Source organism: Paramormyrops kingsleyae, chromosome 25 (assembly GCF_048594095.1).
Source record: "Paramormyrops kingsleyae isolate MSU_618 chromosome 25, PKINGS_0.4, whole genome shotgun sequence".
Classification (NCBI taxonomy): Eukaryota; Metazoa; Chordata; class Actinopteri; order Osteoglossiformes; family Mormyridae; genus Paramormyrops; species Paramormyrops kingsleyae.
In genome coordinates, this window is record NC_132821.1 from 4,963,292 (window position 1) to 5,035,380 (window position 72,089).

The 72,089-nt window shown below is 42.5% G+C and overlaps 3 protein-coding genes across 3 annotated transcripts in view; 1 reads left to right on the plus strand and 2 right to left on the minus strand.

Annotated features, from left to right (window-relative positions):
* Positions 1-26,004: 26,004 nt before the first annotated feature.
* LOC111834454 (pituitary homeobox 2-like) lies at positions 26,005-35,475 on the plus strand. Its single transcript, XM_023793765.2, has 4 exons — positions 26,005-27,924; positions 29,688-29,744; positions 32,603-32,802; positions 34,135-35,475. The coding sequence occupies exons 2-4, from the start codon at positions 29,702-29,704 to the stop codon at positions 34,690-34,692; spliced, it is 801 nt and encodes a 266-aa protein (XP_023649533.2). The 5' UTR covers positions 26,005-27,924; positions 29,688-29,701; the 3' UTR covers positions 34,693-35,475.
* Positions 35,476-36,705: 1,230 nt separating this feature from the next.
* Positions 36,706-49,393, minus strand: LOC111834455 (inactive L-threonine 3-dehydrogenase, mitochondrial-like). The gene is given in 6 exon segments (XM_072707284.1): positions 36,706-36,902; positions 41,113-41,285; positions 41,429-41,578; positions 41,689-41,759; positions 48,960-49,002; positions 49,129-49,393. Coding segments are annotated over 6 exon segments (639 nt in total). The 5' UTR covers positions 49,313-49,393; the 3' UTR covers positions 36,706-36,884.
* A 9,969-nt stretch (positions 49,394-59,362) lies between these two features.
* rrh (retinal pigment epithelium-derived rhodopsin homolog) overlaps positions 59,363-72,089 on the minus strand; it is a 14,839-nt gene continuing 2,112 nt past the window's right edge. Inside the window, exons 3-7 of the mRNA XM_023793781.2 lie at positions 71,879-71,978; positions 64,683-64,836; positions 63,885-64,053; positions 60,000-60,178; positions 59,363-59,793 (exon numbers count right to left, since the gene is read on the minus strand). Of these exons, the coding sequence (XP_023649549.1) occupies positions 59,688-59,793; positions 60,000-60,178; positions 63,885-64,053; positions 64,683-64,836; positions 71,879-71,978 (708 nt within the window). The 3' untranslated portion in view covers positions 59,363-59,687. The remainder of the gene's footprint in view (positions 59,794-59,999; positions 60,179-63,884; positions 64,054-64,682; positions 64,837-71,878; positions 71,979-72,089) is intronic.

Here is a 72,089-nt window from a genome sequence, read left to right on the forward strand (position 1 = left end):
CACTAAAAGGTGTCTGACAGGACAGCATGTGGGGACTGTGTAACATTAACAAATTTTCAAGACGCTGTTATCCAGCTGGGGTGTAATAAAAATCAGATGGAGGCCCCCCTCCCAGCGCTGCACTGAAACCTTGTGCACAGGAAATGTGTGGAATTGGCAGCAAGTCACGGGGAACCAAAACTGACAGTGGAGGTACCCCCCACCCCCCTCCGCTCCCAAAGTCTAATAGAAACAGTGTGAACTTTCATCAACATCGACTTTAAAGCTCGACTCCCCCAGGACTGAGCTCGCCAGGATATTCAACTGCTTTCATCACAGTTTTATCCAGCAGAGAAGGACACATAAAGTATGATTGACTGTGTCACGGAAGAAAGGCTAAGCATTATTAGGGAGTATAACGTGGGGACATGCCCTGCAAAACTGTCCATATACATTAGGGAGTATAACGTGGGGACATGCCCTGCAGAACTGTGCATGTACATTAGGGAGTATAACGTGGGGACATGCCCTGCAAAACTGTCCATGTACATTAGGGAGTATAACGTGGGGACATGCCCTGCAAAACTGTCCATGTACATTAGGGAGTATAACGTGGGGACATGCCCTGCAGAACTGTCCATGTACATTAGGGAGTATAACGTGGGGACATGCCCTGCAAAACTGTGCATGTACATTAGGGAGTATAACGTGGGGACATGCCCTGCAAAACTGTCCATGTACATTAGGGAGTATAACGTGGGGACATGCCCTGCAGAACTGTCCATGTACATTAGGGAGTATAACGTGGGGACATGCCCTGCAAAACTGTCCATGTACATTAGGGAGTATAACGTGGGGACATGCCCTGCAAAACTGTCCATGTACATTAGGGAGTATAACGTGGGGACATGCCCTGCAAAACTGTCCATGTACATTAGGGAGTATAACGTGGGGACATGCCCTGCAAAACTGTGCATGTACATTAGGGAGTATAACATGGGGACATGCCCTGCAAAACTGTGCATGTACATTAGGGAGTATAACGTGGGGACATGCCCTGCAAAACTGTCCATGTACATTAGGGAGTATAACGTGGGGACATGCCCTGCAGAACTGTGCATGTACATTAGGGAGTATAACGTGGGGACATGCCCTGCAAAACTGTCCATATACATTAGGGAGTATAACGTGGGGACATGCCCTGCAAAACTGTGCATGTACATTAGGGAGTATAACGTGGGGACATGCCCTGCAGAACTGTCCATGTACATTAGGGAGTATAACGTGGGGACATGCCCTGCAAAACTGTGCATGTACATTAGGGAGTATAACGTGGGGACATGCCCTGCAAAACTGTCCATGTACATTAGGGAGTATAACGTGGGGACATGCCCTGCAGAACTGTCCATGTACATTAGGGAGTATAACGTGGGGACATGCCCTGCAAAACTGTGCATGTACATTAGGGAGTATAATGTGGGGACATGCCCTGCAAAACTGTCCATGTACATTAGGGAGTATAACGTGGGGACATGCCCTGCAAAACTGTCCATGTACATTAGGGAGTATAACGTGGGGACATGCCCTGCAAAACTGTGCATGTACATTAGGGAGTATAACATGGGGACATGCCCTGCAAAACTGTCCATGTACATTAGGGAGTATAACGTGGGGACATGCCCTGCAAAACTGTCCATGTACATTAGGGAGTATAACATGGGGACATGCCCTGCAGAACTGTGCATGTACATTAGGGAGTATAACGTGGGGACATGCCCTGCAAAACTGTCCATATACATTAGGGAGTATAACGTGGGGACATGCCCTGCAAAACTGTGCATGTACATTAGGGAGTATAACGTGGGGACATGCCCTGCAGAACTGTCCATGTACATTAGGGAGTATAACGTGGGGACATGCCCTGCAAAACTGTGCATGTACATTAGGGAGTATAACGTGGGGACATGCCCTGCAAAACTGTCCATGTACATTAGGGAGTATAACGTGGGGACATGCCCTGCAAAACTGTGCATGTACATTAGGGAGTATAATGTGGGGACATGCCCTGCAAAACTGTCCATGTACATTAGGGAGTATAATGTGGGGACATGCCCTGCAAAACTGTGCATGTACATTAGGGAGTATAACATGGGGACATGCCCTGCAAAACTGTCCATGTACATTAGGGAGTATAACGTGGGGACATGCCCTGCAAAACTGTCCATGTACATTAGGGAGTATAACGTGGGGACATGCCCTGCAAAACTGTCCATGTACATTAGGGAGTATAACGTGGGGACATGCCCTGCAAAACTGTCCATGTACATTAGGGAGTATGTGGCAGGTTTATTTGTTCAAAATCCTGTTTACCTCAACAGGTTCATAGAGTGTGCGATGTGATGGTGCCCCACCCTGGGTTATTCCCTGCCTTCCAGCAGAAGCTCTGGATCCCAGTGATCCTGCATAGGACAAGCAGATACAGAAAATGGATGGATGGATGGATGGCAGTTCATATAGTATACTAATATATAAGACTCTTGTGATTCAATATCTGGTCAGATTTTTTTTAATGAGTGTCTGGAATTGAGTCACTGATCTTCTCACTCCAAGGTCGTTTGTTAGTGATTTCGTAGCATAACATGGATTTAAAATACCTAACTGTTATATTGTATAAATTGCCATATTTATCATGCACCTCACATGCATATAGCATGTATGAGTTTAGTTTTTAAATGTATATTGCCTAACATTTATTTAAAACACTTAGAATCTATTTATGATCTTCTCATTAAGAATGAACATGAACTTAGTTTAACTGCATAAACTGAACTGTAACATTATATTAAATAAGTGTTTGATTAGGTTGTCTCTTTTAATTACTGTAGAAGATACCCTGGGTGAGATATAACTGCATTGCAGGGCACACATGCACATCCAATGGGCAGTTTACAGAAACCATTCACCTAACCCTGTGTATTTAGACTGTAGAAGGTGTTAGGTATCAGACAGAGGCTGGACTCTGGCAGAGATTTTCCATTTTTCATAATGGGCCGTTTAAACATGTGCAATGCTAAAGAACAAAATGACTACAGAATGGTAAAAAAAATCTTACCACATTCTAAGGGTAAAAAGACCGGTGTCAGCAACATCATACTCAGATCCACGATGCGGATTTGCCGATGTGTTTGATTGACAGGTGGATCCACCTTTGACCCGCTGATGCCGCCTGTAGTGAGAATTGGGGAGCTTGAAAGCTCGTAGGCTGAGCTCAATGGCTCAGAATCAAAGTACTGGGGTCTACACAGTTACTTGCTATTAAATGGCGTAATATGCAGCCAGTAGTAACATGCCACACTGGCATGCCTTGGTTAAGCTGCATTAACGAGTCTCTGCTGGGGTGTAGATGATTAAGGTGTTATCAGAACCACTCGAGTAAGCTAATGTGACAGTAAGTGGGGTCACCATAAGTGTCAAGTCTCACTTTTTACCCATGAGACTCGAGTTTTGTAGCCCATGATGTCGTCTCACGGCCGTGAGAAGTAAATCTCATGTTGTCATGCAGCCAAACCAAGCAAAGTCAGGCAGGCATTACTGTCGCACCCCGGTCAGCGAAATATATCGGTGCACCACTGCATGTCAGCAGGTCCCTGCTCATTGATTTCGCCAAATTGCACATCTTTTTTGTCACCTATCTCCCTGCTTTCTATGTGATTTCTATGTGATGTATGGGATACTGCACACTGTCCTCCACATTGAGGACATATCAAATAATGTATAGGGAAGATGGCAAATGAGTCAGCGGCCAAAAGTGCTGATCAATCCACTATATCCCAGCTGTTTAAAATAGTGTTCATCTTAAGCAGCTTGATTCTTGGACAGTGTTCTGAAAAAATGCAACAAAAAAAAACCTTCCACTGCATAGCTCTGAATTTCCAAGCCTTGGGTGTTTCCTCAATATCTTTCAGAAATCCACTGAACGTTATTTTAATTGACACTGTGAGCTACAATGGTGAGGCAATTAGTTGGGCAACAGTTTGCATCAGAATAAAGACAATAAATCGATTGTTAAACAAAGGAGGATTTGCAATAAGCTTTCTAGAATTGCGGTGTGCAGATTCGGCGTTTGAGTGTCAGCTTCACACTGCATGCCAGCATGCTTTTTAAAAACAATTAAACATTTGACATCCAAACACCTTCTGTTTGTACAATATCTATGTGCAGGGGCATCAGAAGCATTTTGAATGTGGGGGGGCACACACTGGCATAAAACTAATATTTTATGTTAAATGTGAGGGAGTCCAAACGAATAATTATGAAATGTGTCAGATTTAATGGCAGCGACGCCCGTGTCTATGTGGACAACTTGTCATGTTTTTTACAGTAAGTTAAAGCACTCAGTGCTTTACCACACGCCAGAGATACGTTATTAACAGAGGACAGATGAATCAAAAGAAACGTTGAGTATCATGATGTGTTATATGGATATTAAGCCATCATTTGGCATCCTCACAATTGAGAAGTGCACACTTTCCATGTGGCTTTATGGGAGCTTACATGTCTCTCTGTGGCATATCTGGGAATTACGCTGCGGAGTCTGGCTGGGTCTCACTCTGCCCTGGTGTAAAGCATCAGACAATCAGCCAAAAACACCCGGATGTCATGGCCATGGAAACCTGGAGGGTGAGCTGCTTAGTCTGGCATCTCCTGTTGGAATAGCAGTAGCTTAGTGTATTTTCAATTAAAAAAAAAGCCTGACTAGTCAACACCGGCATCAAATTGTTATTTAACAAGGCACCAGATTGATAGGCTGGATATTTCTTTGATGGGTATTTGAGTTGTTAGCTGTATAAAATACAAGCATGTTTTTAAGGGTTACCTAGATATTTTCTTTTGGTTTTCTTTCTCACTCACTAGTTTCTTCCTTTTTCCCCATAATCACACTGGTAGATGTTTTATATGACATAACTGAAGAAATTGCTTTAGAGGAGAACTTTTCCATTTCTGATTTGGCTTCAAGGTCAGTATTCATGCTTGCACCATGTCACTTGGGAGTCCCTCTCCTGCTCGCGTTAATCTATGCCACGTTTTCCAATGGCGACACGATCATTTTGAGCCCAGTCAATGAAAGCTGACTCCAGCTCCCCTTGCACCGACAGTAATTGTAGCCCAAGTCCACCCACCCCACCCTCCAAACCACCAAGTCAAATTTATCACCCAGGTTTTACCAAATAAGAGCTCACTGTTTATGCAGGTTTCCCCTCTTCTTGTCTCTGTTCATATTCACTTCACCCGCAGGCACAGCACCCAAACCACACATGTATGAGGCATTCATACTCTAATGGCTATTCAGGCACACCGGTTACCCTAGCAGCTTACAGAGGTGGACATTTCAGGTCCAGAAAGTAAAAATCCAAACCAGGATTTTGTTTCAACCAACCAGTTGAGTATAGAGAGTCGCAGTTACAGAGTACTCAACTGGTTGGTTGAAACAAAATCTTGGTCTGGATTTTTACTTTCTAAACCTGAAATGTCATTGGACTGCAAGAGGAAACCGGGGTAAGTGGGGGAGGCCTGTACAGCTCATTACAGCTCATATCCTGCATTAGATTATTTCTCTCCGAGTCAGAACTCGGATAAAACGCCACAAAACGTCATGAAAAACGTCACTTCCCGTCGGAAACACGCCACTCTTTTCATTGATGTCGGACAGAATTTTGTTGTCCAAGTTTCCCCTATGAAGTAATTTCAACATGGCTGCTTACACAGTCAACAGTAATTCTGTTTTATAAATATTTAAAAATGTTTATTTTGATAAATGTATTAATAGTTATAAATGCAATTGCATGTGTTCGATTTAGAGAATACCATATCATGACCGTAAACAGTATCCTAGCATTCAACATCAGATTTTTACCAGACTTGTTAGTGTATTTTGTTTGTTTGTAGTTTGCCTCTCAAAAAAAGAATATGAATGTAATAAAATATTTTAAAAGCTTGTAATGTGGTTTGACTAGATTGTGTTTGTATTTATCTTGGAAAAAAGAATCTCACTCCAAATCTGCTAAGATATAAAGCAACAACACACAGCAGCGTGTTCATGGAGGTAGCCATGTTTGTTCCGAGATATGGTAGCTCGAACGGGAGATTGTCGGACGTGATGTCACTCACCTCTGAATTTCTGAGTTCCGAGAGATATGGTGCGTTCATTTGTCTCTTGGAACTCAGAAATTCCGAGATGCATGATGTCAGGTCCGATAATCTCCTGTTCATTGGACTGCATCTCGGAACAAACATGGCTGCCTCCATGAACACACTGTTGTTGCTGTTGTCTGAGCACAAAAAACTCACAGAAAGAGTATTTGACATCAAAAACCAAACCGAAGAGGAAGAACGGCGAAAAAGGTATGTGTTATGTTGCGCACCCCCACAAAAAAAGGATCATGGACGCTGATCAACCGGTGAATTTAAAGTCTCATTAATGAAACAAATTCCTCTTCTGAGGACTTAGGTAATGCATCGTCTCTTCATGACGTCGCTGGCTTGCAGCTTCTGCATCTTTCAAAAAGTCCAGTACAGTGGCAAAGCCATCTTCTAGCCTTCTTCGCTTACCTGGTGGCTGGGTCGATGGCGACCTTCCTGTTGGTGTGCTGGGGGGTGGAGTACATAATGCCCCTGTCTGGCTACCCAGGACTTATTCATTATGTACCTCCACACCCCCAGCTGTCCCGACAACTGGGAAATCCACATCGTGGCATCTGCCCAACAAGTTATCCATTTCAGCATAAAACTGAAATTTGACTCTCCCTTAGCCAGTCATCCTGTTATTGTCCTTCACCCTTTTATAGGCCTCCTCTAGCGTATGCCGTCGTGACACCTTTTCATGGCCAAAGTGTTCTTTGAGGTGCATGGAAAGTTTTGAGGCCATTTCGGTCCACATGTGCTTCTTACTGTTCTTGCCATCTTTTACACGGTGATTCAGCTCTTCAGGGTCTTGGGTGGACCTTCACCGTTAGAATCTGTGTAGTCCCGCATCATATCAATAAAGTACAGTGTATGTTCCTATGTGAAACACTCGTTCGCGGGGTAGGAGGAGGAGGAGGTGGAGGGCTTTGGTTCCAAACAACCCCCCACTATGTTTTCGTTAATTGCTTCTGTCCTCTCTGGAAGAGAACAACAAGTTCAATACAATAGGTCAATATAACTTGTCATAATGATAAACAACAACCATACAACCAAACAGTAACCATACAAGTCAGTGGTAGCTTACCTGCAGGGACAATGTTCACTCGCAAGGTCAACACCTCATAGAGATAAAACGTGGTCGGGTCCCACTCTGCCTGAAACAATTGGGCCGACAAAGGCTTGGTCCTCTTCTGATCAACAAACAAGCACATGTTGCTGTCTGCGAAAACTGCAAGACACGATACATAAGCTTAGAGGAAACCATTATTACATGATTAAATTAAAAAATTATTTTCGAAGCGATATAGCTTTTTTTGAGAGACAAGCAAATCACAAACTTGAAACGCTAAATAGTCTACACACCATCAAAAGCTATTATTGTAGTAGATGTGGGGCGAGATTCTTTTTCCCGGCACAAACAAACAAGACACTAACTAATGAAATTATTAGCTTAATATGTTAGCAGATTCATGACGATATGCTTGTTTCGTGAGGCAAGCAAGTCACAAACAAACGACTCAACAAGTTTGGTAAAAATACCGATATTGCATGGTAGGATAATGTTTACGCTTATGACGCAGTATTCTATAAATAGACCGCCTGCGATTACATGTATGACTATTAATAGATTTAATGAAAAACACATTTTGAAATGTTCATAAAGTAGAGAAACAGTGAAACACTTACTGTTGACTAAGCCGCAATGACGACACGAGCAACTCCGACAAGAAAATTGTGTCTGACATCAACGTCATAAAAGAGGCGTGTTTCCGACGGGAAGTGACGTTTTTCGTGACGTTTCATGACGTTTTCTTCTGCGTTCCGACTCGGAGAGAAATAATCGAATGCAGGGATGATCGAGTGCAGCATCACATGCAAACTCCTCCCGCACAGAGTGGGGGCAGGATAAAGAGTCCCTGCATCCATCTCTGTAGGCCTCAGGCCACATGGCTACCCACTGTCATAGCCAATAGTGAAAGGTGTAACTATAAAATTCTAAAACTTTGAATGACTTTGAATGAATTGACTTGATTGCTTTAAGGTATTCATAAGGATGCCAAGTATCAAAGTGGTGTAATAAATGACACTTTGGAGCAAGGTATCAGTTCAAATGGATCAAACTGAAACGTCTGGCTGGACCACAATCCAAAGAAAAGGAACTCCACTGAGAACAAAGAAGTTGCCAAAATAGTGAAGTGAAATTATCCAGAATAAGCTCTCAGACATGCTCTTTTTGACGCCGCATGTTATTTATAGTGCTTAACTAAAAATGTCATAGGCCTTCTTTGGATGATATGTAAACAGAAACATCCTGGATGGTTTTGTGAGTGTGCATACGTGTGTGTCTGTGTGTCTGTATGTGTGTCTATGTGTGTCAGTGCGTCTCTGTCTGTGCGTGTCTATCTGTGTGCCTGTGCATGTCTGTGTGTGTCTGTCTGTGTGTCTCTGTGTGTGTGTGTCTGTCTGTATGTGTGTGTCTGTCTGTGTGTCTATGTGTGTGTGTCTGTGTGTGTGTTCATTGAGTGAGCACTGAAGATTTTCATATTGCTGGAACTCCCATTTTGGCTTCTTTTACACTTGTTTCCTTTTAAGGAAGTGGGCAGTGTGTTCTCCACCCTGTAGAAAGTCAGATCATACATACAGTGGGTTAACAGTAGAATGCACATTGTCTGGATGCAATAAAAATGTATTTTACAATTTACATATTTTCAATATACGCAGTTTTCTGAGTTGCTAGTTTCTGTGACAATCTTGTGCTAAACTGAAATGTCGTTATGCATCTCTAACATTTAAAATATTATATAATATGAAAAATATAAATGCTAAACAAAATATTTGTATTGCTTTATATATATACGGACATTTAAAAACATAATCCTCTAATTCTTACTGCTTTTTACTTTTCAATTACATATTTTTGTACCTTATTGTGTTTGTGATTATTTACAACTTAAAGGTATAAGTAATGTCATTTTATTGTGACTGGTAATAATAATAGCATGAATGTTCTTTAAAAATATGTTCAAATACTAAAATGTAAAAATGTGCTATGTATTTGTGCACATATCAATAAATCTAATTTATTCACAAATTAAAAGTTTAATGTAGTCTGTCAGACAGGCTGTAGTGCAACAAACATTCCAAACTTCCCAATAAGATCAGCTGTATTTGTTCACATTGCTTCATCATTTATCTGAAATGACCACCCACTGCTTTACCTGCCACCCAGCGAACCAGGGAATCTCCTGCTGATTCATTAAGCCTACAAAGTCAAAGTGCTCCAGAAGTGACACCTTTTATGATGGGAAAATGACACATTGTGTGTCCCAGCTGAAAAACTCTTGTGTTGAGAGCAGAGCGGGGTGACAGCCCTCCCACATTGTTTGTTTTGTTCTAAAGAGCAATGTACACAAGATGAGCATAATCCTCTCCACAGACAAACCCTTAGGAGTCGCCCCATCCCCCATTGCCATGGGAATGTGGATTTCATGGCAGCTAACAGAGTTACTATTTAAGAAATTCTATTCATAAAACTCAAAAACAATGAATATACACTATGTTCCCAAAAATAGATCACATCCAGTTAATCACATTTAATTCGTGGTTAGTCACACATCACAAAGGAATTAAACAATATCATACCAAGGCAAAGAGTGTGAAAAAACAAAATCTGGGTTCTAATAAACACATGGCGGATTTGTCATAATGTTTTTTTAACCCCTTTAATAATAACTTTTTGTGTTTATGGGCACATCTGAAGAAGTTATTACAGTTCTCCTGAGTTCTCAGAAATCGATTACAAGCATTTTCAGAAATAAAAGCTGCACAAAAACTAAAAAGCAGAACAAAAAATCACAAGGACATTCAGCTACTGGTTTAGTGTCATTTCCCCAGGCTGGTGAAAGTCTCTCTGCCACATCAGGATCATGCTCTTGTTTTCATGTCTGTAACCATTTAACTTAGACATCAGCAATTTTACAGCCAATGACATGAACAGGCTTTATATTCTTTTATGGTCATGAGAAGTTCACCCCCTTTTCGTGGCTGGAATGGATTTTTTAAAAAAAAAATGTAACATTTTTTTAAAATGTAAAATTAAACTTCTGCAAGGAAAAAGGAAACAGAGAATAGAAAATGAATGCATACCACCTTCTGAATTGTAACTTTGTTTCAAGTGCCAAATGTCTATAGTGAGTTTGATATTTTGAACATCCGAAGCATTTGCTATCAGCACTGGTGGGGGTCCTCCACGAGCCCATCGGCCCACCAGGAAAATGCCACATAGCCAGTCCAGGATGGCTATGTGCAATAAATAATTGATAGATGGATGAAGTAGTCTGCCATGCATGGTAATGGATATGTGAGAGAGAAGAGATAGCTAGAATGTTCACAATATCAATATCTATTTGAATCATAAATCAGAAACTTTGTCTGTAGGCATAAAGACTAATTTCCTATAATGAAGTGTAACACAGATGCTGGGATACAATTACAGAGAACTTTTTAAAAATTCCACTTTTTTGTTTTTACTTGTCTAGCATTTGGTATTTGAGCAGCACTTTTAACACTAATTACTCATGGATCAGACCCCCCACTCCTTTTCCCATTTCCATGACACGTAATGCGACGTAAAGCAAATACTGTAATGTGCATCTTAATGCTTTCTGCCTTTAATACAGCATTTCCAAACCCGGGCCTCAGGGACCCCCAGACAGTCCAAGTTTTTGCTCCCTCCCTGCTCCCAGTAGAGGGAGCAAAAACGTGGACCGGCTGACAGTTTCCAAGGACCGGGGTCAGAAGCACTGCTTTGATGTATTTACATGCAAAACCACTAATTTGACATGAAAAACATGAATAAAAATAATCAATGACATGACTGGCAGCAAAAAAAACTCATGTACTAAAATTGGTAAGGATATTTATTGCATTTACAATGCACATTTTTTAAGTAAATTGACTCAGATGATCCCTGGCACAACTGGATGTTAGGGGCCTTACTCAATGACCCAATTGTACCAAGCACAGGATTTAACCCAGCAACCTTCCGATTACAGACAGAATGCCATACCCACTGATCCACTGAGCCACACACATAGAACAAAGACCCACCTTGCCTGCAGGCCAGATGAGAATCTTTACATTGGTAACAAGAGTCATCACGCACAGGGAAAACGTTACCTGTTTTTACTGGTTTGAACTGGATTTTTATGGCAGCTGAATTCTCAGTTGTATTGTATTCTATTCCATTCTGTCACTGATTTGACTATATGAAACAATATTGAGAAACAGCCATCGTGTAACTTTCATCTTAATACAAAATAAATCAGTCCTCCAACCACTTATCGAGAGCAGAGTCATGATGAACCCAGAGTCTACCCACAATGAACAGGGTGGGGGAATTCCCTGGAAGGAATGCCAGTCCATCAAAGGGCATTAACACACTTAAACAATATGGACAATTCAGAGATGATGATGTATCTGACCTAATGTTTTGTACAATGGAAGAAAACCTGGACACCCAGGAATCATGTAAACCCCACACCCACAATGCGAGTGAGATGTGAGCCTCCAATGCTGTAAGTGTGAGACGACAGTACTACTCACTGTGCTATCCAGACACTCTACAGGAGGTAACAAATAACAAAACATGTACTACTGTTTTCGCCTCACAAGACACTAATTAAGAAAACACATTTTAATTTTTGTTTGTATTAATACGGTAATGTATTCCCTGGACAGCCCCATCTAAATCCTAATAAAGTTACAGCAGCTGAGTGTTTGTAGTTTTTTTTTTTTTTTTTAAAAAGACCAATAATTGTGATGGAGATGATAAAAAGAAGGTAAAAAAGAAGGACTGATAAGGTGGAGGATGAAGGACAAGCAAACAATATTGATAATGTTTATCAGCCAGTAGCAGCTAATGTTACAGGGCAAAATTGTTTTCATATTTTAATTGCAACTGTCTAATTTTGTAAGATTGCAATGCTCATATTTGACAATTTAAACAATGGCTTCGGTATTTTAAATGTCCTGTACAGTCACTGCAGAAAAAAAACCATCTGTCTGCTTCATGTGGTGTTCACATAAAGTGACCACACACTCGACACCGCATTACTCCTACCACCAACCCTTGCACTAACCCTAACCCTAGCGTTGGACTTAGGGTTGGACCTCTGGAGCTTTCTTCGGGGATAGGATGGATCTCTACCCAGGATTGGGTGCACTTTAGCCTGGGGAAGGACAGATGGAACACCTCAGTACCCCTACCACTAACCCTCACTCTAACCTTAACCCTAGTGTTGGACTTAGGGTTGGACCTCTGGAGCTTCCATCGGGGATAGGATGGATCTCTACCCAGGATTGGGTGCACCTTAGCCTGGGGAAGGACAGATGAATACCCTGCTTACCTCTATGGACCTTCAGGACCTAGGGTTACCATCAGGACTTAGGGTTGGCTCTTGGGTTGCCGCTTAAGGTTAAACTTATGGTTGCCACCATGATTTGGCCCCCCTGGTCAACCGTGGGACTTAGCCATGAGACCTGGGTCACACTCTACCATGGCTTTGGTGCACCTCAACCCGGCTATCCATCCAAAGCACACCCAAGAAAAAGACCCAGGAGGTACTGGGTCCTCCATGAAAACCCTATGTCCTCAACCCATCTAGCCATCCAAGGAGGACCTGGTACCTCCAGTCAACTACAGGACTTAGACACACATCCTACCTATCCTGCCCAGACTCACAGCTAACACCTAAATCTACTATGAAGTGTCAGGGACCTCTGTCGAACTCTACCCAAATTTGGTGCACCTCAACCCAGCCAAGCTTCCGAGGAGCTCCTGATAAAGACCCAGGAACATTGACTTTTTTGAAGTACCAAAAGTACAGTACCTGGTGCAGTGGAAAAGCACCTATGGACAACCGAGGACAACAAGAAAGTCTAACACAGTTGACAAATACATTTTTCAGTTATGCAAACAAGATCAAGTGTCTTAGGCTGCTCTTCACTTTGTTGTCACTATGCAGCAGTGTTTTAGTTTTGATGCTATGTGACTCAAAATTTGATTCTTTCTGAACTTTACCTTTAAAATGTGTCTGCAAAGGTTTAAAAAGATTTGTTAAATGCTTTTTGAGTTATCACATTAACGAAAAAGTGTTTGCAGCAGTGACAGGCCAGTCCCAAAACCATATGTATTCCACATTTGTGTCACGATGGGGCACAGGTAAGGAGTGACAATCTATTGTGCGGCTTACTGACAAGACAGGGATTTTATTACATACTCAATAGAAGAAAGGAACGAAGAAATATAGGGACCATAAGAAGTCAAAACAATGGCAGGCAGGTGAAACAGGAATGAACGGAGGCTGGATCTAAACACAAGGAAACTCAGAGGAAAACATAATAAATATCTATGGCATCTATACATGAAGGGACTATGCAGGAGACTAACAGACAATGACCAACGGAGTAAAAGGGCATGGCAGACACACATATATATATATATATACACAGGAAATGCCGAGCAGACAAGGGACAGGTGTGAGTAATCTACTAATTCATTAAATATTAGGGTTAGGAATTATCAGGAAAAAAATGAAGAAAAAAAACGGAATGGCCAGAGACCTCTGCTGGCCAAACGTGGACATGACAGGGACATATCTGGACAGTCCAAGGAATGCAATCATCTTAAATGGTTTGCATGTATTAATAAATTAAGATAAAACAGTAGAAGATTTTAAATCGTTCACACATTTCATTCTGTAGTGTAGTCAAAGTTTCCTGCTTTCTTTAAAGAATTGGAAGGGTTAGTCTTTTGGTGAACAGGCAGAGAAATGATGAAAAAGTAGAAAGATTTAAATTACTCCATTACTGGCCCAATACAACATCTTGAGAGAAGTGGATTAGGAATATGGGTGACAGTAATACTCTGTGTTGATGACCTCGCCTCCCCCCCCGCAAACCTGTAGCATGTGCATACCAGCCTAGACAATAACCCTGCCAGCAGCAATTGTAGGTCATCCTCTAACCAAGCTGCTTCCTGTGATGGGAGGGCTGTAGGATAAAGAAGTGTCTCTAGTGTTACAGATACCGAATATCTCTGTTAGAACCGATCGAGTGCATAACACAAGGCCATACATGGGAGTTAGTCATGAACCAGCTTAGAGCATAGCAAAGGAAATCACAAACCGTGGCCAGGATTTGGAAGTAACTTTCGCAGTAATGCAGTGTGGAGCTGGCATTGAGAGAACTCAACCAAAACATCTACCTTTTCCCCAAAGTTTTTCATGTTAATGTAACAATTTATTTATCAAAATCTATTTAACCTACGGTCCTGACCAGACAAATGAGTTACAAGGTGGATGAATCAATCAATGAATAGATAGAAAATCTAATTAATGTTTAAATACCCATGTAGAATTTTTATATTTATTTTATATTTATTTTAGTTTAACGCTATAGTTTTACCAATCAAAACAAATCGATCCTATTTGAGTGACACCTAGCGCCTGTATCACAGAGCAAGGTTTCTTGTTTAGCTGGATAACTTGTTGGATTTAAGGTAGTCTGGGCTAAATGAAAGTGAAGTTGAAGTCCATTTTTACTGGGGTGCCTTAAATCCGATAGATTACCTGGCTAAGCAAGAAATTTGACTTCATGATAATGACACAGACCTCCATGTAAATAAAAAAGGATGAGTTCTCTGTGTTTGTAAACCTAAGCGGTGGTGTCTCCTGGGAATTTCCAGCCTCCTTAACTTAAGCCACTCCCAGTTCATGCCACCCACTCACTTAGCATAACTATAAACAGTTGTTCATTATGGACTTACACCATCTGCTGCAGTTGGCTGTGATGCATTGAAGAGTAAGCAAACAGGGTTATCATTATCATCTTGGCCTTTTCCAGAGTGTTCATTTGGACCGAATTTGCTTAATATGGGGCTCCCCCACTCTGGCTTACAGGTTACATCACTCATAATGTAGTTAAATTACTGGGTGTGAATGGAGTGTTTGGAATCGGGGAAGGGCTAGCAGACTAATCCTGTGCCAACCAGGCTGTGGATGCATAATGAAGGGAAAGAAGCACTAATGTCAACAGTTTCTCACAGGCAATGGATTAGGTGCCCTCCTCAGTATCTGCCGGCTTGCCAATGGATTATGGCACTTTGAGAGCACAGGGGGCGGACCAGGCAAGGGCTGTGTGCATAGCTGTTTGTGGCTTTCATTTCTGCTGCTGTGGAGAGCCCACGTATTCCCTGGGAGGTCCTGCGTTCTCCACTGCAAGAAAAGTTCTCTCATTATTGGTGTTTTATTCCAACATCCTTTCAAAACTGCCACACAGGTGCAATGTTTGAAAAATGCTTCTAAAGGAAATCTCCAGGAACACTTTGTCTGACTGACAGTGTATTGATGGACTGATGAAATCCATACCAATCCATTCACGTTTAGACTGTACACAATCAAAGGATCAAACACAAGGACATCAGAAGTGATACAAGTAAAAAAAAAATAAAATTAAATTAAAAAAACATAGACCTATGACGTATGTGTTTTATATGAAGCCCCTGACGGGACCTGTGCAAAAAAAATTGCTTCACATGCGCATGTGAAAGTGTTTAGTGCACACACGAAAGCAAGTCTTGTGCACGAGAGAAAGTATCTTGTGTGCACGTGAAAGTAAAATCATTTTAATTTTTTGCATAGGTCCCTTCAGAGGTTCTGTAGTTTTACTCAAATCATTTAAGTTCTTTATATGATACTCAAAATAAATATACAATGCATATTAACTTCATGTGTCATTATATCCATCCATCCATTATCTATACCACTTTATCCATCTGGGTCACGGGGAAGCTGGAGCCAATCCCAGCATGATCAGGCGAGAGGCGGGGTACACCCTGGGCAGGCCGCCAGTCCACCACAGTAGATATGTACATTATGTCCTTTATTCATGTAAAATGCGTATGAAATGAATGTACCGTCAAACATATACATTACCGTTCAAAAGTTTGGGGTCACTTAGACATTTCCTTGCTTTTGAAAAAAAGCAAGTTTTTTGTCCATTAAAATAACATCAGATTGATCAGAAATACTGTGCATGCATTGTTAAAGTTGTACATCACTATCATAGCTGGAAATGGCTGTTTTTCAATGGAATATCTACAAAGATGTACAGAGGCTCAATATCAACAACAATTAGTCCTGTGTTCCAGCAGAATGTTGTGTTTGATAATGCAAGTTTATCATTTTAAGAGGTTAATTGATAATTAGAAAACCCTTTTGCAATGATGTTAACACAGATGAAAATGTTCCGATCAAAGAAGTAATAAAACTGGCCTTGGACTAGTTGAGCATCTGGAGCATCAGGTATTGTGGGTTTGATTACAAGCTCAAAATGATCAGAAGCAAAGAACTTCCTTCTAAAACTATTCTTGTTCTGAGAAATGCAAGAAATTGCCAGAAAACTGAAGACCTTGTACAATGCTATGTACTGTACTACTCCCTTCAGACAGCAGTGCAAACTGGCTGTAACCGCAATACGAGGAGGAGAAGGAGGCCCCGGTGCACAACCGAGTGAGAGGATAAATATATTACAGTGTGTAGTTTGAGAAATTGACGCCTCATAGACCTTCAACTGGCAGCTTCATTAAATAGTACCCGCAAAAAACCAGTGTCAATGTCAACAGTGCAGAGGCAACTCCGGGATGCTGGCCTTCGAGGCAGGATTGCAAAGAAAAAGCCGTATCTCAGAATGGCCAATAAAAAGAAAAGACTGAGATGGACAAACACAGACACCGGACAGAGGAAGATTGGAAAAAAAGTGCTATGGATAGAGGTGTTTGGATCACAAAGAAGAATTTTTGAGAGACGCAGATCAAAAGAAAAGATGCTGGAGGATTGCTTGGCGACATCTGTCAAGCATGGTGGAGGCAGTGTGATGGTCTGGGGCTGCTTTGGTGATTTTGCAACACCATGCCATACCCTGTGGATAGCGCTTAATTGGAGCCAATTACATCCTACAACAGGACAATGACCCAAACACAGCTACGAATCATGCAAGAACTATTTAGGTAAGAAGTATAATGGAGTGGCCAGCTCAGTCACTGGATCTCAATTCTATTGAGCTGTTATGGAAGCAGCTTGACCAAATGGTACGCAAGAAGTGCCCAATACGAGCCAATCCAACTTGTGGAAGATACTTAAGCAAGCACAGGGTGAAATCTTTATTAACATGGGGCTAACAGGGGCTTGGGTTAACATATTAGTTGGGAGAGCAGAGGGCTCAATATGAGGTCTTTCTTTGTGAGAGAAAATAGCAGTATTGATTAATAGGAATGATTGCAAGTGAATGGAGACTTCAGAGAGTCCTTGTGAATCCATGCCAATCCATCTCCTGTCTTACATTTACAAACTAGCAGTAACAGCAAGAATAGAAAGAAATAATAGCAGAATACTAAAATTAGTGAACTCCAAAAATACTACAGAAAAAATCATTTAGCAGGTCACAGCCCAAAGAAACCAACAGGACTACATCATTTGTAAAAAGCAAGGACGCAATCCTGAGGTCACCAAACTGGACCCCCTCTGCCCCTTAGCTATGCCTAGAAATTATGTCCATAAAAGTTTTGAACAGAATTGGTGACAAAGGGCAGCCCTGACGGAGTCTAACACCCACCAGGAACAAGTCTGACTTACTCCTGGCAATGAGAACCAAACTCTTACTCTGTTTATATACAGTAGGGACCTGATGACCCACAACAATGGACCCCATACCCGATACTTCTGAAGCACCCCCCACAGGATCCTCCAAGGGACACAATCGTTTGGTCTTTCCAAGACCACAAAACACATGTAGACTGGTTTGACAAACTCTCATGAACCCTCCAGAATCTTTGTGAGGGTGAAGAATTGGTCCAGCATTCCGCAACCAGGATGGAATCCACATGGATCTGAGGTTCGACCAATGGGGACGGACCCTCCTCTCCAGTACCCCGGCATAAACCTTCCCAGGGAGGCTGAGGAGTGTGATCCCCTTGAAGCTGGAACACATCCTCTGGTCCTCTTTCTTAAAGCTCGGGACCACCACCCCAGTCTGCCAATCCAAAGGCACTGTCCCCAAACTCCACACAATGTTGAACAGGCATGTCAGGCAAGACAGCCCAACACCTTCAAGAGCATTCAAGAATTTCATCCACCCCTGGAGCCTTACCACCAAAGAGTTTTTTTGACTACTTCAGTAATCTCAGCCCCCCTGATAGGTATGTTCCTCCAATGAAAGCGCATCAGTGGGATTCAGAAGGTCTTTATATCCCCATTAGAGGTCAACAGTTCTCTATTTCTGCTGTAAACAACATTGGTAAAGCCTTTCTTCCCCCTCCTGAGTCACCTGACGGTTTGCCAGAATCTTTTCGAATCCGACCGAAAGTCCTTCTCCACCAAACCCCTCTTCAGTAACTGCCAAAACCATATTGCGCTTGGACTGTCAGTATGTGACAGCTGCTTCAGGAGTCCCACAGGCTAACCCGGTGAGTCACACATCACCCCGATCATGTGACATCTGCCTTGTCGACATGCCTGGTAAGTGAACAAATTAGGCTAAACGACTGGTCGATTAAAAAAATTAAATCGTCTCTGTTAAAATGAAAAAAAAAATATTCAAAGAGAGTAGCATGTCCTTGTAATCCTTGTAAGTCGCAGTGCATGCACTTGTGCTCCCGTGAGAGTGGGACAGATGAGGAACGGTACAAAGACAGGCAACCAAGAGTATTCTGCCCTCATTTTGATGCACTTCAACTGATGGACACCAGGCATGGAATCGGTGGGTTGATCTTGTGAGAGCTGGTCTTTTTTCCCCAATGTCAGCATTATACAGCCTATGTGATTCTGATTGCCTACCCGCCCCCTGGGTCCCAACTGGCAGCTACTTGACAGGAAATAGCAAGGCTGTGTTTTGTTGCCAGCCCACCCCTGATGGACACTGAATGCATCACAAGTTTCCAGGTGGATCATAAAACGCTCCATTTTGAACATGTAATATGCAATAAAATTTGTTGCACATGTTTGTTCACATTGCTTTATAGATACAGCAGGTTCCCAGGACACTTGTCTAAGTTGTAACCATTCTAAGCTTAATGGTGTAGATGTGAGGGTTTTTAGTGGCAAGTAACTAGTGATTGGTTTGGAACAAGAAATGGGGCTGTCAGAAATGACAGCACTATATTCCCCGGACAGCCCCATCACTTGCTCTGCCCATCTAATCTATACTCATTCCACACTGACCAACCTGTGTAATTTCTAGAAGTACTAGATAGGTCATCTGGAAATTTTAAGTTTTAAAAGTTTTTAAAGAAGTTTTAAAGAATTTGTTTTTGCCTTGCCATGACATGTTGGACTTATTCATTTATTGCTTGGGGTGTATTTATTAATGGGATTCCCATTCTTCAGAAAGTTATCCATAATTTGTTGTGATCCACACAGTCGAATGCCTTTGCATAGTCGATGAAGCACAGGTAGATGTCGTTTCGGTATTCTCTGCTTTCAGCCAAGATCCATCTCAGGTCAGCAATGATATCTCTCATTTCACATAATTTTCTTAATTCTGTTTGCACCTCAAGTAGCTCTCTGTCGATATACTGTACTGCTCCGGCTGCCTTTGAATTATCTTCAGTAGGATTTTACTTGTGTGAGATATCAGTGCTATTGCTGGATCACCTTTCTTTGGAATGGACACAAATATCAATCTTTTCCAGTCAGTAGGCCCGGTAACCGTTTTCCAGATTTCTTGGTATAGATGAGTGAGTGCTTAAACAGCTGCATCAGTTTGTTGAAATATTTCAATTGATATTCCATCAATTCCTGGAGCCTTGTTTTTTGCCAATGCCTTCAGCGCAGCTTTGACTTCCTCCTTCAGTACCATTGGCTGTTGATCATATGCTACCTCCTGGAATGGTTGAGCATCATCCAGTTTTCCTTGGCACAGTAACTCTGTGTACTCCCTCCATCTTCTTTTGAATTCTTCTGCATCATTTAGTACAGTTTAGTTGAGAGCTGAGTGATAATGGCTGAGAGTTCCCCAGAGCAAGCATGACCACGGAGAACAGTGCGTCTCCCAGCGTGGTTACAAGACTACGAGGTTTACGTTCCACCAAAGGCTGCCCCAGCTGTTTACCAGCAGACTCCGAGATATCAAGAGGGATTTGCCAAGATGACGCCCCTCCAATCCCATTCACTCCAATGCCCGTATTATAGCAGTACACCCCCTGTATGTGAAAATACTCTAGCTACGCACCAAAGCCCTTCAGCAATGGCGATGGCAGTACATCAGCTGCAGGAAGAGAACAGGTGTCTGCATGAGATGGTGAAGGAGATTAGGCACCACCAAGATAGCAATACCATGCCACCATCACGACCCAATGTGCTGACCACCCAGTCCAAGCAGCACCAACAGGAAATGTGGTCACTGCCTCCACCTCCAGTCACACGTCACGGGCCAGCCACGAGCCATTCGGGTGGAGCCATTTCATGGTCGAAGCCATCCACCTTTGCCAGAGAAAGATGATGAGTGGCCACTCCCAACTCCACCTATAGATTTCCCAGATGATGCTCCTAACCCCCTTCCAGTGCCTAGTGCACAGTTGGACCCAAAAATGGGAATCATGGAAGAGCTCAGGGAACGTTTGAGGAGACTGGAGACCCACCTGTCACCACGCCCCTCGTCGCCGCATGATGAACCAGCTGATGTTGTTGGAGAATCTGCACATTACTGCCCCAACCAGCCAGAGCTTTGTCATAACCCCTGGTCTTCTATTGAACAACAGAGACACTTGTGCACAGACCCCCCATCCAACTATCAAGAAAACATATATCGAGGTCCCAAACCCTCCATTCCCAAGTTTACCAGGGATGATCCTAGAGAATTTTCAAGGCTCCGGATTGCACTGGAGAACATCCTGCCAGCTGATGCAATGGAGAGATTCAAGTATCAGATCCTGTATGACCACCTGAAGTTTGAGGAAGCTCTCCTGATAGCAGACTCTTATGTCAACTCCCCATGCCCCTACACCGACACGCTTCACTGATGGCTTCACTGGTTTCACTGACCAGACAGTACGGCCAACCTCACCAGTTGTCATTAAGGCAAATATCAGAGTTGATGGATGAGCCTCCCATATGACCAGGTGACATAGCAGGGTTCCGTAGGTTTGCATTACGAGTTAGAGCACTTGTGGGGATGCTGAAGCGGCTGGTGGAAGATGGACTGATTGAGCTGCAGTGTGGATCTCACTTTGCAAGGTTAATGAGGAAGCTGCCACAAGATCTCCGTGCAACCTTCCGTCAATACCTCTGTTGGAGACAAGATGGAGTCCCCTCCCTATTAGACTTTTCTCACTGGTTAGAACAAGAGCTTCTTGTTCAAGAAGGAGGGGACAGCATGGATAGGATAGAGGAGGGAAGACGTAAGGACTATAGACCCAAGAAAGATTATGGCAGGGAGGGAAAGCCCAGCAGGGTCGCCACAGTTCTCCATGGCACCACAGAGGTCCACCCTGCCGATACCTCCTGCAGACAGACCTCAGAGGTGAAACCCAGAGTATGCTGCCCATACTGCTGCAATAACCAACATTTCCTGGATCAGTGTGCCAATTTCAAGCAGCTCTCCAGAGACCAGAGGATGGATAAATAAATAAATAAATTTAATTTAATTTACCCTTTATTTTACCAGGAATGTCCCATTGAGATACATTATCTCTTCTTCCAAGGAGTCCTGGCCAAAGTCGTAGCAATAAGTTACAAAAGTTCCAACATATACAAACAACATACACATAGAACATGTAATATTAACACCTAAAGACATACAAACATACCAATGAATACAATACAATAAACACAGACTATCAAACTAAATTACATGGAAATTCCAATTGTCAAAAAGACAGAGAGAGTTATGGACAAGGAGAAGAGAAAGAAAGAATAAAATAATTAAAAATACATATATAAATATATGGGCTACAAATTATGAAAAACAATGGCACTGTTGTATAAGAACTGATTTTAAAAGATTTTTGAAAACATTTAAAGGGTGTAACTGTCACACATGATTTGTGTTATTTATATTTTCTTTTTGGTTACATAATTTAATTAGGTCAATTTCTTTTCAGAATATCAAACTCCGTTTCAATATTTCATTTGCGCTCTCTCTTCTTACGGACGCAAAGGGAAGAGGAAGAGAGAAGACTCGCCAGCTAAAGGCAGAAAAGAGTTTTATTTAAGTTTCACCCTTTCTGAGACTGATATATTCTCTAAGAGGACTCATTCCCTCTCGGTTGTGTGAAGCCAGCGAGGTATGTTTGAGTTTATCCATGTTTTAGTTGTATGTTTTGCTGTATTTTAAGTTTTAATGTACGCAATGTGAATGCCTGTTCGCTGTTCTGTGTGAATAGTTCGAGGGTGGATATATGAAAAGAGAATCTGTCGAAGCTGTTTAAAGACGGCGAAAGATTTTAAAAGAATAAATCCATCCGTAACCAGAAGAACTACGGTGTCGCGTATTTCCTGGAGGGAGTGAAAAAGGGGGTAGGGACTCGGGAGTCCAAATTTAGAATGTTTTGTAATGAATTCCACTCATGTGGTGCATATGAGCAAAAAGCGGATTTCCCTAGCTCTGTCCGAGTTATTGAAGAACAAAGAAGGAGTTTTACTGATGAACGCATACTGTAAGTATTAGTGCGAAGTGTCAGTAGATTACATATGTACTGAGGTAGTTTACCCATTAAAGCCTTTGCAATAAATACTAGGCAGTGAGATTTCCTTCTAAGCTGTAATGATGTCCATTGCACCATGTCATAAAGATCACAGTGATGTGTTCTTGCTGCAGCTCCAGTCTCTTCTGAGAGATTGTTGTGAAAACCAACAATCGATGCTGGCGATATGGACGCCAGCATCTGGCTGCTCAGTGCAAACTGAAATTGCAGTGCAAGATCTGCAGAGGCAAACATCTTGAGTCTTTGCATGTTGTTAATGACAGGACTGCTGCCGACCAGAAGGATACCAACCCAACATCTTCAAAGGGTCCAGATCAGCCCACTGATATCTTGTATCTGGATCGACGTGCTGGCTGCAACCAGGTCCTTCTCAAGATCAGTAAGGTGCTCCTGCGGAGTGGTGATCACTCTTTGGAGACATACTGTATACCATTCTGGACGATGGTTCAGAGAGGACGATTCTACTGCCTGAAGCTACACGGCGCCTGAAGCTCCAAGGTCAGCCAGAGAATCTGACAGTGAGGACAATACGTCATGACGAGAGAACATTGCAGGGCTCATCAGGGACATTTACTATTTCTCCAGTTAATCACCCAGCCAAGACATTCACAGTTGATAAGGCATTCACTGCAGCACAGCTAGGTTTGGTCGATCACACCTACCTAGTAGACAGTTTGAAGAGGAAGTTCAAGCACCTTAAGTCACTTCTGCTTGAGCCCTTCTCATAACACCCATTATGCCAGTACACCTTGGAGCACCGGGCGGCTCTGCAGCAGTGAAAACAAGATTGGGTTGGACTCTTCAGGGGCCTGTAAGTCGCATACAGTGCAATGATTCCCAGCAGCATGTGAACATTAAGGGGGGAAACAGGGAGCTTCTGCAAGCCTTTCAAGCCCTACATCCATCCCTGCAGTCACGGTTGGCAGCACAACAGATCCGATTCTCATTCACCGTGAGCCCCGCACTTTGGAGGAGCCTGGGAGAGGGAGATAAAAATCAATTAAGTCAGCCCTTAATGCCAGCTTGGGTTCACAGATCGTCACCTCGGAAGTTCTGGAGACCACCCTGATAGAGATTGAGGGGATCTTAAATTCGAAGCCAGTAGGCTATGTGTCGTCGGACATCGCCGACCCAGACCCGGTCACGCCAAATCTCCTGCTGATGGGGCGGCTAGATCCATCTACGCCTCAGGTGCTATATCATGATTCAGAGGTACCCAGGGGTTGATGGCTTGATTCACACTGCAGAAGTTTGTGTGAAGGACCGTAACTACGTTCGACCCGTCAGTCGACTCGTCAGGCTGCCATCTGTTCCAGAGGACAACCAGTCACCCGATGCTGCGAATTCGGGGGCGGCTGTCATGAAGAGTGAAGACGACTGCTGGAGGGAGTGGTGGGCGGCGAGTGCCACCCTGCGTACTGTGTAGGGACTGTAGTTTTGAGTTTTAGCCTCCTGCGGTACCTGTAGCTCGTTGTCATAATTAGTGCGGCTTGCTCAGTTCAGGAAACGTGTGCGTCCAAAGAGCCAACCACACGTGTATACCCACGAAAGTAAGCGGCTGTTGTTAATAAAGGCTGGTGGAACAACGGACTGATGCATTCTGACCGATGCACACTCAGGGCTCATAACGCCATAAGTAACCAGCATTAATAGGCAGCACCTCCTTTTTCACACTCCCCTTAGGAGCCCCTTGTTCTGCCATGCCCCAATCGTTACACATACACATTCTTTCCCAATTAAATTCATGAAAAGTTTGGTAAATGTGGCCCCAAGCAACAAAACATGGATTTGCAGTTTCCATTTTGTGTCAGTTATATTGGATTTTTGGGAAAATCATACTTTAAGTTACAACTGTATTGACCCCTCATCAAGAAAATATTTAGCATCATTGATTTATATTCTATGTAACTGTAAAGGTTTTGTGAGCATTTATTTTAAAAAAAAAAAACATCCATGATAATGATTCTTGTGTTCTGCAAACAAAATGAGGTATAGTTAGACAGTGCTAGCTAGTCACCCAGTTTGCCTTATAATACTACTCCACAAACCAAGTTTAGACAGTGGCCCAGATCATTTCAAAAGTTTCTACAAAATATGTTGTTGGGAATCCTGATTCCTGGCTGCATATCAATGTCCATGGACCACTGGGCCTTTGATAAGTAGTGCAGGTCCCAGTCAAGTCCAGCTGCCTTTAATTTAAGCAGACAATTGTTTGATTAGCAGTTTCCTCAACTACAATCAGCCATGTAGCAGCATGTTTTGCCACTCAGTGCATCCGAGAGGACATGTTCTGGCAGGAAAATGACATCAACATGTACCCTCTATAGCAGCGGTGGCCAATCTTATCCGCAAAGGGCCTGTGTGTATGCAGGTTTTTGGGATAACCTGTAGGTCAGCTGTTCAAACCCAGGTGTGAGGACTCTTTAGCCAATCAGTTCTTCTAATTAGTAATCTAATTAGGGAGTTGCAGTGAAAACCCATATACACACCGGCCCTTTGCGGATAAGATTGGCCACCCCTGCTCTGTAGCTATTTGTTTGAGCATTTACAGTTTTCAGTAATTTTGTCATTGGTCATTAAAAAAATGCACTGCTTTCCTACTGGCCATTTTGAAGGTGTGGTTGTGCTTAGTCAGTGTTCCTCCTTTACATTTTCACCAAACCATGACACTTCTTCACACATGCTGTACAAACACGTTTAACTGAACTAGAAAACCTGATTGTAGCTAGCTGCTCTTAGCAATCTAATTAAATCTGTTGATACCTTTGATTCTTGTTCATTCTTTGTTTCTTATAAAATATTAGTAATCTTGTATAGTTTCACAGTTGAGTTTGCACGTTTTGCATGCTGACCCTGTGCATTCTATTCTTTTGTAACATACTGAAGATCCAAACCAAATTTTTCTCTCTAGTTCACCATAATAATACATTTTTATTTTTAATACATTTTTTACACATGCTCATTATAAAAGTTATATCTTACGGAGTTTAATTACTTTTTTTTTCTTTTCCACAGGGTAATGGTCCCGGATCCCCCTACTAAGACTGGATTCTGTAACTGTATTCCTTTTGTGCCCCCTTTGTTCCCTTGTTTACGCAGCATATTTAGGAAAAGCAACATCGTTACGCTCTTGAAATTAGATGAAGCTTCACGCCACCCCCAGGGCATTGAACCTACGTTTTTTTACCAACCACGCATGTGCAAAACTATAAAGTTAGATTCAGTCCTCAAGATGACCTCCTATCCGTGGGATTAAACAATTTGTAGAGCCGTATTGGTTAAAATGGTTTAATTATATAATCGTGGACAAAGGTTAGTATTCAACACTTGTAGGGACTAAATCAGCCCCGAACCCCCGCCCCCTAAACACACACGGTACTCCCACAATATTGGCAAGGGCATGGCCTACGCCTGCGATTATAGGCTAATAGATGGTTATAATCTTTTTGCTAACAATTATAATTTAGAAAGATTGCAATATATCATACATCGCAGGCGAAATGTAAGTTAATAATCATTCCCGAAAATTAACATTAGCCGCTAATCACCGAACTAATTTCTGTTGCTAAGTTTGACAAAGCTATAAATGCAGCTTTTCACGTCGTTTTATTCCAGCCTCTATCCCTTCATCGTGTTCTGAGTCGCCGCGAATATTACATTATGTCAACATAATTTCAAATTTAAGAAATTAAACTTAACAGTTATGTTAAATAATTTACATAAACTTTACCAAGAAAATGTATTTTCTTTTCAAGTAAAATATGACTCCAGTTGCTTATGAAATTAAATATTACGATTTAATTCTGTACTCACTGCCTTCCGTATAGGCCTTTCGGTGCTGATCTGACTCTTTCCATTTTGACCCTTACGTAAAATATCCTTTGGGGGTGTGCGCATTAGCTGATCTGGTGTATGAATAAAACTGTAAAAAACGGATTAAATGGGGGAAATTGCGCTGTCGGTCTATTGGCTGCAGAAAAAAAGCACCGTGTTCCTCAGTGAAGTCTCTGAATTTGCATTATGGCCAGCTGCTCATTTTAGCGGCATAAATTAACTTGTTTAATACATCTTGTGTATGTGCGTGCCCACTTAGCAACGTAGTATTAGTAGTTATCGTTGCAAGAATATCACATATAAATTTATTAGGAAAAGGAACTCAACAAATCAGAGAAGAAAGGGAAATGTGTGTCCGGTGTAAAATCTGCTTACAATTACTTGTAATTTAAGGAGAAGACATGAATTAATTAAAGAGAAGGTTAAATTAGGATTAAATCGGGATTATTTTTTTATATGAAATATTTTCTACATTATCGACATGCAACTTTTGTTGATGTGAGAAATGATGATGTAATATAATACGCACGCGACTTAAAACAACAATGAATTCCTTAGTCACAGCTTGTAATGATCACACTAGATTCAAAATGCATAACCCATATTCAATACTAATTAACAACATATTTGGAACTAAAATATATATAACTTTGTATTATTAACGCATTTAAAAGACAATTCTGCTTAATTTATTATAATGGAAGGAACGTTATTTACAATCCCAGGGACCGTAAATTGACCCAGGAAAGCGAGAGATAATAAATAAGCTTAGACTTTGCATCCCATTCTGATCTTTTTTTTTTTTTTTTGGTGGGGGTGGATAGTTTTAATCACACACGCGCGCATTCCGACGAAAACATGCCCTCTGAAACATAGGCTACTCCACGTTTTGCACGGGAAAAATCAGAAGACAGTCCAATGGATTAATAATGTCCAATTGCCATGTACTATGGCACGTTAACTCTTTGCAGTACTTTCTCATCGAGGTAGTTATTAAAAGCATTTTGACGTCAATAGAAACGAGTTAAGTTTGCATGTGATCTACTACGAGCCAATACATCAGGACCCGAGTTGGAGCGAGGCTGTTTGGGGACCTTCGCGGTACAGCCAGAACACAGAGAAAGTCCGCAGTTGCGTCGATTTAGGAGAGCCGAAAAAGAATATAAAAGGTAAGTGTTAGAATTGCATTATTTGTGACATGAGAAAAAAATTTCTGTTTGGTAGGAAGCTGCTTATGGTATTATTGGTAACATATTAAAAAGTACGGAATTATAAATCAAGACTATTTGTTCTGAAACTGCAAGGCAGTGCGAGTTCATTTGTATAGCCCTTTTATAGACATGCTTAGTAGGCACATAATTAAGTACAGATCAATTTAACATCACGATTTAAATGTTAATAATAACATTTTAAGATATTTAAAAGTATTGCCAATTATTATGGAAAAGAATTCTGCCGTATTTGATAGATGAAACAACATATTTGTTCTATAAAAAATGTAAAACATGGCCAAACGACATAATGTTTCCTAAAAAATGATTGTAGTGTAAAACAGCAATGTTCGATTCATACGTGTTTTTTACTTTTGAAATCCAGATTATAGAAAATATTTCAAATTGTGGGATTTCACATCCACACACATGCTGCACACTGTGGTTTGGGTTCAGTCGTTTCTTTAATCCGCAGCAGGTCCCAGTCATTCGGGAGAGAGCTCGATTTCGTCTCATATTGCATTTGTCTCAATGAGGTACATTTGTTCTATCAACCCGATCACTTTGTGTTAAAATTGACACAGACTCTTCAGTGGTTTTACTACCAAAAAACATACTCAGTCGTGCCATACCCCAGAAAATGTACATACTCCAAAAGTTTTGGAAATGTAATTACATTATTATTATTATTATTATTAGTAGTAGTAGTAGTAGTAGTAGTAGTAGTAGTAGTATTATGTGACAATGGAAATGTGCATTCAAATTACTACATAATCAAAAAATGTATATTTCTTCATTCGTAGTATTGCGGAATTGTTTGATTAAAAAGTTTACTTTAGTACAGCGTACACATTAGAAACGGATATTGCGTTTATTACATCGATCTTCTTACACGTTTTTAATCACCCGTCGATCTATAATCGTGCTTAAAATTTCAATAGTTGCAATGATATTGTAGTTTAAATCTTTGTTTCTCAATCAAAGCTCTATAAATTACAATCCTGCATGAACAGTATGCTAATTATATTCACTCCAATATTAATACATTTTGTGAATATTTATATATTTCCTAATTATGTCGCTTCTAAAGTCTTCATATAACTGCAGGAGGTTCAAAGAACCAAATGCTATATCTAGCAAGGCGGCACATTTCTGAAGGAGTACACATGCAAATGTATAGGCTACATTCAGACTCATATTATCATAAGCAAATATTGAGGATCTACACTAATACAATCCCATCTGTGTTACTTTGTTTGAAGTTGGTGCAGATCCGTGATAATGAAATGTCGAGTGTCACGCAGACAGACATCTCAGTCAAGGATTAATCCAGTCATTTTACTATTGAAACATAAAATTAGCATCCAGAGGGAAGGTTGTAGGCATTAGCCTACCACAGCGCCGTGTCATTGAAATCTGCCCATGACCCCAATTTCAAAAGGGTGGACATTTTTAAGTGGCAACGGTATCATTACATCCAATTAACGACAACCTGCACGAATGCTACTGTAGGATTATTGTTGATCTTGTTTTTCCTATAACACCTACAAATACAATTACAAATATGAAGTGCATACCAAAAAAGATGATGAAATTCAAAACTATTCTGTAGGCATTTTTATTATTTCATGTATTTTAAAACAAATACGAAACGCATATTGCGCTTTTTGGTAAAATATGTGGTAAGAATATCGTTATATTTAACGATTTTTTTTTTTTAGCGGCTGCACCAAAAATGGACTTTCACTGCCACAAACTTTCGGCATGTGTCCAAATAGGTGAGTATTTCTGATTCATTTTGGAGTACGCTATTTTAAGAGTGGAGTACAGGAAACGAAGAATTTCTACATATGAATCTGAATTTTTAATTATCAGATGTTTTTTTTTCTCTAAGATATTTCTTTGCCAGGGTACATATATATGGCGCCCTCTACTGCTTGAGTATTGGTGTTTTTAAGACCTAATGGCACACTGTCCCAACAGCACGTATGTGTTTGATATTTTTTTATAATTATAAAATAGGTATATTTTTCCAATTATTAGTCAGATACCAGCTTCAGTGCAGCGCTTCAGTACAGTTTTCATTAGCCGGTAATACTAATTTATCTGGTTCTGAGTTTCCACATTCAGTGATCGCGGCTAAAAATGCTGTTAATCTGTGTTTCCTCAGTGGCATTTGTTTAAATATAATACAGGCTATTCACATTTTGATCACTTAAATTACCCCCTTTGGGCATATCTGTTTTTGAATGCAATTGTAGGCCTTACTGCTAAGGTAGGCCTGTAACATTCTGTGACTGCTATATTTTAACTGCCACAACAACAACAACAAGAATGATAATTATTGATAGTACTTATTATGGTCGCCGTCGTCAGGTTTTAGGGTAAATTTAGACTTAAAACATTTACAACTATAAAAATGCTTGATTTCGATCAGCCGGCTTGACCTTTAAATATGTGATAGTTGACAGTTGAGGAAATTAAGTGAAAAATTAAAGCATTTCCGTGACGATTTCCATTTAAAAGGTTATGTTGTCGCACCTTAATCGACCGAATAATTATTGCTTGTCTAAAAATTATCATCATGATATTTTATCATAATTCACCATTTTAATTCGTTAGGGGAAAAAAACGAAAATGTAAAAAATAATCCGGTAAATTTAGAGCTCGAAAGAATTTGCAAGCGGCAGCTGTATTTAATAAGGCAGGACAGATGGGCCCATATAGATCTCATTCGGAGTGGTTATTTTTGCCTGGAGAACTGACAGCGTTTCCCCGATTTCTCTGGAAGGTCTGCCAATGAAGTTTATATAAAGGGCTACTGATGGATTCTGTGTGAGCAACAAAGGCCTCTCGAAAACGTCAGATATGCGATTTGTGCGTCTTAGAAATATTTGACTTAGATTTCAGAGAGCGAAACCCAGAAAACGAAGCGACTGTTCTATATTATTAATTCAAAAATATTTTGGGGTAATTCTCCCAATTTCCAGAAATGTTGTTATAAATAGTATTTACATTATGCATAATAAGCGGAATAGTTTTAATGGATATTTAAAATAAATAATATATAGTAATGCATATTGTTTATCAAATATATGCTGTATATGTAAACAAAACTAGTTGTATACTGAGGTTCTAATCACTTATTTTATTATCAGAATTTGTTATATAGGCCTATTCAGCTATAGTGCCACACTGAAAGCATAAAATGTTGCTTGTAAGTTGCTAATCGAGTTCGGAAAAATCTGCATGTATGAAATTCCGATAATGAACAAAAACACTTAAATAGCACTAAGTATGTGTCACATTCATTGAAATGCCTACGATTTGGGTATTTCGCAGAAAAATAATTCTATTAAATACCGTGTAACATATACTGTATTTTTGACTGCATTGTTTAATACTGTAACAAATAAAAACAAATTTGCGGCAAGAAGAAAAAGTGTTGTACCTGTTATCATGGTTTAAGTTTTGTAAACCACATTAGGTCTTATATATCGGCCCCAGCAATCTGCAGGAAATAATGTTTTATTGTTTCCGCTTTATATATTGTATGATATATATCATAGACGTAACCAACATAAATATATACGTACATAAATTATTAAACCTAACTTGAGAAACTTCAAGTATGACAGACGTAGTAGATAGAATATTTTATGTTCGCTGCATCAGTCCCATTTGTATGGTCACTGTGTCATATGCCTGAACAATTTAAGAAAAAATCAGTAGGCCTACTGTCTTGCATTTTGAGAAATCTTTCTGTACAGCCAATAGGTTATTATTTTTTGTTTGGAAAAATAAGAGAAAACATTCGCAACTTATCTGTTCTGCTGTCGGATTGAAAAAAAAATACACTTGACTTAGCCTGTCAAAAAGTGGGATGGATTATATGACGTCAAAGAACGAAAAGTTACTTCAGAGAGCCTGCAACGACCTGGGAACATATGAATTGAAAATTGAAAGATTTAATATCTGTATGATTTTCCGTGGGTGTTCTGTCACCTACCTTTCGCTCGGAGATTTTTAACCACTAGCAGGTTCAGCCGTTATGTGTTGAAGCCTTATTGAGCCTTCTTCAAAAATGTTTATGCGGTTTATTTCCTGGCTTATTTGAGTTGTACGCTTATTGTTTTAATTTGCGAAAGTCTTTTAAATTGATCGGTGTAAAGTCTGCGCAAGTCTCCATCACAAATATTTTCTGAGTGTAGGGGCGTTTCGGCTTGAGCTAAGACGCGGTTTCTGATTTACATCGATCCTTCAGACTTGTTATTAATGACTTCTGTGAAGGGCCCGCTGTATTTAGACCACCAATTGACAGGAAATAAATCTGAACCTGGCAACCAGACAAATTCAGTTATGGCTTCTAGCCTACAGCCGCCCCAGCGGTTTCGGGGTAATAAAGACCGCCTAGAGATCCGCGCTGCGTCGGATACCGCCAGTCCGGAATGTATAGGTAAGGCTCGGCCTCAAGCTAGTTTCATTTTCCTGGAAAAACATCTAAAATAAGTAGTGTATTTACCTACTGCATGAAAGGGTAGAGTTAAACTTTAAATATCCATGAATACAGCGTCTGAAACGTAGTGCATTTCTGCAATTGCAGAATTACCTGTGACTTACGTTTTCACTAATACAGAGAGAGAGAAAATTCACAACAAAACTGAAGAATCTTCAGATGACCCATCAAAGAAGAAGAGGCAGCGAAGACAGAGGACACATTTCACCAGCCAACAGCTCCAAGAGCTGGAGGCCACTTTCCAGAGGAACAGGTATCCAGACATGTCTACAAGAGAAGAGATTGCTGTCTGGACCAACCTCACAGAGGCCAGAGTCAGGGTAAGACAACGATGATTACATGATAAAGACAATCTGCAATTATTTGAGTTACTTACTGTACACCCCTTTCAGTTTAAGAGGAGTGCAGGCTATTGTTGTACCAGACTGCATGCATAAACTGAGTGACAGATTATACACAACTAAGATTGGCTAAATGAAATGCCCATTCAACCATTTAGTTATCAAACCGTCCATCCATCCATTCATCTATACATACATACATGCATTCATCTTTTAATTGGTTGTACTGGTGAAGTTCCCTTGGTGTCTGGCAGCATAGGGCATAATATGATGTATATTCAAAGTTCTATTTTAAAATTTTACTTTTATTTTTCATATCCTTTGTAACTGTATTCTTGCTTGTTCCTTCTTAAATTATTCTAATAGTTGCACAGTCAAAAGAGCGGTTCAGGATCATTTCACTGCATGTTGTACCTGTATAACTATGCATGTGACAATTAAAAGAATCCTGAATCTTATTGTAATGTAATGTAATGGCATAAGACCTACAATCATTCACTATGGGCAATTTAGACATGATAAATAGCCTTCCATTGTAAGGGACCCGGAGCAGAAAGGGAGAAATACACACAGAAATACACACAGACATACACACACCATGCCCTTTGGGGGAGGGGTCCAATCCATAGTTTTTGCAGACTGCAGAGCTGAAATCATTTTTTTATTTTTGGTGGAGGGGGGGTAAAATCTATACATTTTTCATATGCCTCACACACACACACATAAACACACAGCAACCAGACAAATTCAGTTATGGCTTCAACTCTACATATATACTATCCAGCATCATACCTGCACTTATTGTTTCTCATTCCTTCTGAAAGTCACTTGATTTCATCCTCCGATTCATGAGAAACTCTCAGATATGTTAACGGTCATCTCTGGCATTAGATTGTCGCTTTCGCCTTTTACCTGGCTGGTTTCTGGTCGTTCTCCTGCTTCACCTTATGCTCGTGTACTGCTGTCTTACAAATTGTGAACCTGGAAGCAACCTGTTACTCAGCGTAGCCTTTGGCCAGCAGAACCACGATTTAAACAGGATTTGCAAACGCAGATTTGTTTTTCTATGGCTTTGTGTGTGTGTGTGTGTATACATATATATATATATATATATATATATATATATATATATATATAGAGAGAGAGAGAGAGAGAGAGAGAGAGAGAGTTATGCTGTTACAGACGCTGTTAGTACATGAGCATAAATAAAGCACATGTAAATGCCATTGCATGTCGTGGAGTACTGAAAGGACACGTATGCTGTTCTTGTTAATATGCCTTAACGTTACTCATTTTTTACAACTATTATAGGTATGGTTCAAGAACCGCCGGGCAAAATGGAGGAAAAGGGAGAGAAATCAACAAACGGAACTTTGCAAAAATGGATTCGGTCCTCAGTTCAATGGACTTATGCAACCCTATGACGACATGTATTCCAGCTACACGTACAACAGCTGGGCTACCAAGGGAATAACGTCAGCCTCGTTGTCAACCAAAACCTTTCCGTTTTTCAACTCCATGAATGTCAATCCCTTGTCATCGCAGGCTATGTTCTCTCCACAAAACTCTATCTCTTCCATGGGCATAAACTCAAGTATGGTACCCTCCGCAGTAACCGGCGTGCCGGGTTCAAGTCTCGCCAGCTTCAATAACCTGAACAACCTAAGTAATCCTTCTCTGAATACTGGAGTTCCTGCGCCGACTTGTCCATACGCATCGCCGACGTCCCCTTACGTGTACAGAGACACGTGTAACTCCAGTTTGGCCAGCCTGAGACTTAAAGCAAAACAGCATTCAAGCTTCGGATACGTTCAAAATCCTTCTTCTGATCTGAGTGCTTGCCAATACGCAGTGGAGCGACCTGTGTGAAATCCGGGAATATTACAGCCGTTTCTCAGGAAGCAGACGATACAAGTGTTCTTATATAAAGGATGCACTATATTGGACAAATAACTGAAAAGAGCTGAAAATCACGGTGGAATTTATATCTGAGAAAATTATATATTTGCCTGGACTGTCCGAAATGGTATTTGATTTGTTGTAGGTTAAGATTGAACACTTCGTGTATAAACTGAACAGTAAAACTAATTTTATAAAGGTGAATGCAAATAAAGAATATAGAAAATATACAGGGATGACATTTCCTTAACGATGATGTCTTGTGTATAGTAAATGCACCAGTTTTTGTGTTTCGAATCGATTGGAAAATGTATTATCTGATGTCTTTGTGCATATGGGTTTTGTGCATATGGGTTTTTATCCCTATGAAGAATTCGCTGCATGTGTCTAGCCTAGTATAATTTTGGGTACGATTTTTAAAATTAATTATTAACTTCCCATGATTTTTTTGTGTTCGGGGGTGTTGATGCTGCTTCTTGTTTGGGTACCGAACCTTAAAAACGTTCGTGTAGAGTGGTGGTTGATCAATAAATAAATTGGCGAAACATATTGTCCACAGGTTAGTAAAAACAGAAGAAGATATTAGCTCTGGAAACCACCTGCAAATTGATTATTTGGTCCAAAAGAGTATGCCGAAATGTGAAATGACAACGGGCAGTAATATTTTCATTGCTTAATAGACGTGTTGCTCGATTTCTTCGTTGTATATTTCAGTGACTTTAAATATTAAGCAAATAAATACGATTTATTTTCTGGCAAGTTATTTATTTAACCGGCATGTGAAATGCAGTTATTGTAATAAATGAGGGGAACGTATAGGCCTATACACAAAACAAACAAATAAATCCTTTCAGGTTATTACATTATATTATATTACCTAATAATATTCCTGCTGCGCGCATAAATTAACCATTCCACTTCATTACAGCCCATTTAAAAAGAAATGTAGGCCTATTGGATTTTCAGTCTCAACTGTTGAGATAAATTTTGCTTACCGTTTACTTCTCTAACTACCAAGGAGAATTTGGAAAATTGTACATGCGTACAATAAATGTTATATCCGAGAGTTTATTTAGGATATTAGTTCTCTCACTTAAATTCGTGGAAAGATTCCATCTGTCTGAAAATCCTTGTTTCTCTACCCGTCTTAATACACATTTCTATGAAACAGATCTGATGAATGAGGGATTAATCCGTTGAAAGGCATGCATCTAAAGCCACACACATTGGAAAATGGTGTCTTACTTAAAATTTCCTCTATCATCTGAGATATCTGAGTAACATTTTCTGGTTAGTTTAATTAAACCTTGAAAGTTATAATTATATCACGAAGTCAGTGTTTTCCAAATATTTCATCATTTGAATAAATGCATCCCAGACATGAGTGAGTTATCGCATTAAATATTTTTTTTAAAGTAGGTGTTTAAAAATAGCGAATCGATGGTGAGTTAGGCTACTTCGTAACATTAAGTACTTAATTATCTCGTACTTATGATCGCTCGTTAATTGGAGAGTGTATCTCGAAATCCTTTGTACTAGTAATTCGTACTTTCTTTCGTAAACTAACCAGTGATCCGACCTTGGATGGGTTTGCAGAAAGCTTCTAAACGCTATGCTGAAAAAGTAGCCTACTTTAGCCACGTACGTTTTTGCCATTAGTTCGGGCGTCACGTGCAACCATGTGGAATGACAGTAACAGTAATTTTTAAAGTAAGAAAATAAATGTATCCAAACAATGTGTAAAGTTAAAAAAATAAACACTGTGTCATGCCCAGATCGTCTGCTCCTTCCGTGTGCCACGCCCCCTCGTTAACCCCGTGTGGAATCCTCGTGTGATCATCTGTTTCTGGTTGTTGTCATTAGTCCTCTGTATTTAGTCCGCGTTTGAGTTGGTTTCCCTAGTCCGGTCATTGTATTGTCCGTCTGCGTTTTGCCTGCTGTGGTGCTTGCCTGGACAGGAAAACACGGATCCAAAGATGCACGCAACAGCCGGCTTTAATGGCGAGATCAGAGCGAAGGTACAGACAGGGACAAGCAATAGGCAGGCTCAATAATCGAAAGCGAGGTTCAGTAGCCAGGGAATCCGTCCTACGAAGAAGCACGGGACACGACCACGCAGGGAAGCCGGGACGTGATGTGCTGATCTCGGCAGGGAAAGCAGGTCAGGTACAGGAGCGGCTCTGGGAATGGAAAGGGAAACGGGTAAGGCGAACACACTAGGCAAACTGAATAGGCGGGGGAAATAGAGCAGATGAAAGATACAGAACTGCTCAGTAAGGCTCAAAGTCATTTGGCTCAATACTTCGCAACATGTAGTGGCTTCTCGGTCTCTAATGAAAGTCCGCTAATCGGCTGTAATGCTGTGCACCCGGTGGGTTCCGCCTGCGTGGGCGTGACACCTGCCTTACTTCTAAGTAAACCCGTATTCCCCGATACCCTGACGTCTGCGCCTTTATCTCCGTTCCGACCCTTCTGGGCCAGACAATATTATTATAATTAAATGTATTAATGGTTTATTATTAATACTAAAATAACTAATAAGTATTCTTTATTTTTTAAAGTATTTTATTATATAATTACTGTTACTGTCTATCATTCTCTAAATGTATTTTTACTGCCTAAATATATGTATTCAGCTAGTGTAAACATGCTTGTTATTTAGATAATGTGAAAGTATAATTGGTCTATGCATTCTGTTGTGGTGATCAGTTGACAGCTCTACCCTGCTCTTCACCCGAGTGTCCAAGACAGAAGGCCGCAGATCAGGTGACACAATTATGAAATCGATCATCGACTTGTAACCCTGGGCATGTTCATACCATGTCCACTTATGGACACCCTTATGCTCGAACATGGTGTGTGTTATGGAGGAAACCAGTCAGACCTGGTAGGCCCAAGCGCATAGTGAGGGTCTGCTGGGAACGTCTGGCAGAGGCTCCTGTTCGCCGGAACTTTAACTCGCACTTCCGGTAGAATTCCAACTGCATACCGGGGGAGGTTGGGGACATTGAGTCTGAATGGACACTGTTCCGGACCTCCATTGTGGAAGCGACCGTACAGAGCTGTGGCTGCAGGGTGGTCGGTGCCAGTCATGGAGGTAACCCTCGTACCTGTGGTGGACACCAGAGGTGAGGGGGGCTGTCAAGCTGAAGAAGGAGGCCTACCGGGAATTATTAGCCCGGGGGTCTCTGGAGGCAGCTGACGGGTACCGGCAGACCAGGCGGAACGCGGCTCGGGCGGTTGCAGAAGCAAAAACCCAGGCATGGGAGGAGTTCGGTGAGGCCATCGAAAGTGACTTTCGGTCAGCCTCAAAAAGGTTCTGGCAAACCATTTAGAATATCAGGAGGGGGAAGCAGCTCCTGGTTTCTACTATTTATAGTGGGGAGGGGGTGCTGTTGACCTCACCTGGGGACATCACCCGGAAGTGGAAGGAATACTTTGTGGACCTCCTCAACCCTGCCTCAGATACATCTGCACGCACTGCCTTTGAGACATCTGAGGGCACATAGCCCAAGGGGGCTAGGGTGGACTTGCCCATCACTGGGGCTGAGGTGGGCACGGTGGTTAAAGAGCTACATGGTGGCCGGGCCCCGGGGGTGGACGAGATCCACCCGGAATACCTAAAGGCTCTGGATGTTGTGGGGCTGTCATGGCTGACACGCCTTCTCAACAGCGCGGGGTGGTCAGGGGCAGTGCCACTGGATTGGCAGACCGGGGTGGTGGTCCCCTTATTCAAGAAAGGGGACTAGAGGGTGTGTTCCAACTACAGGGGGATCACACTTCTCAGCCTTCCTGGGAATGTCTATTCTGGGGTACTGTAGAGGAGGGTGAGATCGATAGTCGAATCTCGGATTCAGGAGGAACAATGCGGTTTTCGTCCTGGCCGTGGAACACTGGACCAGCTTTATACCCTTGCGAGGGTACTGGAAGGGGCCTGGGAGTTTGCCTATCCAGTCTACATGTGTTTTATGGACTTGGAAAAGACTTACAACCGGGTACTCTGTGGGGGGTGCTTCGAGAGTATGGGGTCCGGGGTCCACTGTTGTGGGCGATTCGGTCCCTGTATGAACGGAGCAGAAGCTTGGTCCGCATTGCCGGTAATAAGTCGGACGTGTTCCCAGTGCGGGTTCGGCTCCGCCAGGGCTGCCCTTTGTCATTGGTCCTGTTTATAATATTTATGGACAGGATTTCAAGGTGCAGCCAGCGTGTTGAGGGTGTCCAGTTTGGTGGCCTCAGGATTGCCTCGCTGCTTTTTTGCGGACGATGTCGTCCTGTTGGCTTCATCTGCTGGGGATCTCCAATGTGCTCTGGGGCGGTTCGCAGCCGAGTGTGAAGTGCCAGGGATGAGGATTAGTACCTCCAAGTCCGAGACTATGGTTCTCAGCTGGAAATGGGTGGATTGCCCTCTTCAGGTCAGGGAAGAGGTTCTGCCTCAAGTGGAGGAGTTCAAGTATCTCGGGGTCTTGTTCACGAGTGAGAGTAGGCGAGATCGAGAGGTGGATAGTTTTGCAGGTGCTTCACCGGTTCGTCGTGGCTAAGAAAGAACTGAGCCGGAAAACAAAGCTCTCGATCTATTGGTCCATCTTCGTCCCTACCCTTACCTATGGTCATGAGCTATAGGGAATGGTGGTTTGGACATCTGGTGCGGATGCCTCCTGGGCGGCTACCCGGAGAGGTTTTCCGTGCATGTCCTACAGGGAGGAGGCCCCGGGGCAGACCCAGGACATGCTGGAGGGATTATATCTCTCGGCTGGCCTGGGAACGCCTCGGCATCCCCCCCGAAGTGCTGAGGAAGTAGCTGGGGAGAAGGAGGTCTGGGTATGTCTCCTGAAGCTGCTACCCCCGGGACCCGAACCCCGGACAAGCGGAAGGTAATGGATGGATGGATGGATGGTTGGCATTCTGTTGTTTAAGTAGCAAAAGAATAACAACACCATAAAATATTTAACTTTAATTATTGAAGTTATAAATATACATTTTATTTGCATATATTATTCTAAAAACAATTTACATTTTCACTTTACACTTTCAGGTTGTGCCTGTGTCTGACACTCTTCTTTCTTTGCTAAATGCTATAAGATAGCTGATGTATTTCTATCATACATTGAAAATATCTGAACACCATGCAGTTAATATTTTTTAGAAAATCAGTAACATATATATATTTATAAGCTAAAACACTGCTTTTCTAAACACACACTGTCCCACCTTGTCCCCCACCACAAGATCTCACAAGATCTCACTCCCTGTAGGAAGTGGTCTTTCTAGGCTTGACAGGGATTATTTAATGGGTTCAAAATCATGTAGGTAGAGAAGACAATATCCATGCATCCATAGAGCCACTGAGTACTGGGAGATGCTTATGGTAAAGTCTCATTGCAGCCCAAAACATCTAAGTTCTGCTTGTACTTCAGTTCTTATATAAGATTGTAACAATGCTGTGTCCTCAGGATCACATTTTTTATTTCTTGAAAAACATCTTCTGAGATCTCAGCATCTACCAGGGCCCAGACTCCCTAGAGGAAAAGGCTTGGAAAGGCACTGAAGATGTCCTCCAGTTCTGACTCAATTATCTATGGAATTCATGCCCTGCAGATTTATAATAAAAGAAAAACAGTGAGGCCAGAGCATGTTTTGTCATTTATTTATGCTCTTTTCACTCCTCTCGTAAGTTTGAGAAACTTTGCCATACACAGACAGTGCTAACGTTTCCCCTAACCATAAACCGCATAAGCCTGATGCTGAATTAACATTACTGCATTACATTAAGTCAGCAAAAGTTTGTGCAAAAGGGTAAAATATATTTGCCCACCAAACCAGTGTCCCAAGGCCACTGCTGGTGAAGCAACATCCGCACTGGAGTTTAAACATGTTCCAGAAAGTGACGTAAAGTAGATGAGGACTGATCTGCGCATGTAAAAATAAAGTTTTTCTAGTTTTTCTTTGCGTACTCGCACACCACCAGCATCTTTTTACCTTGTTTATCCACAATATCTCCTCTTTCAAAATACGAGTTGTCACTTTCTTTACCACGACTTAAGTGCTTCCATGGTATACCAAAACAGTAAACAGCCCTACGCCGCTAGCCAACAAGTCATATAAAACAATATAAAATAACAATATAAAACATAATAAACATAAGGATATACATATTACTAACTTTATGGCATCACAATATGTAACTCATTAATATTTTAGACTTACTACTACCAAATTGAGTGTGGAAGTAAACGTCCGTGTAGTACAGAAAAGCCTGTGTGCGGACAAGTGTTTATGCCTGTCATCTAAATCCCAGTTGCTTATAGCGCATGTGCCATATAACCCTTATTGCAACACAGTGTGATATCGTGCAGCCCTAATACACACACAGATGCATGAAATGGCCTTTACCTCTCCCATGAGCTCAGCGTGCACTTTGGAGACTCCGTAGATGGTTCGGGGGCGCTGCACGCACAGATCAGGGGTGGGGTTCCGGGGAGAGGTGGGCCCGAATGCACCGATGGTGCTGGGAACAAAGAGGCGCAGGCCGTATTCTGCCGCAATGTCCAGGATGTTGTGCAAACCTGAGGGAGGAAGCCATCTTTGTAATTATACAGGGTTCTTGTCAGAATTCCAGTCCACATTCCTTGATTTACAGACCAAATGCTTGCAGAGAACAAAGGCCATTCAGCCAACAGAACAGGGACAGCAGGGAACCGCTCCTTACCTGTGATGTTTACAGCCCGCGCCAAAGACACGTTGGCCTCTCCAACAGCACTGAGGAGGGCGCTGTAGTGGACCAGCCAAGTAATTCGGTTGTTCATCACAATCCCACGCAGGTTCTTGTCATCCAAAATGTCAGAGTAAACAAAGGGGCCTACAGTACACAAAAGGGATACTTGTAACAACAACTTTCAGTCACTGGGTCAAGAAATACACAGCGTGATAAATAAATCAGCCTTTACAGCTTGCACAAGGTAAACTCACCACTGTGGAAAACATGACTTGGGGGATTCCTGATGTCTGACAGAATTACATTGTTTTTACCAAATGTCTTCCTGGGAAAAGATGACAAACAGACTTCAATCATAACTAGTAACTGTAGGTAGGTATGTGACTAAAAAATGAGACTTCCTGGAGCTGTAAGAAAACTGGCATTACTGGAAAGAGCATGAAATAAGCAAAAAAATGGTCTTTGAATTTTGGTTCTAGCCCAAATATTAAGGAAGTTATGATATTTTGAAGATTAGAAAGTCGGCTCAGTTTTGACCCCTTCGTTTTAATGGAAAACAATAGAAATGAGTGTGATCACTTTTCTATGTCAAATAACTAAGTGCACACTTAAAAAGGTCACAGTTCCCTTAAAAACTGGCAGACATCTAAAAGGTTGGTATCACTTTGTAGCTAATTGAAAGCACAATAAGATAATAATAATTAATTAGTTAATTATCAATTAATTAATTTAATTAATTGATAGATTGATCAATTAGGCGCGATTTATCCACGCACAATTGTTTTACAAAAATGGCCATAACTTCCTTAATATTTGGAATATTCAAATGAAATTTTTACCAAAAGAAATTTGAATAGCGATCTTCGGGTGACAGCGGTACTACACGCCCCCGATGCAGGTCAAACAAAGTTAGATGACATGGTTTACTTTTTTGCCGATTTAACCTAATTAAAAAAACTTTAATACTTCCGACAATGGACGTTTTGAAGAGAAGACAGATTACGGATTTAGCCAGGACTACTTTTTAACTAGAATTTTTATGCCGCCGGCAGAAAATCACCAAGCAATGTCATTATGATATAATCGATTATGTTCTCACTGCATCGATGCAGAATCGTCCACGTCTGCATCGCAATGCATCGATTATGAGATTAATTTCAACACCCCTACTCAGCACAATGTCATTCTAGTAATAGATTATCAAAATATAATAAGCAGGTCTACTATTTTTGATACTATTTTGTGGTCTTTGTATGCAGAAAGTGTAATAACAGTCTGCAATGTCAGTTCTGACCACTTCGCCATCTTGAAAATTTCTGGTTCGACAGAACATTTTCCGCAATCAATTTCATAGCTTCGGAATCTTCGTATGGCCTTCAAAATTAGCATACATATGCACAAATACCTATAGATTTGATTTATATAAGTCTAAAAAACATTTGTGCCCACCTTCATCCCAAATTTTGCGCGTTTTTTTGGCTAAATTTCGGATCACAACTTCAAGCTGTTAGTAAAATGGTTCATCTTATTTCCATTGGAAAAAATTCGAAAAAGAGGCTGATCGTGGGTGAATCATCTACGTTATAAGGGGATTCCCGAGGTGATTTCCCATTCCCAGCTAATAAGAGAGCAAGTTTTCTAACACGTTCAAAAACAGCGCTCAGCTAAAATCTATTTTTAGCGTCACACGGATCTGGCGTCATGATTAGGTCAGCGCAGCGCTGGATAGTCGCGTACCTACTGTAGGCAATGACTGAAGGGTCCAAAGCATCATAAGATCATCCAGAGTGTAGAATCAGTAGAACAGTAATGTTGGAAAATGGAGTACTGACTGTCACTGGTGGCCAGTGCAGTAAAAAGTCAGATAGTACTAAATAATCCTGGAACAGAATGGAGATTTTTGAGTCTAGGCCTAACAGGTCAGCAGATATAGGACAGAATGTAGAACCCTCTGGTGGAGTGCCTGAGCCCAAATGAATGTCTGGTTTGGGTCAGATGGTCTGAGTAGTATGTAGAAATAGGCAGCTTCCTACCTAATGTGGTAAGTCTAGATCTTACAGGTTAACCTTTGTTTATACTGGCTGTGTGATCTTAGACTGTGTTGCATAATCAGAACAACATTGCTCTGTTGGGGGACTGCTCCAGATAAGAGCAAAACAATCATACTTTGTGTTTTCTGCAGACTGCTCCTTTAGACATGATTTTAGCTGCTTATATGGAATAGTATGTCAGTTGTGCTGTCACAACTGAGCCTCCTCAGACTATTACAAAAGCATAAATGTCTGTGTAAGACAAATGCAGTTTAATCCAATTTTACTAGCCTGATATACACTCACCTAAAGGATTATTAGGAACACCTGTTCAATTTCTCATTAATGCAATTATCTAATCAACCAATCACATGGCAGTTGCTTCAATGCATTTAGGGGTGTGGTCCTGGTCAAGACAATCTCCTGAACTCCAAACTGAATGTCAGAATGGGAAAGAAAGGTGATTTAAGCAATTTTGAGCGTGGCATGGTTGTTGGTGCTAGACGGGCCGGTCTGAGTATTTCACAATCTGCTCAGTTACTGGGATTTTCACGCACAACCATTTCTAGGGTTTACAAAGAATGGTGTGCAAAGGGAGAAACATCCAGTATGCGGCAGTCCTGTGGGCGAAAATGCCTTGTTGATGCTAGAGGTCAGAGGAGAATGGGCCGACTGATTCAAGCTGATAGAAGAGCAACTTTGACTGAAATAACCACTCCTTATAACCGAGGTATGCAGCAAAGCATTTGTGAAGCCACAACACGCACAACCTTGAGGCGGATGGGCTACAACAGCAGAAGACCCCACCGGGTACCACTCATCTCCACTACAAATAGGAAAAAGAGGCTACAATTTGCACGAGCTCACCAAAATTGGACAGTTGAAGACTGGAAAAATGTTGCCTGGTCTGATGAGTCTCGATTTCTGTTGAGACATTCAAATGGTAGAGTCAGAATTTGGCGTAAACAGAATGAGAACATGGATCCATCATGCCTTGTTACCACTGTGCAGGCTGGTGGTGGTGGTGTAATGGTGTGGGGGATGTTTTCTTGGCACACTTTAGGCCAATTAGTGCCAATTGGGCATCGTTTAAATGCCACGGCCTACCTGAGCATTGTTTCTGACCATGTCCATCCCTTTATGACCACCATGTACCCATCCTCTGATGGCTACTTCCAGCAGGATAATGCACCATGTCACAAAGCTCGAATCATTTCAAATTGGTTTCTTGAACATGACAATGAGTTCACTGTACTACAATGGCCCCCACAGTCACCAGATCTCAACCCAATAGAGCATCTTTGGGATGTGGTGGAACGGGAGCTTCGTGCCCTGGATGTGCATCCCACAAATCTCCATCAACTGCAAGATGCTATCCTATCAATTTGGGCCAACATTTCTAAAGAATGCTTTCAGCACCTTGTTGAATCAATGCCACGTAGAATTAAGGCAGTTCTGAAGGCGAAAGGGGGTCAAACACTGTATTAGTATGGTGTTCCTAATAATCCTTTAGGTGAGTGTATGCGTTCAGTCCTGTGTAGTAGTTTGACTATTTCCATTAGCCAAAGCAGCCTATGCATGCATTTGCAGTCTTACATTTAGTAATAGTAGTAAATCCTGTAACACAGGAAATTACCGCTCAAAATCAAAAGTATAAAATTTAAACACAATCTTCAGGAACAGCTTTGATATCTAACTATTTTGAAGGACTTTATGGAAAACATGGCACAGAACAGATACATTCTGAAGAAGTTGTGATGCATTATGTTAAACACCATGCACCATATATATAAGCAAATGTAAAACAAAGAGGCAACCTGAAGGAGGCCTGAAGCATTTATGAAATGAAGCACTGACTCCCCCTACTGGCCAGTTTATTAAAACCTTCAAATTGCTGCGGTCTGCCCAGGCTGAAATATAAATGAAGTCTGATCATTTTCTGAGTCAAATGGCAGTAAAATGAAAGGCAATTAAAAATATGCACTCAGATGAAGGGAAAGATGATTAACCTTTTATGAAAGTTTTATGAAGAATAAGGACATTTCAGCCGAATTAGCCAAGGTGGGCCTTATACATATTTGCACAGTGGCTGTAGTGCCCCTGTTTGACCGGTCGGCACCAAACTTGGAGTCTGTATTCTCATGCTTCATTAGAGGGTAAAATTTGGTGAGGATTTGCTGAAGCAGGCCTGACATACAGCTCCCTGATTGAAATGGGCATGGACCTCTTGTAGGTTGGGTATGGCTGGTGGTCATACTGTACATGCAGGTCAAGCTTTTTTTATGAGTCATCCATAAGGGCAGCATCCTGATTCACCTGCTACCAGAATTACCGAGGTGAGGTGGACATTGTAGGAGTAATAGAAATATGTCATTTGTTGAGTTTTTAAACATCACTAGGAAATGCAAATGACTGTCATTGGACGGTACATATATCTTGATTTGGCATGACTCTCCGAACTTTAAGTACAAAGGATTTTGAGCAGTAATATGTCACTCGAACAGAAATGAGAAAAATGTCAGTTGCACTGGTTTTGCAGGTTTAGAGACATATGTTACATTGCTGTAGCGCCCCCTATTGACTCATCAGCGTCAAATTTGGTGGACCCTTCGCAGTACTGTCCTACAGTACATATTCAAGTTTGGTGCTGATTGGCCTAAGCATACACAAGATACAGCTGTGTGATTGAAATGGACGCGGCACCGGTACGGTGTGGGTGTGCCTGATAGCCATCCCTACAGAAAGTCTAAGATTTTTTTAAAATAACTTTTTACAAGTGTCTGCTGATTCGAATGATACCAAATATATATAAGCTGGGTGAAAATGCTAGGACGAGTTTGAAAAATAGCTTTCAGGGTTACATGAAATAGATAAGTCAAAGAGGTAGCACGAAGTTCTGTAGGTTATTTGGATTTCTCATAACATACTGAATTGGACTGGAAATAAATTTCAAGTATAGGCTTCACAGTTCAGGAGAAATAGACAAATGCAAAAGATGTCATTGTAGCACCCCCATCAGGCAGACTGGGGTGCCCTTACCAGGGAGTGCCCAGGGTCTCTAGATAAATTAATCTTCCAGTTTTGGTTTGGATTGGTCACTATTAAGCCTGTCAAATGGATGCTTGAATTTCATTGGCTGATTGTGGCCAGCATTTTATGACTTATGACTACCATAGTATGTGTCTGACCTCAGGCTTGGTCATAGTATACATCTTCCAAATTTCACTTGGATTGGCCAAGGAGTTCAGGAGATACTGGCAGTAGGTAGTTGTAGTGCCCCCTATTGACGAAGTGTGGCCCGCCTTGTATGGTGTCCCCAGAATGGTGCTGGGCGGTAGTATTTCAAATTTGTTTAAGGTAGGCGAAGTAAAACAAAACCAACAGAGTAAAAAATAGCTTCTACCCGTGGGCAGTCAGAACTCTTAATGCACCAGATCACTAACATTACTCCTTCAATCCTCCCCTCACTGCTATCTTTTTAAGCTTATGGTGACCATAAGTATTTATGTGTGTATGGGTGTGGGTGTGTGCGTGTGCACGTGTTTGTGCAGTTTTCGTCCATACTCTATACTCACTGCTGCTACTGACTATGGCTCTGTGCAATATCTTGGCAAATGTGCAATTACCAACCTACCCAATAGTGTCACTTATCTATGACAAAAGCCCTCCCCCCTTATTTATTATATTTATGACACCCTTGCATATACCCCCCAATGTCTCTTGTACCTATACATTGTATATACTGTGTTTATTATTCTTATATCTTGTACTGACACTTTCTTGCATCTTTGTGGTCTTGCTAGCTAATTTCGTTGTCCAGGCAACTGTACAATGACAATAAAAAAGTCTTGAAGTCTAATGGCCAAGTTATAGCAGTCTGATTAAAACAGGCCAAATTTAGGTAGAGTTTGGGTGTGGCTAATGGCCGTGTGATAAACAAATGTTAGACTTTTTTATGTCTTGATCAGCTCAGCAGGTTTTGCAAATTATGCAAATGAGCAAAAAATCTAAGTAGGCGGAGCTTAGTAGTGTTATTGGCAAGTTGGTAGGGCATGGCTGTCTGTATCTGCAAAAAAAAAGAATTTCGACTCTCGAATTAACATTTCAGGAGATATTGGCTGAAACATATGGGGGGGGGACTGACTTGGGTCAGATGGTCTGTGTAGTGGGTAGGAATTGACATCTTTGTACCAAGTCTAGTCAGTCTAGATCTTATGGTTTAGGCTGCCCATTCCGTTTTAGGGAACAAAGATAATAAAAGAGAAAAATCTTTACAAAAACAATAATGGTCCATAGCACTACGTGCTTTGGTCCCTTAATTAGTCAATTCAAAAAGGCATTGAGTAAGTCAGTAAGTTCCCCAAGAAAGCAAGCACTGCTTCTGATCCTATATGTTCAAACAGCAATAAAATAGCTAGTGGCCTAGTATGTTAAAACATTCAGGCAGTATTTGCTGTAATGATGTGTAGCACTCAGAGTTACAAAGGTGTGCGGTTGCTTAGTTTGGGTGTGGTTGGCATGGTTCTTGGAACTGACAGGAGGCATATTCTTAAACAATGTCAGTAGTTTAAATGGCTGCCAGTTACTTATGCAGCTAAGAATAAGGACTTTATACTACGTTAAGTGTTTTCCCCTCCATTGACGCCGATTATAAGGAAAAGGCTTAATGTAAAATAAAGTCCATATTCCTTGTATTTCGGTTTAGATTTTTTGTCAGGTGAAAGTGCTTATGACCAGATACAGTACAGTATATGTGTGAGAAATTTGGTGATTTTTGGTGGCTGTCTTGGTACTTTAAGTTACATTAAGCCTTTTCCTTATGGGCGTCAATGGAGGGGAAAACGCTTAACGTAAAATAAAGTCCATATTCCTTGTATTTCGGTTTTGAATTTTTGTCAGGTGAAAGTCTTTATGACCAGATGTGTGTGTGCGAAATTTGGTGATTATTGGTCGCTATTTTGGTACATTAAACCACATTAAGCGTTTTCACATTAAGCGTTTTAGAATGTCCCTCTCAAAGGTACTATGAAACACCGGGAAAGTATTAGCTTACCTTATATATATAGTAATTAGAACATTATTTCCGAAATGCGTACTATACATCATGTTTTCAGCACGCCAGCACACAAATTTTTACACAGTATTCACGATTCTCCCAACCTTATCAAGTAGACTCGTGACTCGCCCATGCCGTTAGTTGACCAATCACAGTGTGATTGTCAGAAGAGATGTATATTCAGCGAGTTTAATGATTAATTTATTAAGAAGCGGCGAGAGAGTGACTAAAAAAACCGATGCTGAAAAAAAGTGAAGAATTTGATTAGTAGAAGCAAAAATACAAAGAAAAGTGAAGAATTGAAATCAAACTCCAGGGGGAACCCTGCTTATTAATCTGCTTATAATACTGGAACCTAAAGTAAATAAATAGATAAAATAAATGTGTTGACTGATTTGGGAAAATCTTTATTCATTAAGCCAGGAAGCAAACATCTCACCTTAGCAACTTAGACAAGCCAACACCCAGCTGTCCAAGACCACCTGGTAGCCAAAATTAAGCAAAAGCAATGGAAAAAGGTCAAAGAAGAATGACAGTCACACAACTGTTCAATAAAATAAAAATATTATTGAGAGATAATACCACAGGTGCTTTGTAGGGAAACCTACCAGTGATAAGGACTTTGGGTTGGTCTGTCTCTGAGAAGGAGACAGAGTGGAAGTTGTCATTGGAAATGACTTAGTGAGTGAAGAAGCTGATGGTGCGGACAACAATGGCCATGGGCTGACTGCCACACCCTGGGTCCTGGAGGACCTGCCTAGCCACCTTGCTCAGGGTTCTGACAAAAACCATCTTCTTCAACCAAAGAAAGGTAAGGGGGATTTAAGGGCGAAACCATTCCACTTCACAATCCCCGAGTATTACGATAAGACACATGGCCATGTCACGTGCAGCAACTGTCTTTTGCATCATCAGTTACCCTTCATATCCTTATTACTGTTCTGCAATTTTTTTGTCTTTTCCCACAAGTACACGTCTTAACAGAACTGCATTCAACAACCTTAAAACAATTCGGGACATTTGCAAGACAAGACAGTTTATTTCAAGCTGCATGTTTGGCCCGAAAATGAAATTATTTTTGCATGTTTATGGCGGTCAGAAGCTAATCTGATTAACAGAACGTTAATATTTAATTAATGATTTAAACAGCTTGAAATCGTTCAAGAAATGTTTTGCCAAATACGTTTTATTTAATGACTGTAAATTATATGGAAACTGACTAATAATTTCGATTTAAACATGACTTGACATGGCGTTCTAGTAAAAACAGTAAAAATTAGCGCTGTCTTCTTTATTGTACAATTTTCCTTGTATACAAATGATTTAACTAGATCGTATCTACATGTTTTGCATAAACACATCTTTCTTGGGTAATTCGCTCTTACCTCTGCGTTTCGCTTTCTTTGTGGGCGTCTCGCTGTAATCTGCCAGTTTTTATAGTGCCATGCCTTTTAACCAATCAGGACGCCAAAAGGGTCTTAAACGTCTCAATTTCCGGGTTGATTTAAGCGCCTTGTTAAACTTATTTTGGCGCGTTTTTCACGCCTTTGTTAAAATATATTCAGTATGGAAGACCATCAACCCCAAATGCCTACAGACCTAAAACATACACGCCTAAAGACCGCCATAATTCACACGTTAATATTTCACGCCTATAGACGGTATATTTTTCCTCCAGAGGTGGCATTTTGCAACGTACGTGTCTTGATTTAAACAAAGTAATCATTCAAAATAAATGCACCATTAACTTCTAACCACAAATACCATAACGAAACAATAATAATAAGTTTGCTTATTATTCTGTGTGGCTTTTCTTATATGCCAAAAAAATAGACCTGGGTGACCCAGGTCTATTTATTTTTTGACAATAACATTTGCTTTCTGCGTGTACGACTTCTTGTCCCTGTTTTGTGGTTAGAGAGGGTTAGGATAGTATTTCTGTTTTGTTTAATTTTTCTTTCGGGTTAGGGAAGTTTTGTCGGTACACGGGAAGATAGTTTGCTTGGTTTTGTTTATTGTTTTGGTCGTAGTCACTCCTGAAGTTCACATTTCCCCAAATACACATATTTCTGTTAAAATCAACACCTTGGGTGTTAATTATTCCCTGACCTCCTTATCCTCTACCTCCCGACTCCCTGTTCCCGATTTCCCGATCCTTACTGCTGCTTATGCCCCATCCCTAGACCGGGACATAACAGAATTAGGGGCTCCTCCGAGATCATCATCACCTAGGGTAGTGGGCTGGTATCCTACTGGTGTGGCAATGGCTGACTTTGACCTGACTCACTTTACTCTGTGTTCCACCTTGGAAGGCTTTGATGCCTGTAGAAAGATAGATCTGTTACAGATCGCTGCTTTCTTTGATGTGCCGGTGCCTCGAGCTGCTTCCAAAAAGGAGGTTAAAGCTCTGCTGTATGATGACCTGGTATCTCAGGTATATTGCCTGAGAGGGAGGAGGCGACGGGTGTTGCTCCTCAGATGGCACAGTCACCCGTAGCGGAGGTGAGCGGGATGACCGGTCTAGCTTTGGGCCTGCTCTAGAAGTCTAGCCATCCGACTAAAGGAGTTGGAACTGGAGATAAAGAAACAGGAGAACCAGGCATAGCTTTTGCATTTGCGCACTTTGCAGGTAGAGGCAGATAAAGAGATTGCCTTAGCGCAGCTGAATATGGAGCAACCCAAGCCGGTTCCTATGACGCAGGCATCGACACAACCCGGAGAAGGCGGGATCTGCTCTCTGCGCGCTCCTCAGGGCTCCCCGGTAGGTGAAGTCCCTGGGTTTGATGTCAGTCGGCAGGTCAATCTGGTACCACTGTTTAGAGAATATGAAGTGGATGCTTACTTTCCTATCTTTGAACGCATTGCCACGACCTTAAATTAGCCTAAGTCTCTCTGGTCATTGATGTTACAATGCAAGTTGGTAGGAAAAGCCCAGGATGTGTGTACAGCTTTGACTCTGGAACAAAGCCTTGACTATGAAGTCGTCAAAACCACTATTCAGCGGGCTTATGAACTGGTGCCTGCAGAATTTTAGGCAGCTCAGAAAAACCAACAGGCAGACGTTTGAGGAATTTGCCAGAGAAAAATCAGTGTTATTTGAAAAGTGGTGTACCTCCAGTACGGTCTCTGAATTTGAACAGTTGAAAGAACTTATTTTATTAGAAGAATTTAAGAATTGTATATCTGAGAAAATTATGATCTATTAGAATGAATAGAAGCTGACTAGTTTGTCCGAAGCAGCTACATTAGCAGACGAGTTTGCACTAACTCATGTTTGTTTTTGCCTCCCCTCTGTCTTGGCGGGCTCCCAGTGTTTTTTCAGCCGCACCTAAGTCTGTACATACTGGATCACATAAGAACATAAGAACATAAGAAATTTACAAACGAGAGGAGGCCATTCGGCCCATCAAGCTCGTTTGGGGAGAACTTAGCTAATATCTCAGAGTTGTTAAAATCTTATCTAGCTCTGATTTAAAGGAACCCATGGTTTTAGCTTCCACTACAATAGCAGGAAGACTATTCCATACTCTGACTACACGCTGTGTAAAGAAGTGCTTCCTCAAATTTGTTTTAAAATGTTCTCCCGCTAATTTCCACTTATGGCCACGAGTTCTAGTATTTAGACTAATATTGAAATAGTCATTTGGCTGAACAGCATCCAGACCCGTTAGAATCTTATAGACCTGAATCATATCCCCCCTTAGTCTCCTTTGCTCAAGGCTGAACAGATTCAGTTCCGCTAACCTCTCCTCGTAAGACATTCCTCTAAGACCAGGAATCATTCTCGTAGCTCTTCGTTGCATCTTTTCTAAGGCAGCAATGTCCTTCTTGAGGTATGGTGACCAAACCTGCACACAGTATTCTAGGTGGGGTCTTACCAAGGAATTATATAAGTGTAACATCACCTCCCTTGACTTAAACTCCACACATCTAGAGATATAACCCAACATTCTGTTCGCCTTTTTTATTGCTTCCCCACATTGGCGAGAGTGGGACATGGAAGCATCAACATACATACCGAGATCTTTCTCGTAATCAGCTACCTTTATTTCAGTGGAACCCATAAAATATCTGTACTGTATATTTCTGCTCCCTGCATGGATTACCTTACATTTATCTGTGTTAAATTTCATCTGCCAAGTATCAGCCCATTCGCTAATTAAATCCAGATCCCGTTGAAGCCTCTCTGCTGCTTGATTAGTATCTGCTACCCCGCCCACCTTAGTGTCGTCTGCAAATTTAACCAGTTTACTGTATGTATTCGTGTCAATATCATTAATGTAAATTAGGAACAATAGTGGTCCTAAAATTGAACCCTGCGGTACCCCACTATAAACGGAGGCCCACTGTGACATAGTGCCTCTAATAACTACTCGCTGCTTCCTATCAGTTAGCCAGTTTTTGATCCAAGCTGCCACAGTTCCTAAAATTCCTGCAGCTTTAAGCCTCACCTAAATCGGGTGCTTCTGATAAGTCACTAGAGGAAACCCTGTATTATCACATGCCAGGACATAAACTCAGTGTTAGAGGTGGAGGAAAAACTCCAATGTGAAAGTCCGAGTTCAAGTATCTTTCCAGCTTGTGCAATAACCAGAGCTCAGGCACGGAAATACCGAGATGTAATTGACTTGTCTGATTCGTTTTTGTGTGATAACTCCGCTGAGGGTAAGGCCAGCTCGTCTTTGTCGGAAGACAGCGATCTTCGTGCAGATGCTCCCACATTGACTGATGTTACCAGAGCTGAATTAATCAAAGCTCAGAAGGCTGATCCTTCTCTAGCTTACTGTTTTCGATTATCCAAGGGTAGCAATATTAACTCTACCCAGTCCCCTCTTTATTTCATGAAAAACGAGGTCTTAACCTCCTAAGACCCAAAAAAAGTGTCCTTCAATTGTAGGTTATTTGTCTTTGGAGGAAATAAGACATTTTACAATTTAGATTTTTAAAAATTTATTCTTATTTTAATTTCACAGCATGTCCTCTTTTCTGGAGGGTCGTGTGTCTGGCAGCTCTGTCCGTGGAGGACATCGAAGACATTTATCTATTCGGAACCATGATTACAGGTCTGATGCTGATTGGATTAGGCATTGCCCTGGCTTATCGGAAATTGAAGAAAACGGTGACAGCCGCTGAAAGCCCAACTAGGCTGGCCGGGATGATTGACGGACTTGGCAGAGCTGTTGGCGCTCAAACTATGGCTATAGATCGCAAACTGGATAACATCACAGTGTCTAATGACCGCAGATTTTTTTTTTTTTTTTTTAAATGTGTCCTGTCCGCCAGCTTTAGCAAGCAGAATAATGGTCTGAATGCACTGCTGTGTCAGACATATTTGCTTTGCCATGAGGGGCTCTATAGACTCTGTATAGGCCCTTCATGTTGGTCAATTTCTTTTTATTTGTATATTTATTATATTTTATTTTTAACACATGTAAAATATTCCAGTTGCCGAGCTGTCCGGAAGGGAGTGATAGTGAAGAAAAGGGGTAGGGAGAAAGATTAAAAAGGAGGCGAGAGAGGAGAAAAAAACAAAACGAACAAAGGGGGAGACAACAGTGGGAGAGAGGCTAAGAAAGACAAGAGTAACGTAAAAAGCACATATCAAGGAAAAAAAAAAAAAAACAGCATTTGAAATACAACCAAAAATGGACAAATACAAAGACACAACCAGAATTAAAGACAATAAAACAGATATACAGACATCCAAAATTGTTGCATGTGCTTGGAAGGGAGTGTGGAAGTGGGCTTGCATGTGTGTTCTTCTGTGTGGGGGATGTGTGTGAACACGTATACGTGTGTTGGGTGCATGTGAATTTCTCCATGGAATGTACTTGATAGCAAGGGCGGGGGGCCGTAACCCCACCCCACAAGAGCCAGAGGCCAGCGGAGACAGGCCCAGGAGACCCAAGGCGTCCACAGCCCCCCAAGAGCACAGAAGAGCCAAGGCCCCACGTTCCCACGACAGCCGCGTCCCCACCCCAGCAGGAGGAGGAGGGGGGAGACCCCAGGCGCAGCCCCCCGCAGCCAAAAGGGCACGAGCCCCAGAGAACCAGAGGCAACAGGCAGCCGACCCCGCGAGGGGGACGGCCGCTCCCGCACGGGCCAGAGCCAGGGCCCCAGGACTCCAGGCGGCCGGGAGCCGACCGGCCCCCGGTAGAGAGCCCCACCCACGCCGGAGAGGCCCGAGACCCCCCCAGGCCACCACCCGGGGAGGAGGGCCAGCAACCATGCCAAGGAGGCAGCCATGCCCAGGAAGGAGCCGCAGATTTGATAACATCACCGTGACTATGGACCGCAGATTTGATAACATCACGGAGAAGCTCACGGCTCTGCAAAGGATGGACATTAGAGGAGCTGAGAAATTACAGCTTCTCGCCCGAAAACCCAAACAACCCCATTCTATCTGCTTTTGGCTCCCCCCTAATCAGCACGGGCCTTGGCCAAGGCCTCTGCTGAGCTCAACAACTCCCCCTGAAGAACGAGGCAGTGAGACTCTCTTGCATTCCTTTCCCCCAACCACAAGGACACCCTACCCCCATCCCACGCCTTCGCCGCTTCATACCCCCAGCGTGAACAAGCGGGTCTGTGACCAGCGCCGTTTGGCTGCAGGATCAGACTGATGTTTGTCTATGCTGGACTACCTCCTCATCCCCATTCCCCTCCCCTATTGCAAGTCTCGACTTTAATGTTGTGGTGACTATGTGCTTATGTTGCTGAGGTGTTTTTTTCTGTTCCTACATTGTACTCCCTACTGGAGTATAGTCTGGGGACTGTTTTTTTTTATTCACCTCCACTCTCCTCACGTAATCTTGTTCCCCTGTCTTCCTGACCTGTCTACCCCCTGTAATGTGATGTTTGTATATGTATGGTTGGGTTGATGGCCTGCTGGCAAGATGGCGCTGAAGTGACGGTAGCCTTGGAACTAAATTTCCTGGAGGAACCTTCCCGAGGGATTAATAAAGTACTATATCTATCTATATCTATCTATCTATCTATCTATCTATCTATCTATCTATCTATCTATCTATCTTTAGTGCACAACAAGAATAAATACGTTTCCCAACATCAACAACATCAACATCAACAACGTCTGCGGGTCCTTGAGCAAGACCCTCAATCCCCAGCTCCCTGGGCGCCGCTACGGGTGGCTGCCCTTCGCGGACAGCTTGCTCTACAAAGAGCAAGTTGAGGGAGGCGTAAAAACAATTTCCCCACGGGGATCAATAAAGTATCAATTATTATTATTAATTATTATTATTATTATCAGTGAAAAAATAAATGCAAAAATACAATGTCCACTACAATGCACATAAATGAATAGGTCGGGTCTCAGGAGGTTAATGAGGAAATGGGTTCCTACTGCATCACTGAACTCCTGGAATGCGGTGTACCAGGTGGTTGTCCCTTCTCCATTTAGACAACAAGTTTTATCGCTTGCCCACGACCATCCTTTTTCCGGTCACTTGGGGGTGAGTAAGACACATGAGCGCATTCTGAGACATTTCTTTTAGCCTGGTATTAAAGGTATTATTTTGTATTGTCGCACTTGTCACAAATGTCAAGTGTCTGGTAAACCCAATCAGGTGGTTCCCCTTGCACCGCTTCGACTTATACCGGTGGTAGGAGAACCATTCGAACATATCCTGGTTGATTGTGTGGGTCCTCTTCCGAAGTCTTGTGCAGGACATAGTTACTTATTGGCTCTCATGTGTATGACAACTCATTACCCTGAAGTTTTCAGTCACTCTGTTCGTGGACCGCTTAAGTTGTTACAGGAGCAATGATTGTCGCCTGTACCGGCTGCTCAGCCTAAACCTGTCTCGGCTTATGTTGAATCGCTTCATTCAAGGTTGCATGCGGCGTGGGATTGTGCTCGAGCTTCTTTGACTGCTTCCCAGAAAGAGATGAAGTCACACTATGATTTGAATGCGATCGAATGCTCTTTTCAGGTTGGAGATCGCATGTTGGTTTTGTTGTCTTTGCCTCATTCCTCTCTTCAGGCACGATTTTCGGGAGCCTACATGATTTCCAAGAAACTCAGTGATACGGATTATGTTTTTGACACTGCCGATTGTAAGCGCAAGTCCCGGGTATGTCATGTAAACATGCTAAAGCCTTATCACATTACAGAAGTTGCAGAGGTAGTCCAACTCCTCCAGTATGGTGCATCAATTTGTGCCATTGCCAGAAGGTTTGCTGGGTCTCCCAGCACAGTCTCAAGGGTGTGGAGGAGATTCCAGGAGACAGGCAGTTACTCTAGGAGAGCGAGACTGGGCCGTAGGAGGTCCTTAACCCATCAGCAGGACCAGTACCTGCTCCTCTGTGCAAGAAGGAACAGGATGAACACTGTCAGAGCCCTACAAAATGACCTCCAGTAAGCCACTGGTGTGAATATCTCTGACCAAACAATCAGAAACAGACTTCATGAGGGTGACCTGAGGGCCCGACGTCCTCTAGTGGGCCCTGTGCTGTGGTGCTTGATTGGCATTTGCCATAGAATACCAGAATTGGCAGGTCCACCACTGGCACTCTGTGCTTTTCACAGATGAGAGCAGGTTCACTTTGAGCACATGTGACAGACGTGACATACGTGCAATTAGGTATCCGCATGAAATCCTTGGACCTATTGTCAAACCCTACTCTGGAGCAGTGGGTCCTGCGCTCCTCCTGGTGCACGACAATGCCCGACCTCATGTGGTGAAAGTATGCAGGCAGTTCCTGGAGGATGAAGAAATTGACACCATTGACTGGCCCCCACGATTGCCTGACCTAAATCCAATAGAACACCTCTGGGACATCATCTTTCAGTCAATCCGACGCCGCCAGGTTGCACCTCAGACTGTCTAGGAGCTCAATGATGCCCTGGTCCAGATCTGGGAGGAGATCCCCCAGGACACCATCCATCATCTCATTAGGAGGATGCCCCGACATTAACAGGCATGCATACAAGCACATGGGGGCCATACAAACTACTGAGTATGATTATGAGTTGCTGCAATGAAATTTCGGCAAAATGCACTCGCCTGCCACATCATTTTTTCACTTTGATGTCTTTGAATTCAACCCTCTGTAGGTTGATAATTTTCATTTCCATCAAACGATGTGGCATCCATTCATTTCTAACACATTGCCTAGTCCATATCAGTATAGATATTTTTTATACTAGATTTTTTTTCCCCCATTAAGATCTAATGTGTTTTCAAAGTGTTCCTTTATTTTTTTGAGCAGTGTATATATACATATACAGCTATGGAAAAACTTAAGAGACCAAGCTATATTTTTTAAAGATCTGCATTTTTAAATCCTGATTTAATCCTGGTTCTGCTGGCAGAAGGCTACACCATTAGGCAGGTTGCTTCCAGGCTCAAAGTTTCTAAGACAGCAGTAGAAGAACAAGGTGAAGCAGGAGACACTGGCAATAACCAAAAACCAGCCAGGTAGAGGGCAGAAGCAACTTTCTAATGCCAGAGATGACCGTCAACTTATCCAGCAGTGCCTCATAAACCATAGTGACCTCAAGTGACCTTCAAAAAGAATGGGAAACATTAAGTGGTATGAAGTCCACTGCTAGGACAGTTCATAACAGGCTCCTAGAAGCAAGACTGAAGACCCATAAAGCAAGGAAGAAGCCCTTCATAAATGAGAGGCAGGGAAAAGCCAGGCCGGAGTATGCAAAATTAATAACTGAAAAATATTATACACAGACGCATGCTCATAAATTGAGAAATGAGTGAAACTGAAAATTTTCTTGTGGTCTCAATTTTTTCCAGAGCCCCTTTTTTGGTATATATAGCATTATCATTGTTTACATTTATCAATCTGTATTTCAAGAAAAATAAAAAACATTAAGAGCATCTCAATGGACTATGTTTTACTCAATATAATGACAGACATAATGTGTAAATTCACTGTGCTTTCTTTCACGCTACATGCCCCCTCCTCAAGTTTTTCATTTCCCACACCATGGCTGTAGTAATTTCTGAGGAGTGTGCAGCTGCAAACACCTCCTTCAGGCCCCTTCTGGTTCATGCATGTGCAGGAAAACTGGCCATTATCAAGCCCCCCCAGAAGAGAATCAAACAAGGAATGAAGCACAGTGATATCTTTGATATGGAAGCTCAAGAGGAAAAAAAGTAAGTTAACTTTTCATGTATTGTTAATTTTTTTTCTTTGTCTCCAAGGAGGCATTCCTTTACATATACATATTTATGCTTCTTTACTTAAAAAATAAAAAAACTTGTACACTGCCTTCTATTTCATGACATTTTACATTATGATGGTATGTCACGTCTATCATAACACGGATTGTTTTGATGTTTTCAGACAATTACATGCATAAATACATCTCAGAGAAAAAAAACAATTCTTCACATTCTCTTACAGCTTACACATGAATTTGCAGGATCTGACTCATATTAACATAACTTATCAATCAAATGAACCGATTATTTGACACTAAAAATGCACTTGTTAGAAATCCAGCTTTCATTGCACAAATAACAAATGCATTACAATGTCAACAGTACTCTCATCCTGCAGCCCTTTAATACCTGTAACCATCTCTGTTTGAAGCTGAGACAGTGAGCCATTCATAGAAAAGTTATCTGATGAAGATAACGGTCAGTGACAAGTAAACGACCAATGAAACAAATTAGTAGTATATTTGATTTTAATGGACTGTTCGATTGTTATTTAATATACTTAACAGACATTTTCTACAGCTTTGGAATATAGCAGACACATACTACCAAAACAAAGAAAGAATGTTATACCTCACATAAATGACAGAACAGCAATACTGATCTGGAGAGCACAGTCCAACCTCGTTTGTATGTTCTGTCATATTATAATGCCTGAATTATCACACTGAACGGGACATGGGTATTCACTCTGTAAAATAGAACAGACAGAACAGAGCAAATACTTTGTATTTTGTTGCTTCAGATTACTTTTTAATTATGATTTAACTTTGTTTTGTTGAGCTTTGGTTTGCCATCAATTTAACTGCCATCAGTGTTTGACATCAATTTCATTTCGCTTTATTGGTTTTAAATGAGAGAGACCTGGTTTATACAAGCTACCACCTTCATGACAAAGTGAGATTCACCAGCTCCAGATGGTCATCTTTCCGAGCTCCAACCAGGCCAGCTCCATCTCCCAGGGGGTCTCACTGTGCAAGGGGCAGCTGGGAGATGGTCATGGAAACATGGTGGTTGATGGTGATCTGCTGCCGTGTCTGACAACGTAGCATCCCGGCAATGGCCCTTCTGAACCTGAAAAACTCAGAAAGAGGACATTAAAGTAGTTCAATCAGTGCCAGAACCAGGCCCGTTTCATCTGTGAATGGAATGATACAAGATATATAAGTAAAATAATTAATCTTTTTCACACCATTGCATATATGAGTGTTTTGCATCACAGTGGTCTGGCTAGTTATACAGTAGCTCATTTTCTGAAAGAAGGCATAAGCAGGACTTACTTTTTGTTGGCAATCACATATATGCAGGGGTTATAGAAGGTGGATGATTTGGCAAAAAGAGGTGCGATGATCGCCATGGTAGCGGGAATTGTTCTGGGGTCGCCGAAGGATGCCCAAAGGCACACGATGGCGTATGGCGACCAGGCCACAAGAAACATCAGAATCATCACTATGGACATCTGATGATAACAATAGAGAGTAAATGGGACAGTCTATTGTGTTTCTCTGTCAAGTAAGCTACTGTAACTGAGAAACAGCCTCATTAAGCTTGATTGTGTGGCATTTATTGTCCATTTAAACTGTCATTCAAATTACAAATTGAAAGCAAGTTACTCTCAACAGACTGGAAACTTTGCTAGTACAGTAATCCAACTGTATTCACAGTTTACCATGGTCTGTGAAAAAAATAGTTAAATGTGTAACAATACATTTTTTTCATTTTTTCCTTTGAGGGATATAAAAAGCACGGTTGTCATTGCTCCATCATCTCTTGAGAATTAGGATAAATTGAATCTCTTTCATTTGAAAAAGTACAGTACTGTACAGTACTGTATAATGATGAACAATGTACTTTATTGATACTGCTTCTAATGTTGGCAATGTATTACTATGCAAAATTTCTCAATTACCATATGTAAGTACCAATCTTGCGAAGTAGCTACCTAACATTAGCGACGCTACTAACTTTTTTCAGTAGCTTATCAGTAGCACAGATATTTCAAAAACGCTGTAGCTTTTCCAAGTAGCTAACTTTTTTTTTTACAAATAGCGATGTAGCTTGGTAAAACGCTACATCGTTAAAAATACTACATCATTGACTTGTGACCTTTGCAACTTATGATGACGTGACTGTATGACAGTTTCCGCAAGCATCCCCATGAGACGCTCATTCATTCATTCATCTCATGCTCAGGCGACTGTTCGCAGTGGTCACAGTAAAGCATGCATTTGTGTTTCAGCAGCCTAAAATGGTGATAAAAAGGTTTTAACAATAATGAACTAAGAAAATGGTGAGAAAAAGGTTAAAAACATTAAACAATATGGCTTAAAGATGATATAATTTTATTATACAGTATACTATACATGATAATTTTGAGGAATACTTTGGGATGGATGTTAAAGGGTTGAAAAATACTTCACGGCAAACAATATTTTAGACACTTTCATTAAAATGCATACGGGCACAGATTTTCAAAATCTCTTGTTTTTGTTGTAACCCTTCTAATTTTCACAAAGCAATTGTGAAAAACTCTTGGTTTACACCAAATACAGAAAGATTTTTGAAACCTTATTGTGATTTGACATTACATTGTTAAGAAATATAGTTTCATTTCAACTTTTAACATCATGTTTCCTATTTTTTAGTTAAGTTGATTTAAGAGTATCCTATAGCACAAATATTAAGTATTACCAGATGAAATAGCTTTGATGTAGTTAGCTACTTTTTCTCTGTAGCTTGCAGTGTAGCTAATTACTATACAGTGGTACCTCGGTTCTCGAACTTAATCCGTTCCGGACTCCGGATCGAATCCTAAAAAGTTCGAGTTCTGATAAAATTTTTCCCATAAGAAATAATGGAAAACCAATTAATTGGTTCCCGGCCCCCCAAAATTACATATTAAATATTATTATTTTTTACATTTTCTTTAGCATTTAAACACAAAATGAACAGGATAAAACAAGAAGAGCATTTTTTTCTTAATGGCTTCCAAAACGATAAAGATCTTATCCCAACATTACCCCTGTCCTGCCCCAATCGTCCGCTCCTTCCGTGTGTCACGCCGCCTTATTAACCTCGTCTGGGATCCCCATGTGATCAGCTGTTTCTGGTTGTTGTCATTAGTCCTCTGTACTAAGTCTGCGTTTCAGTTGGTTTCCCCAGTACGGTCATTGGGTGCGTTCGACTTGCTTACAGCGCTACAAAGCAACGCATTCTGATCCTGACGCAATGCATTACTGTTAGATGCATTGCGACCTCTCACCCGGCTGCACAAACTGGAACCGCCTTCGTGACGACACACCTTTGCCCTTATTGGCTGACGTTTGCATCCCTGGCAGTTCCGATGCGTAATCTGCTATTTCTCCCAAATATCACGTAAAGCAGTGAGAACTGGTTTTCAGTTAATTTACCTGGTAAAATAAAGTTTAAATAAATGACATAAATGCTCTAATAGTACACGTAAGTTAGTGGTTTATTCATTGTTAGTTACTGTAACATTGCGCTGCTTTATTTGGTTAATCGTTCAGTCTGTGAAGAAGGCATTCAAGTAAGAATTGCATTGTAGTATGACTCATTTCCTGGCATGTACAATTTATATTAGGTCAGCATTCACGGTTCGACTTCTGATATTCAGATCGAGTTCTAGGTCAAACTGGTTTGTTCGACTTTCAAGAAATTTGAGTTCTAGTGAGTTCGAGAACCGAGGTACTACTGTATTATAATAGTAGCTTGGCTGTAGCTTAGCTACTTTTAGTCATAAGTAGCTTGTAGCTTGAAAAGCTACCATTTAAAAGTAACTTCCCCAACACTGTTAAGTACACGAAAATCATATTATAAACGTGGGCGTGGAGATCGCTATTGTCCATGGTAGGTTTTGGAATGTATCACTTGTGTATACGGGGGGGCTACTATACTGTCAGACTTTGTAATATAATGACAAATATGTGGACTGGCTGGGGGGCCCTACGGACTGGTTTGAGAAACTGGTTTGTGAACTAGTGACATGATTTGTACCAGAGACCTTCAGCTGGGCACAGAGACCTAACCTTCAGTCTTACACCAACCTTGGAAGTCTTAAAACACTTAAAAATGTTTTGTGTACAAGTGAATTATGACGGAGTCTTTTGACTTACATCATGAACCAGATAATAACCATTTGTTTTGAAAACATATCTATTATAAATTTCCTCTTTAAAGGGGTATAATAATGTTGCTTCCATCCATCTTGTAGCACTACCTTGTGCAATATGCTGTTTTGCCCCAAGTTCCAGGCCTCCAAAACCGTGACTCAGATACTGTAAGTACAGTGGTACATTGGAAGACAGAAGGCTGGCTGAGTTGGCATTTGGTTGAGTTGCAAGTGGAATTTCCCAATAAAAACAATGCAAATGAATTTAATCTTAGACCCATAAGTGATTGCCTATCAAAACTTATCTACCTACCTAACTAATTATAAAAAGCATTAACAATCAATATAAAACTAATACGCACATGAAAAATCGCATACAAAAGCAATAAACATGAAATAAATTACAATCCCACACAGATATACGTGCCCGACCTTCAAGTATTGCTATCGTTTCCTTTTTAAGTTCTACAGTCACTCTTACTACTTTCCTCTTTGGTTTGCTGCTATCACTGCTCACTTTCTTAGGGGCTATAATTACTGTATCCCTAAATGTACTCTAGATACTGTAAAGCACAAAAAAATTTCATACCAAACCCAGGAACACAGCTTTCACATGTTGCGAGACTGAGAGTGATTCATAGGCATCAGCATCCCAGTAGGTCAATTTGCCTTTGTTTCCACTCGTCAGAGACGCGTCTCAATCTATACAAGTTTTAGCAGGTCTGTTTTGTTTTGTCGTGTTCTGAGTTTCCGGTCGAGTTGCAGTTAAATTTATCTCGACCAACCCGTTCGAGGTCCATATTGGTACAGTTGACTCATACAAGTTTTAGCAGGAATGGTCAAGTTCCAAGATTTTGGTGCAAGTCAGAAAAAATTCAATAGACCCATTCAATGTCTGAGTTGGTTGAGTTAAGAGGAGTTCCAAGGTTCTACTGTAATTGGAAGATACAGTAGAAAGGTGGATAATATGGTAAATATTCAGATATGTCATGCAAGTAAAAGGATATTGTGAGGCGAATGGGCACTGCTGGCTTACCTTGGTGACGTCTATCTGGTCAGACCAGTCAAGGTTGATGACATCCAGGCAGTTGCTGGAAATGTATCTCTTCATGGACGTAGAAACATTGTAGTAACAGTAAAACATGGCCAACAGGGGAATGAGGAAATTCACAAGTACTACGGCCATGGTGTAGGAAACAAAAGACCTGCAAAGGGGGTGTAACAATGCATTATGTAATAATACTGCATTATGTAACAATTCAACAAAATGCAACAAATTTTCACTTCATTATGTAACAGCACCTGCATGTTATAATAATCTGCCGCAATTTGTAATAGACATCTTGAATGCAATATGAGTTTCCCTGCATTTTATAATAAATTATTACATATTGTGGTATTACAAAATGCGGGAGTTGCACTTTTTAATGATGAAAATGTAATACTGCGCATCATGTAATAAATAACCAAATTGGACGATACTTTGTTGTTGTTAATACTTAATGTGTTGTTACAGAGAGCATTAACTGTAAAGGAATTGTGACAGAAAACGGAATTTCTTAGACATTACGTCCATCATTTTGCTGAGTAAAACAAAACATTCAAAGCATCTGATTCGACTATTTGTCTTGAAATGCACAGTGATTAATTTGGCTTTGAATATAGTTATTTTAATAATGAATCATATCAAGACAATAGAAAGTCGTATCAACTTACCTGCATATTTTTTTGGTACATGAAATAACAGGTTGCACAGCCATAGCAGTGCTTAGTTTGAACAGCAGGGTGGAGAATGTCAGCATGGTGCCTGACAGACAAAAAAAAAAACACTCACCAGTCATTGTTCCTCCAGTTGATGGTGCAGGTGGCCCCGGTGGGATCTGGGGCGTAGCTCGCCCATCCCACCACGGGCATGGAGGCCCAGAAGAGGGCGTTGGTCCAGGCAGCTAAAATCATTAAGGTATAGGAGCTTGTGTTCATCTTCTGTCCTTTTGGGAGAAAGTAGCAGACATGAGATGCAATAATTTGCCATCATCAAATGCACAGAGTATCCTATTCAGGGTACAGTTCAAATAATGTATGAGGGTATGACCTGGTCAATTAACAAAAGTTCACAATTAATAAAGGTGAGAGTCACTATGTGATGCCCTGGTGTTCCTTTATTTACATATTTCTCTGTTATCCTTTTTCTCATTTTTTTTTATCTACCTATCTTGGTGCTTCAATCACTATACTGTACTTCTCAAAGTGAACATAAAATGTATAAGTCAATATTCAATATATCCTAGGATGTAAAACATTGTTCCTCTAAATATGCAGCTCTGGAATAAATTAAGCGTCCACAGCAAAACTTTCAGGGGCCTATTTTCCACTGGTGCAAAAAGGCTTAAGTGGACAGTGCTGCTCCCGGAGATGAGGTACTTGTGCATTTTCACCTCGTGCACCAGCACATCTGTTTCCTCATGTGAAATGCAATCTGGCTTGCCAGGCAAATGCGCCACTGTAACAATCTGTAACAATCAATTATACTTTGCGTTAGATTGTCAAAATAGAGTTCTCAGTCTCACTCATTTCTTAGTTTATGGGTATGTCCCTGTGTGAGATATACATTTTACAAACTCAAGCCTGGCTCTTCCCTACTTTGCATTGATGAAGAGATTCTTTCTTGCTTAATGGGTCTTCAGTCCTGCTTCTAGGAGCCTGATACATACTGTCTTAGCAGTGCACTTCACACCACTTAATGTTTTCCATTCTTTTTGAAGGTCACTTGAGATCATCCTCTTATTTATGAGCACCTGCAGCTAAGAAGGGAACTTAAGACTCTTAACAGGCAGTATAAACAAGCCACCTCAGAAGTAAAAGGGGGCATTAAAGATCTGACCACTGAGTTCTGAGGGCAACTACACAGGCTGAAAATTGCAGAAAGGTCTCTGAGACTGAGAAAGGAGAAGGAGGCCAAGTGAGCTCAGTTCATCAAGGACCCATGCAGGTTCACTAAGACTCTGCTGGACGAAGCAAGATCTGGGAGACTGACCAGCCCGAAAGAGGTTGTGGAAGAGTTCCTCAAGGAAAGCCACAGTGACCCACTTAGAACCCAAGCCTTGGACATCCACCCAAGGATTGGAAGAAGTGAACTCCCAGAGGAAGAGCTTGATATCAGGGAGCCTACATGGAGAGAAGTCCAGGACATCATACTGAAATCTCGGTCAGCATCAGCTCCAGGACCAAGTGCTATACCCTACAAGGTATACTGTATAAGAGATGCCCAAAGCTCCTACGCAGATTATGGAAGCTGTTGCGGAGGATCTGGGCAATGGGCATAATCCCAGCACCTTGGAAGAGAGCGGAAGGGTGCTTTGTACCCAAGGCAATGGACTTCTCTGTTATTGGCCAGTTCCGCACCATCTCCCTCTTGAGTGTTGAGTGCAAGATATTCATCTCTGTCCTGGCAAAGAGGCTGACCACTTACATGGTGAACAATAAGTACATCAACACATCAGTCCAGAAAAGTGGCATCCCTGGCTTTTCTGGATGTTTAGAACACACAGGCAATCTCAGCCAGCTAATAAGGGAGGCCAAAGAAAGTAAAGGCAACCTAACAGTTGTCTGTGTCACACCCCGCTCCGTCCGATCCTAATGTGTGCCACGCCCCCTCGTTAACCCCATGTGGAATCCCAGTGTTTTACAGCTGTTTTGGATTTTTGTCATTAGTTCAGTGTATTTAGTCCGCGTTCCTGTTTGTATCCCCAGTCCGGTCATTGATGTTGCTGTTTGTTGTCGTGCTTCCCCGGTCCTGCTTCCCGTAATAAATCCACGTTTGACCCTACTTCCTGGCTCCTCTTCCCTGCTTCCCTTCAACCCGATCGTGACAGAATGACCGGACTCCAAAAAAGAAAACCAGGTACTTCGTCGGCGCACCAGTTGGGGGATAACCTACCCGGAGTCCCTAGGATGACCCCTGCGAACTACGCGTTCTGCGACCCCGGTCTGTATTGGCCGGAAGCGGACCGGCGAACAAAGCCGGCTCCGGAGGTGCCTGGCCGCACAGCCGCAGCAACACGGAAGAAGAGGAGAGGAAGAAAACAGGAGGATGCAGCGGACGAGCTCCTCGTCAGGTCCGTCTACCTTTCCGCCGCTTGCCCTGCTGCGCGTAAGGAGAATCCCCACCCGATTCTCCACCCAGCGGTGTTCGCGGGTGACGTCACCGCCACTTCGCTGCCCAAGCCTGAGCCAGCCACATGCCCCTTCAACGGGACGCGCCTGGCCCTTAAAGGGGCCAGGTCCGTTAAGGACGCTATCCAGCGGGTTCCGCTGTTTCGGAAGCGGGCAGCGCCCCCCGTGGTTCCTGAGCCACGGCCCTGTCTGGAGATGGCTGGGAGATTTTTCATCCTCCAGGGTCTGTACTGGCGGGTGGTGGGTGAACCCGCCCTAAGGGGCTCCCTGGAGGCAATCGCGCTCCTGGAGCAGCTGCGGAGGGAGTTCGCAGCAGTGACCCCTGAGTCCCCGCTCCAGCAGCTGATTCTTGCAGAGGAGACCCTGAGGGAGCTGCTCCGTTTGCGTTCGGAGCTGGCTCCTCCAGAAGCTCCTGCGGCGCCCCCTGTTGGCCCAGAGTCTGTGGCGCCTGCAGCGCCCCCCGAGGCTCCTGTGGCGCCGGCAGCGCCCCCTGAGGTTCCTGTGCCTCCTGCTCCTGCTGCACTACCCCTTGCTGACCTGGAGTGGGTGCCCCCTGCCCAGTCCCCTGTGCAGCCGCCTGTTCAGACTCCAGTGCTCCCCGTGACTCCAGTGCTCCCTGTGACTCCAGTGCCTGAGCTCCCAGCTCAGTCCCCTGCTGCTGCTGCTACGGCGCCCACGGCCCCTGCTGCTGCTGCTACGGCACCCACGGCCCCTGCTCAGCTCCCCGTGACTCCTGTGTTCCCCGTGACTCCAGTGCCTTCCACAGCGAGCCCCGAGGCCCCTGCTGAGGCGCCCCCTGCTGGCCGCACGCCTGCTGAGGCGCCCCCTGCTGGCCGCACGCCTGCTGAGGCGCCCCCTGCTGGCCGCACGCCTGATGGCGCCGCTCTGCCCACGGCTCCTGAGCTCCCAGCTCAGCCTCCCAAGGCCCCTGTCCCCAAGGAGGTCCCTGACTGCTGCACTGATGCTCCTCCCTCCGCAGTGGACTTGGAGGAGGAGCTTGAGTGGGACCCCTCGGGGATTGCCTTGACTGCCCCCGTGGCTTCCCCTGTGACTGCCCCCGTGGCTTCCCCCGTGACTCCTCCGCCATCACCCCAGTGTGACAGACCCCAGCCGGGTCCCCGCCTCTCAGTCTCCCGGAAAGGGCGGGGACACCTGCGTCGGGCCCGGGTCCCGCCTGCCCTGCCCCCTGGCTCGCCCGTTCGGCCCCTGGCGGTCGCTCTGTGGCTGCCTGCGGCTCCTCCGGCTCTGGATCGGCGGTCCCCTCGGGGCCTCTCCCCGGTTCCTCGGTGCCGGTCCTCGGCGTCGCCTCCGGTTCTGTGTCGGCCGGCTCCGGCTTCCCCTCCTCCTGCTCCGGCTTCCCCCTCCTACCTGCCTCCGCTGGTGTTCCCTCCTGCTCCCTCCATGTCCCCTCCGTCTCTCCCTCGTCCCGTTCCCTCGGCCCCTGTGTGGTTCCCTCCTGCTCCCTCCTCCCTGTCGCCTGCGGTCCCTCCGGCCGCTGCCCGTCGCCCGCCTGGGCTCTCTCTGGCTCCCCTGGCTCCGCCTCCCTTTCCCACCATCCCGCCTGTTTTTGCTCCTTGTCCCTCTGTTCCTCCTGTGGTTCCTGTGTTCACTCCTGGCCCCTTTGTGTCGCCGTTCGGTGTTCCTTCTGTGCCCTCTGTGTCTCCCTTCTTTGTCTGTCTGTCTGCGTTCCCTGTCCTTTGTCGGGTTTTGTCTTGGTTCCTGTCCTTGTTCTTGTTCTGTGTCTCTGTCTTGTTTCCTGTTTCTCGTTGATGTTTTTGGTTTTTGTCTTTCAGGTCCTGTTCCCCGGTCTTGTTTCGTCCGTCGCCTCCTCTCGGGCACGCCTGGTGTGCGTGCCTTTGGGGGGGATTCTGTCACACCCCGCTCCGTCCCATCCTAATGTGTGCCACGCCCCCTCGTTAACCTCATGTGGAATCCCAGTGTTTTACAGCTGTTTCGGATTGTTGTCATTAGTTCAGTGTATTTAGTCCGCGTTCCCGTTTGTATCCCCAGTCCGGTCATTGATGTTGCTGTTTGTTGTCGTGCTTCCCCGGTCCTGCTTCCCGTAATAAATCCACGTTTGACCCTACTTCCTGGCTCCTCTTCCCTGCTTCCCTGCTTGCCTTCAACCCGATCGTGACAGTCTGGCTCGATTTGGTCAATACCTATGGAGCAATCCCCCATGGCCTCATTAATGTAGCAATGGAGCATTACCATATTCCATGACACATCAAGGATATGATCACCAACTACTTTGAAGGATTCAAGTTGCACTTCCAGACTGGCCATTTCACAATCCAGTGGCAGGATCTGGAAAAGGGCATCATAATAGGCTGTACCATCTCCCCTATCTTGTTCATCATAGGGATGAACCTGCTCATAACAGCTGCAAGGAAGGAATCCAGAGGGCCAATGATGGAGTCTGGCATTCGCCAACCTCCAATAAGAGGGTTTATGGATGACCTGAACATCACAACAGCTAATCATGTACAAGCTAGATGGATCCTGAAGGCACTAGACGACGTGGCAATGTGGGCTTGGGTGAGATTCAAGCCGAAGAAGTCTAGAAGCATGGTGATAAGGAATGGTAAAGTGACCGTTCCAACTGCAAGTCCAGGGGGAGGCCATACCATCAATTGAGGAGAACCCAATAAAATGCCTCAGCAAGTGGTACAATCCATCCCATAACGATAGAAACAACATATCTATGATAGAAAAGCAGACAGATGAATGGCTGAGGAAGATGAAAAGATCAGGCTTACCAGGAAAGTTCAGAGCCTGGCTATTCCAGCATGGCTTGCTACCGCGACTTTTGTGGCTTCTGACAATTTTTGAAGTATCAATGACAACGGTGGAAGGAATCGAGCGGCGAGTCAACAAGCACCTACGAATATGACTTGGCATCCCACCAAGCTTCACGTCAGTAGGGTTCTACATTAGGTCTGGCCAGTTGTTCAACAGATCAAAGTGGCAAAGTGCAGGACTGTGATGACCTTCAGGGACTCCACCAATGAGAAGATCTGAGGTGCGGGTGTCACTACACGATCGGGACGCAAATGGGCAGCAGGCACAGCGGTGGCTCAGGCAGAAAAGACCCTGAAGTTGAAGGACGTCATCGGGAACCCATGCATCGGGTACCAGGGACTTGGAACAATCCATTTCCAGCAGTGGGGGAAGGCAGACAAAAGACAGAGGAAAGGCATGGTCCAAGATGAGATTCGACAGTTAGAAGAGGAGGGAGGAATGTCTCGAGATGTTGAGTATGACAAAGTGGGACTTGGCAAAACGTAAGATCACCTGGTCTGAACTTTGGAGACTGGAGCCCTTCCGTATCTCGTTCCTGCTCCGATCAGTGTATGACACCCTCCCAACACCAACAAACCTGCACAGGTGGGGACTGAGGGAGGACCCTCTGTGCAGGTTATGTGGAGAAAGAGGAACAATGGTGCACATATTGGCTGGGGGTAAGACTGCGCTCAGCCAAGGAAGATATCAATGGTGCCATGACAAGGTTCTTAGGACACTGGCCGACATTTTGGAGCAGGAGAGACGGAAAAAGTGTCAAACTCTCACGAGACCTGCACCATCCAATTCGTCAGGGCGGGGGAGAGACCACCATCCTCCAAGTAAACCATGAAAGGCCTCCTGCACGCAGCACTATCATGGGAGATGAGGGTGGACATGGGGAGAATACTCCTTTTTCCCCAGGTGGTCCAAACCTCCCTGAGGCCCAACATGGTCATATGGTCCAAGGAGGCCAAGAAGATCATCCTGATTGAATTGATGGTCCCATCGGAGGATGGATGTATCGAGGCCTCGGAACGGAAGAGCACCAAATATCAGGACCTGGTCCAGCAGTGCAAAGACAAAGGGTGGCAAGTCTGGCTATTCCCAGTTGAGGTCGGCTGCAGAGGCTTTCCTGCACAGTCAGTTTGGAGGGCGCTTACAGCGCTGGGAATGGCAGGGAGGGAGAGGAAGAAGGCTGCTCGCCGGTTGGGCGAGGCAGCGGAGAGAGCCTCTTGTTCGCTATGGATTAGGAGGGAGGAATTAAGCTGGAGGCCAGGAGAGGAAGGGCAGTGACTGGCCATTACTGCCGACCCGCCAACTGAATGACATCATGGTTCAGGGTCGAAACACCAAAGGAAATTTGGACACCACCTGATGACATCATCTCCTGGTCAAAAGCTTCAGTCACTTCTTGAGTGACTATAGGAGGATGCAGGATTGTAATCTATCGAGGCACTGCCAGAGAAATTGAGTCGCCTCTGGCATTAGAAAGTTGCTTCCACCTTTCACTTGGCTGGTTTTTGGTCATTCCCAGTGTCTCCTACTTCCCCTTGTTCTTGTGTACTGCTGACTTAGAAACATTGAGCCCGGAAACAACCTACCTGACGGTGTAGCCTTCTGCCAGCAGAATCGGGACTAAATCAGGATTTAAAAATGCAGATCTTTAAAAAATATATCGTGGTCTCTTAATTTTTTCCAGAGCTGTACATAAAAACCGGTTGCAAACAGCATCTGCCCGTCTGTTTGGCTATTTACACCAATCCTCCAAAGTCCCTGCCCCCTGCCAACACTGTGAAACAAACATAAAGCAATAATAATAATAATAATAATAATAATAATAATAATATCATTGCATACTAACACCTGGTTGCAAATAGCAACTGCCATTTTTTCATCTAATGTAATTTTATGTAATTTATAAAAATCATATAAACTAATAGCTAAAGGAACATACTTCAAAGGAAAGTTAAAAGAAATTTCATTGATACCTCAGTCTGCTGAAAACGGTGCTACTTAATGTTCCTAGTCTTTCTTCTGGCAAGTGGCGTGTGGGAGAGCAATTGAGTACTGTACCTATATCTGCTCTGCAGATGGTGAGATATCGGTCGATGGCCACCACTGTGAGGAGTCCGATGCTGGCCATGCCAAAGAAGATGTTCAAAGCTGCATAGACCTGTGGTGGCAAGGTTCATCAGCTGGTAAGAGGGAAGTGCCATGCACTTCCTAACGTAACATGATGGCTTTGGGTTACATGATACAATCATCGTTGATCCCATCTAAGGAC

What these genes read in the sequence shown, in the direction of transcription:
- LOC111834454 (XM_023793765.2), top strand. Translation starts at nt 29,702, where the DNA reads ATGGACTTTCACTGCCACAAACTTTCGGCATGTGTCCAAATAG. An exon ending in TTCGGCATGTGTCCAAATAG is followed by an intron (nt 29,745 to 32,602) that starts GTGAGTATTTCT and finishes TCACTAATACAG; the next exon opens with AGAGAGAGAAAATTCACAAC. An exon ending in TCACAGAGGCCAGAGTCAGG is followed by an intron (nt 32,803 to 34,134) that starts GTAAGACAACGA and finishes CAACTATTATAG; the next exon opens with GTATGGTTCAAGAACCGCCG.